Consider the following 72,089-nt stretch of genomic DNA (forward strand, 5'->3'; position numbering starts at 1 on the left):
AATTCCCAGTGAGACAATGGCACTATATGGCAGTAGCAAAAATAGTGGGTGTATATAGCCCCAATTCTATTGCTAGGGGACTTGCAGGGTATTTCTGGGGTGAAGGTGGGGGGGGCACACCGTTGGAACGGGTATCGGGGGTATATATAGGGTATACGGGAATACACTGACAGTGTATTCCATTCAGGATCTGCGGAAAGCTGGGTTGCGGTGATTGAGCCCGTCAGTGCCACGTTACACTGACAAGCTTCTCCCTGGAATTTAGCTCTTACAAGAGCTGTTGTGGTTGTCTTCTCCTTCCTATCCTAGCCTGTCCCTGCCTACCCAGAATCTAAGCCCTAGCTAGCTGGACGGAAACCTCCGTCCCCGGTGAATTGCAAGCTCAGAATGACGCGAACCTGGGCGTCGCTGTTCTTTTAAATTAGAGGTCACATGTTTTCGTCAGCCAATGGGTTTTGCCTACTTTTTTCAACGTCACCGGTGTCGTAGTTCTTGTCCCAGGAGCAAAAAAGGCGCCAGGGAAGGTGGGAGGGGAATCGAGTAATGGCGCACTTTACCACGCGGTGTTCGATTCGATTCGAACATGCCGAACAGCCTAATATACGATCGAACATGAGTTCGATAGAACACTGTTCGCTCATCTCTAATCTTTACACTATCTAGTTTATAACATTTATTTGCATAGTGTAGGCCCAAAATGAACCAAAATTGCAATGCATTTTTGATGCCTAATGTAACATCTTAAAGGGTTATCTAGGGAGGAATGAAGCTTACTAGTCCTTTCTCTAACTAGTTAAGTTTTACTGTGAATATACACACCAATCCCCCAAAGTTACCTGTGCGGAGGAAAGCTAGGAATGCCGTAACGCTCATATCTCTGGAGCCACAGATCCATTGACCAGAATGGAGTTGGTCACAAGGGCAAATGTGTCAGCAGGGGATGAAGAGATCCCCATCTGCCATCTGCACTGGGGTTTTGGGGCTCTGGGACATATATTAGTAATAAAGCTTAACCAGTATAGGGAATGTACTAGTAAGTTTCATTACTCCCCAGACAAGGCGCTAGAGGAGTCTATAGACTTAATAAATGTGAGTAGGTCATGACCGTTTTCTGGTGCATATATCTAGCTCAATCTATAGGTGCTCTTTGGTCACCACCTGTTCTACCAAAGGGTCTTTAACACATATGGCTAACCCACTGCCGAGCACCAGTATGTCTTTCTTCTTTACCACCATGATGGAGGGTTTCATGAAGATAACGTCACATCATTGCATTGGTGAAAACATTTGTTGCTTATAGAGTAAGAGACACAAAATCGCACAAACAATTTTTACATAATGACACAATGCAGAAATAATAGATAATGTGCGGACCTGATGCTGTATAATATGGAGATGCCAAGCAGGAAAATGCTGAGGCGTTTACCCATATGGCTGCACATGGTGTATCCAGGCCCCAGAGAGGAGCATATGGCCAGTACCACATTGTACTCTCTTGTAATGCTGCAATAAACATCCGCAGGAAAATAGCATTATGGCTGATTTTAAAGGGCTTGTACAGGATTTGGAAAAATATTGCTGCTTTATTACAGAAACAGTACCACATGTGTTCCCAGACTGTGTCAAGTTCAGGCAGTTCCGTTCCATTAAAGTGAGTGGATTGTAATACCTCACAGAGCCGGCTCACTTGCGTTGCTATTTTTGGAAGAAAACAGTCATATTTTTCTAATTCTTTACAGCCCATTTAACCTTTCAAAAATGCAGGTTTTTATTTCTGTACTTTTGTGCTAGAAGTCTATCATTTCAGCAATTATTTAGGGATCCATTTATGCTGAATACACCTGCAGTCTTAGTGCTGCCACCTAGAGGCGGCCGTGTGAATTGCACTGCACTTTTCCTGCCTATTGACCAAACCATTTTCTCCCTTATCACATTGGACAGAGGCAGGAACTGAGCTCTGTCCCTGAATCTGGTGGAGTTTCCTCTCCAGAAAAATAACAATGGAGAGGAAGAGGAGGCAGAGCCAGCTAGACAGAGGACGTCGAGAAGCTGAAGGACCCGGAGCAGAAGTGAAGCCAGGTTGGATGAGGATCTATAAGAGAAGTGTGGGATAACTGGAGATATCTAGAAGTCTGCAGCATGGAACAACAGACCAAAAAGGGAAAGAAGGTATCAAGGTGTAACATCCATGTGTATTTCTTTCATGAGGTTATTCTGGCCTTTGTATCATTGGATCTGTCCCCCCATTGCTGGTCCATCTCTGCTTTTTACCTTCCAGGCCCTGGTGTCACCCATCAAACGATTAGTGTCACTTAAATCTGCACGTCGCTCTGCAGTCCGGAACAGTAGCTACCGCCGACCCCTACACTCTGTGCCTGTGATGCCCCCTGACTTTCTACTCGATCCTGAAATTCTTTTGCATGATTATGTGGAGAAAGAAGTAAAGGTAAGAAGATATTGAGGGATGTGCGGATCCTGGTCCTATTGTATCTAGTTGATTTTGGGGTCCTGTAGCTAGGAGTAGCTTCTTAAACATGAAGTTGATATTACTTGTAGATGCTCAATGACGGCTTTATCAGTGCTTATGTGTTGCTGCAATCTGCTCCGTTTAATACCGGGTAACCAAATACGTGGGAACCAACAAAAGATTGTCTTTTCTTGACAGTTCTTGGGTCATCTTACATGGGTTGTGGCCTCTCTTAATCCATCAAGTCGAGATGAAATATTGCAGCTTCTGGATACTGCGAGGGTAAGATCCCCCACCCCATCATGAGGATTCATGAATTACACTAAAAAATGTTTGAGTGTCTCACCTTTCATGTCTGTCTCCTACAAAAGGCTTTCTCTCTGCATTTTGTATAATATATGGGCATTGCTTTACAAGAATTTACTATAGCAATGCTCCCTATATTCAAAAATGACTGCCGCCTCTTACGTAGAAATATATGACAACAATTCTACTTTCTATAAAACTTCTCTATGCACAAGAATACAACTTCTATAATACTGCCTCCTATATACAAGAATATAACAACTATGATAGTGCCTAAGAATCTATCTACATTCTCAATAGATTGATTATAATTTGATTGAGGTTTTTTTTGTCTGTTTGTGCAGCAACTCAAGGAGCTTCCTCTCCACTGCACCCCGGAGCAGGACAGTATCCTCAGCTTGTCAGCTCGGAGCCTCCTACTGACCTGGAGAGACAATGAGGAGCTCATTTTACGAATCCCCACACATGAGATTGCAGCAGCATCCTATGTAAGGGATGATGCCCTTCATCTATTAGTTCTGAAGACAGGTATAACAAACAGATTGTCTCTTGTGGGGAGAGAGTAGTGGGGAACTACTTGTTAGTTTTGGAGTTGTCTCATTCTTTTTGTCTTTATTTTAGGTCTCGGACTGGACCCTGTTCCAGCCTCTGGTAGCTTGGAAAGAAAACCTCCAGTTGGAAAGCCTGACAGAACTCAAGGAGCAGGTGGAGCTGGCTCAAAACCCATAGGGGGTGCTATGGAGAGACGCCATACTATTTGTAGTTTAGATTGGAAGATGGCACATAGAACTTCAGATGGGCGACCCAAGGGTGGAGGTAGTTTGGAGAGGGGTGGAGCAAAGCAGGAGACTGGAAGCTGGGAAAAGAGTCGTGGGGGCAAGGCATGCAGTAATTGGGAAAGGAGAATGACGTTCAGTGGCAGCTGGGAGAGACGTCAACCATGTGGGGGCAGCTGGGAGAGACGTCAACCATGTGGGGGCAGTTGGGAGAGACGTCATCCATGTGGGGGCAGTTGGGAGAGACGTCAACCTTGTGGTGGAAGTTGGGAGAGACGTCAGACCTGTGGAGGCAGCTGGGAGAGAAGACAACCTTGTGGGGGAAGCTGGGAGAGACATCAGCCCTGTGGGGGCAGCTGGGAGAGAAGACCAGGAGGACAGAATCCTTTAGACCCCAAGGAGCCAAGTCTGGATGCCTACTGCAACTTGATCATTCTGGCTGTAGAAAATAGAGTGAGTTGTTGATCTTGTGTGTGTGTGTGTGTGTGTGTATATATGATCTTTTATACAATCAGCCTCAGCCTTTGTGTCCCTCCTGCTCAACGTTGACATAACATGCATAAGCCTACAGTTGTAAACTGCCCACCTGGACTAAGAGGTAGCCCGGCCCTACGGCAGTTTCACATAGTAAGAGAGGCCGTAGAAGTGAACTGCTGGTAAAGGCCATCTGTGTTGTGGATCAGAGTTCTGTTGTGGATCAGAACTGCAGAGTAAAATCTCTGTTAACATCTCAATGTTAGTACTTTTACACTGGGGGGTGGGTGGTAGTTCAGGGACCCTTTTGAAAAAACAAAAACCTATTATATCCACAGTGTTTTTATTTTTGAGAAAAATACATGCTGTCATTTTTCCCAATTTATGGAGGAAGGCTGAATTTTAGAGACCGCTCCTGTAATGCTCTGTATCTAGGTAACCAAAAATCTGTACTAGGCCCCCCCAACTATAATGTACTGTTTTATAGTACTGTTCTCTTTATGCTAGGAAGAGACACCTTATGGATCCTCTAAGCCTCCTGGGTCCTGGGTGCACCCTCTGCACACCCTCAAGTTACTCCACCGCCCATCAGTACTTTGCACAATACTTTATATCACTGATAAAGCCGCTGTATTAGTGAAGTGCCAGCTCTGAATAGCTACTTAGTAGCGCCTATCTACAGTACAGTGCGGTACTACATGCTTTGTACTGCTATTTGTCAGTGCCAGGATAAGCTCATCTATGGACACCTGGGCGGCTTCATGTTATTTTCTGGTAGATCTGTGTACAGCAGGCATGTCAAACTCAGGGTACCCCAAGGGCCACATGAGTAACAAGAGGTTGTTGCGAGGGCCGCACACAGCTGCTAATGTCACACACGTATTTTAACAGCAGTCATGAAATGTCCAACAGTACAAAACTACCACACAATTGATTAATAAAACATAATAAATTTTATTAATACCTACTAAAACAGTAGAATCACATGACATATATGAGAGACAATTACATAATACAATTCTATTGCTATAAGCAAGTGGGGGTAGACAAAACTACATAGTACCAACTAGCCAGTAGTAGGTAGAAAACAGATGGCCAATAACAGTTACATGAAGTAGGAATGGTCCTGGATAAGAACAACAATATATAATAATGTATGGTGCAGGATGCACCTAACCATAAACAGCAGTGTGACAAAGCCAGGAACCCAGTATCTCTCCTAGATGGTATAACAATACAGTGTGGGGAAGCCTGCCTATGTGCAGGTGAAACGCGCGTCGGGCGTTTCCTTTCTTGTTGGTAGGTAAGATGGCAGCACTGTATTGTTATACCACCTAGGAGAGATACTGGGTTCCTGGCTTTGTCACACTGCTGTTTATGGTTAGGTGCATCCTGCACCATACATTATTATATATTGTTGTTCTTATCCAGGACCATTCCTACTTCATGTAACTGTTATTGGCCATCTGTTTTCTACCTACTACTGGCTAGTTGGTACTATGTAGTTTTGTCTACCCCCACTTGCTTATAGCAATAGAATTGTATTATGTAATTGTCTCTCATATATGTCATGTGATTCTACTGTTTTAGTAGATATTAATAAAATTTATTATGTTTTATTAATCAATTGTGTGGTAGTTTTGTACTGTTGGACATGATTGTATACCCACACATAAGTTTACATTTTTGCCTCTTTTATGTGTTATAGCAGTCATGAAAACAAGATATGAAGTAGTAATATGCAACAGCAACTAATATATTTAACAAAAATACAGCAATTAAAAACTAAACATTTATTTGCTATCATTTTTTTCAATCTTTTTTAGTGTTTTGTCCTGAGGCTTGACACCTCTTTGTGCTAACAATTGTTGGTATATCAGCCTGAAATGACAACGCAGTGCCTACTTTGATCAAAGATGATGATAAGTGGTGATCAGTCAGCCTTGTTCTCAGAGAAGATTTTGTTAGTTTCATAAAAGAAAATTATCTGTTTACATATACACCCTTCATCTGCCCCCAGTTTCATGTCCCCCCTCCATCTCTGCCCCCAGTTTCATGCCCCCTCCGTTTCTGCCCCCCAGATTCATGTCCCTCTTCCATCTCTGCCCCCAGATTCATGTCCCTCCATCTCTGCCCCCAGATTCATGCCCCCTCCGTTTCTGCCCCCCAGATTCATGTCCCTCCGTCTCTGCCCACAAGATTCATGTCCCTCCGTCTCTGCCCCCCAGATTCATGTCCACCCTCATCTCTGCACCCAGATTCATGTCCCCTCCATCTCTGCCCCCAGATTCATGTCCCCCCCATCTCTGCCCCCAGATTCATGTCCCCTCCATCTCTGCCCCCAGATTCATGTCCCCTCCATCTCTGCCCCCAGTGTCATGTCCCCTCCATCCCTGCCCCCAGTTTCATGTTCCCCTTCCATCTCTGCCCCCAGATTCATGTCCCTCCATCTCTGCCCCCAGATTCATGTCTCCACATCTCTGCCCCCAGTGTCATGCCGTCCCCTCCTTCATCTGCCCCCAGTTTTACGTTCCACCTCTGTGTACACACATTAAACTTACCTTCTCCAATGACTCAGAGTCCTCGCTCCCCCGCCGCACTCTCTCTCGCGCGCGCTAACAGTTGTAGACGCAATGTGACGTCATCACAACACGTCTACACAGCGAGTAGCAGCGTGAGTTTTGTACATCTGCGGCCCGCACAAAAGTCTCAAACTTTGTCTCTAAACTTTAGAGACAAAGTTTGAGACTTTTGTGCGGGCCGCAGATATGCCTGTAAAGGGCCGCATGCGGCCCGCGGGCCGCATGTTTGACATGCCTGGTGTACAGGACCCTGAAGAGTTTCCTTTCCTAGAAAGTGATGTACAGCAGCTGTATCTAACTTTAATACTGTCTTATCTGCATTGGTTTTCTGCTTAGATTTCTTCAAGTGACCCTCACCATTAAGTAAAATCTTATATGTCTCTGTCTTTTTTTTTTGTTCTGGGAAGGGGGGCGGGGGCAGTAAAATGTTGTATTTTACTGTCTCACAGAAACTGATCCTTCAGTTTCCATATGTTCTCATCCATAGACTGATCACCAAAACACAATGTAAACCGCCCCATTCCTCATAGTTTTTCTTGCTTTGGACTGACAGTTTGGGATTTGGGGTCAGGGTCTCAGTATATAATGTCTTCAAGTTAATTCTTTGGCGACATCTGCTGTACATGAAAGATGGATGTGCACAGGAGAAATATAGCAAAGTATTACAGTGTTTTGTATAAGGCTGTATTCATGCAAGTGAAAAAACTTGCTTCTTTGGATTTGTGAAAAATGACTGTAAAAATAGACCAAAACTAAAAAGAAAATATTTTCCCATTTTACATACAAATAACTAGAAATAAAAAAACAAACAAATACATAACAGTCAATAGTATAGTGACCAAAGAGTCATACCGGTATGTACCCCCTATAAATTGTTTCTTGAGAAATCCAGCTTGTTCTTAAAGTGCTTGTACTTAAAGTTGTCTGTGCTCTTAAAGAATTGGTCTTCCTAGAACCAATCAATATTGTAACTTGAGTGACCAGTGTACTATGTATGGGATTCTTACCTATTCTGCAGGGGAATTGTCCACCAAATGGTCAAAACTGGTACAGCAGGAAGCTCTTGACATTATCTCGCACCATGAATTTAATGTAATTGTCTTACAGGATGCTGCAGAAGAATCTTGTGCACTCATCTGCCAAGTTTTCCAGATCATCTATGGAGATCAGAGTATTGAATGTGTGGACCGAGCTGGTTATCATTACACGTCCCCTCCGGAGAGGCCATGGCTGTCACGTTGTAAGATGTGGGCTTGGGACAGGGACTTGGCCCCCTATAAGTGTGTGGGGCACGTTCTTAATTGGGCTGGGTTCAAACGGGGTTTTTTGGACAGATTTTGACGTGGGAAGCCGCCTCAGAATCCGGTCCAAAAAACGCCTGTGACGGCTAGCACGACTGTCACGGCATTCTGACAGTCGTGGCATTCCACTCCGGATTAGGCCCAAATGAATTATTATAGGGAGTGTTGCGACACAGACGTCTGTGGCTGATTCAGCCGCAGAATCCATGGCAAGAAAGTGCAGCTCGTTTCTTCCCGCTCGCAGAAAAAGGAAGTGAACAGCTCCCATTGAAGTCAATGGGAGGTGTTTTTTTGTGCCAGATTCTGAGGCGGATTCCGCATCAAAATCCGGTCCAAAAAACCCTGTGTGAACTCAGCCTTAGATGGTCCTAGTTGTGGCAGTAGTAACATCACATGGCTTTCAGGAAATCTAAATTTGCAGGTTGCCTGTGTGGCTGATGGTGACCCGAAAATTTACATTTCCTGATGACCTGTTACACGGATATATTCTCTTACTGGTCTGGACAGTGGATTGTGCAGAAGTGGATCCAAGACTATGGCACTTATTCAGGAACTTCTTAAAACTTGCTTCCTCTGGGATTCTTTATATTCAGAACCTCAGGTTTCCAGTCTGGTCCTGACTCTGGGTCATCTGATCAGATGCATTGGGTGGCTGACATGACATCTAGGTAGAGAAGCAGGCTGACCACAATTCTAAATCCTGGGCCTGTCTCCATATTGATTGGCGCCCCATCGTGACAGTAATCATCTTTCTTACAGAGTTTTAAGGCTGCCTAATCTAAGACTAGGACTAGGCGGCAGGTTCGTAGTGTAAAAATGGGAGCAGGTCATATTTGCATTCATCCGTACAGTTGATCCCCACTAAACACCCTAAACACCCCTGCCTGAAACTGCATGGGCTCTACTGATGGTGGGTTCTCTGTTAGTAAAAATGGCAATAAGGTCTAGGGAGCATAATAAACTTGGATATGGTTAGCTGACTCCTTGACAAGAAGCAGAGGAAAATGTGCGAGGAGTCTGTGCGTGATGTGAACCTTCCTGCTCCAGAAGGTAAGCAATATATAAGAATCAGTCACTATAAGCAGCGGCCCAGGACTAGTCCTATACTCTCCGTCTCTATTTTATATCTGTCTAGCTTCTGTGTCATATCTATCTATCTAGAAGAATTATGGCTACTGGTATATGAGAAAGCACCCTAAGTTAGTTCTCTTGAAAATGGCGCTCACAGTTTTGCTGCGTCCCACAGCTTAAAGAGGACCTTTCACCATATCTGGGCACAGGCAGTGTTATATACTGCCAGAAAGCTGACAGTGCGCTGAATTCAGCGCACTGTCGGCTTTCCCGATCCGTGCCCGGTGTAAAGCGCTATCGGTCCCTGCACCGTAGCGCTTTACAGTCAGAAGGGCGTTTCTGACCATTAGCCAGAGACGTCCTTCTGCCTCGCGGCGCCAATCGCGCTGTGCTGTGGAGCTGGGAGGAACGCCCCCTCCCTCTCCTGATAATGCTAGTCTACGGACGAGCTGTGTGAGCAGAGGGAGGGGGCGTTCCTCCCGGCTCCACAGCACAGCGCGATTGGCGCCGCGAGGCAGAAGGACGTCTCTGGCTAATGGTCAGAAACGCCCTTCTGACCATAGAAGAGCTACGGTACCGGGCCGTAAGCTCTTCACACCGGGCACAGATCGGGAAAGCCGACAGTGCGCTGAATTCAGCGCACTGTCAGCTTTCTGGCAGTATATAGAACTGCCTGTGCCCGGATATGGTGAAAGGTCCTCTTTAAGTGTCGCTCTGTAAGAAGCGGTCCCAGGTTGACCCTATGTACCGTAGTATGGGGGCACTCGTCCACATTAGGGAGAGTGTTCGCCTACATAGGCAGTACGGAGACTTACAAGTCATTCCTGCTCCGCTAGGGATTATGAGTAAAAAATATGCAAATCTAATCTCCTGGATGGAATTAGGAGAACAGAGTGCACTCTGTACACCACCCTATAGAGGGCGGCATCCTTAACATCATGAACGACTCAGTTAATGTACCGTATGTACCGTAGTCATCCTCATCCAGGATGACATGCTCATTTTCTCTTTTTCTTCTCCTCAGCTATATGATAATTCAGGGCTGTAAATCCATGCTGTGTTGCTTGTTACAGATGTGTATAGAGAGGTCCTGTCTCCAGCTCTGGAACCACCAAATTGTGATGGATAGAGTGGTGTAGGACCTTAACTGCTGCTGGTTCATCCGGGGCAGTTTGCCTGCACATTATGCTGCGTTTTCATGGTGACAGATTCCCTTTAAATTGTTCTTGTCTAATTTCAGGTGATAGCTCACATACTGATGGAACTTTTTCATATGACGCCGACTTCAGCTGCTGCAGCTCCTTGTAAGTAAACTGAAGTCATAGACTTTAAATGGGATGAAATATTTCTTTAAAGGGGACCTCCGAGTATAATAATGTTTTGTAGGTGACAAACTCCAAAAGTTTCGAGCTCAGAACACATTAAAATTTTGGAAAATCATATCAAGGATAGGTTGTTAATTGAAAGGAATTAGAATATCCCTTTACATCTATCTTAAAAATAGTATCAAGATAGTCCATCAATTTTAGGTTGGCAAGGGGCCAGACTATTAGAATCCCTGCAGATCAGCTGTTTCTCAGAGCACGCCGCTTCCACTTACCTTATTCTTGATGATGGCAGTTGTGAGTCCTATAGTTGTACCCCTATGAGATAACACTGTAGCATCCATAACTACTGCTATGGAGAATATGCTGTAGGGATAGGGTAGGGAGTCCTGTTCAAAGTTTGCATTGGGGCCCCCAAAACTTTAGTTACTCCACTGGTTTCATAATTTTTATTTTATATCCTCTCTTCATTTCCAGCAATGGCTCCCATGACACATTTGAGGTGCATTATAGTGGAGAATCGTCTCCCTCATTTGCTGTGTCTGAGCAGAGTCTGGCATCTGGAGTCAGTGACTGTGAGCAGAATGGCGTAGCCCTGGAGCAGTTGCAGGACTACATGATAACTGTGAGTTCCTGTGTGCTTTCAGTGTCACTATGCAGGAGCAAGGTGAAAGATTTCAGTACGCCCTTACACCTCCTGGTGGGAGGGGGCATTATGGGAGCTCTGTAGTTTGTAGCAGCACTAAAATTGGGACACACTGATGGGGGTTTCATGCTATATGGAGACCACTAAGTCGGCATTATACCATGTGGGTTTACAAAGGGGGCATTATTAGGGCATTAAAGGATATTATACTGTATGGGAGAACCAATGTAGCATTATACTGTGTGGAGGCACTACTCAGAGAGAAGTACTATAAGTGTATTGGGACACAAAGGCACTAGGTGGGGACATAAAGGGGTTTCCTGTCTCCCTCTTTCAGCAGTTGGCCTGCTGTCTTTTCTTCTCACTTTCTGTATTCTTCAAAAAGCTGGTGGGCGGGCTTTGACTGTTTGATGAACAGGACACTATGAAGTACCTCAGTAGATATAGAAATTTACATTGTAGATATAGACCATGAGAAATTATTTATTATGATTACTGGAAATCTAATAGAAATGCAGATTAAATAATATGCACAGTGAATGTATATTGCATAATACAGGGTACACTTACATGCTCCGAGATAACGGACTTCCAGTAAACACAATGTTATCTTAATGATTACATATGGAGATACCCCTTAGCCTTTATCACCAAACCACAATTAGCTGAGTTGATTGTACTGAGTACTCCAGAGCTGTAGATAACAGTCTGGAGATCTCAGCCCTCCCAGAGAGCAGTCTTTCCTACGTGATATCAGATACAGGCCAGGTGTCATGACAGTGATGTATAACCAATGGACAGAGTAATTTCACATAGCATTTAGCTAAAACTCTTGAATTTACATAAGCTAGGAGTATAGATGGGATCCTTGAGATTGGAATATCCCTTTGATATGTAAATACTAGACATATGTAGCTACTGTTCATTTGGACCTTCACCTGATGGCAGACCTGGAACTTTGCTAAAAGTACTTAATCGGTAAATTTCCTAATATGCCATAACTACTACTCCTATACGCTCTGTGGTTGGGTGGCTACGTGGCTTTTCATCTTACCTGTGCACTAAAAATAATAGCCCGCTAAGCAATTATTGCCCACTCCGATGTGTGCACTGAAACTGAAGAGGGAAACAACTAGGTGATGTTACTCTAGCACCACGAAGGACGATTCTCCTCCGTTACCACAGCCACCACAATCCAAAGCCAACAATAAGGTGCATTAAGTAATAATAAAAAATAGTTTGTCTGCTGTTAAACTGCTGATATCTCCGATTTTATAGCGTCAGCAAAACTAGTTCTGGTGCCATTTTTGAAGCTTGGCTTTAAAACAGCAAAGTCAGTCAGAAATAGGAGCTATAACCCTGTTGACCCCTGTGTTCCTCATATATCTTACTGGAGTTATGGAGTTACTAATAGAGGGCCTCCATGTACCTCACATATTAGTATGAGGTATATGATGGAGTCAGTTACCAGTGATGTAAGCTACATGAATTTCCTGAATTAATAACCCTCATGTGCCTCATATTAATAATAAGTGACTCCATCATGCACCTCTCAAGATAGTAACTTTAGATTGATGCCATATAGAGTAGCATTGGCAAAGCTGCAGGTAAGGGCTGTTCCATGATGTATTCTCTGCAGCAGGGCCCTAACTACCGGGGTAGCAGCGGTAGCGGCTGCCACAGGGCCTGGGACTTTAGGGGGCCCGGCGACAGCCGCTAGCACTGCGTTTTTTTTTTTTTTTAATAGGCCATTACCATCTAGAGTAACTCCATCAGGTAACGGGCCCAATTTACTTACCTCTCTTTGGGCCTACTTGTGTGACGTCTCTGACGTCACATGACCGCGGCCTACGGCCTTATGCATCTCGACGCAGGCCCCGGGTCACGTGACGTCCCATACGTCATTGAAGATGGCCAACATCAGCGGGGAGTGCAGAGAAGCCAGGGAGAGGTATGTAACAGTGTTTTTTTATGTTTGTATACCCCTGGGTCTCTGATTATTATACTCTGGGGTCTGAAAAGACCCCAGAGTATAATAATTGTTCATGGGTGTCCACAATGAGGCATAATACTGTGTGCTGCGGCCACTATGGGGCGTAATACTGTGCAAGGGCCACTAGGAGAAATAATACTGTGTGCAGGGGCCACTATGGGGCATAATACTGTGTGAAGGGGCCACTATGGGGCATGATACTGTGTACTGGGGTCACTATGGGGTATAATACTGTGTACAGGGGCCACTATGGGGCATGATACTGTGTGCAGGGGCCATTATGGGGCATAACAGTGCACACAGGAATGTAGGGGGAGTCGGTTGGGGTCTTCGGCTTCAGTCGGGGGGCCCCACCATTCCTAGTTTCGCCACTGCTCTGCAGGTTACTGATATACCTGGGTGCTGGCAAAAATCAAGCAACAGCTTTACAATTAATTAAAAATCCATGCTAAGTGTGTGTAGAAGTAGTTTTCCATGTCTCCTCGACATTATCTAAACGTTTATTAATATAAGATACAGGATGGGGTTAATTACTATTACTGTGCTTCAGATTAATAGTAAGTAACCCTATCCTGCACCCCATTTTATTAACCGCATGCACCTCACTTTAGCAAGGTGTTATTCACATGTGGTGGTTGAGGTGCAGTTTAACCCTTTCCCATTCTGCACCATACCATTACATTGAAGTGAGCAAATAGTTAACGCCCAATGCCTTAATAATACGGAGCTGTCATGCCATGTTCTCAATAGCGATCACGGCATGTGGGTGGTTAGGGTGGCGAGATTGCCCCTCTTCAACCCCCTGGATCCTCACGATGAGATTGTGGTTTTGCTGTGATTTTTAAAGGCAAAATGCTTATTTTGCATGTTTACCTGTAAAAAAATCACATGACAGCTACCATTTCACAAAAAGTTGCTAAATCCTGGAACAAATTATCAATTTTTCTGCTGGTTGTTTAACGCACCTCAACTGCTAAATGTGCATAATTCCTAATGTGATGCAACATCATGATGCACATTTTTTTGGGTGCAATTTGCACCTTTTCATATTTTGGCTGTATTGATACATGTTAGGTCAGGACCACGCAGGATGTACACGCATCAGAATTTCCTTCAGCAATGATTGATATGTTGTTGGTTTAAAAACTGCTGCTGTAGATTCTAGTTTCAGCATGTGGTTGATAGTTTGATAAAGTTCATCTGTTATACTGTTACTGTACATTGGTGAATTTGTGACTTCTAACCTGCTGCAAGGTTGTGTGCCCATGGTGTGTTTTGACCACCTAACTTTTATAGAGCATTGCCCAACTCTTTAACCATTTCACTTCAAGGTTTAGAACAGCCAATCCCAACGGGGGTGCCGTGACAATCCAGTGGGGAAATGGCTGTATGCCTTCTTTTAACTACTTCGGCATCTTTAGAATGCTGATATAGTTGAATAGACCGGAGCAGCAGGACTTTAGCTTCCTGCTCTATTACTCAGGCATCAGCTAATGAATTAGGTGGCCGACTGAGGTATGGGAAATGGGTGGTCTGGTTGGGTGGTGAGCATTGAAATTAGTTGCGATAACACGATGAGTCCGCTCACCTGATATCAGCACAATCTCTACCCTCTCCTCCTGTGTTAACTTGTGCGCCATGTCACCAACCTGTAACAAACACAAAAATGTCAATAACATGTCAAGGAATAAAGATATGTCAAAACCAAGCACACCTTTGAATTCCTCATCAAATTCTCTTTCGATTTGATGTCTCACAACACCCCCTTCCCATTTGAAAAAGTACAGTTGCATCCAAGATGGCCGGATTTCAAGATGGCCGCCAACTCGGTAATATAGCCTAAAAGTTTTTCCCCCACTGCCAAACCATATATCATGACATTTGGTTACTAAATTTCATGCGGTTCTCATTTTATAGGGGTGGTGCGGGACTTATGGCCCACCCTGTATATATATATATATATATATATATATATATATATATATATTCTCCCATAGTACCCTCTTATATTATGCCTAGTATAAAGCAGCATCTGTCCAGCTTGATCAGAGAGATGTGAGGTTCTGCAAACTGAAAGCGAGCCTTGGATGTGGAGTAGAAGACATCATGTAGCTCGAGATGAAAAATAGAAGGAGATTAAAGGGGTATTCCTACCTAGTGTATTTATGGCAGGAGGACGGAAATACCCCTTTGGTAGTTGATATGATAGTCCCCTTACGTTCTACCAGCAGCACAATATGGGATATTTCTGCCCCTGTGTGCTGATAGGACACACGTAATGTCCTTCATGAGGTCAATTTCCCTTGCTGCAGATTTCCTGGCTGACGCCTCACTCCAACAGGTTAAGTTGGCCACAAAGTTAATGGCTCTCACCATTGCTGCATGCAGACCCTTATGGCTAAAGCCCTAGCAGGCGGACAAAGCCTCTAAGTACAACAATGTTTCTGGGGCAGGTCCAAACAAACTAGGAGAGGCAGAAGCCCCAAACAGCCTCAGCAACCTAGTCCTTGGTTCCTAAAGCCTGACTTTTTTACACCTCTCTCACTTTCTGGCGACTGGGAGGGAACTTATACAAGATCCTTAGGTCCTGCATGTAATTCTGTTTGGTTATGCAATCGACTTCTGTCATCCTCCGTGGGACAAGTTTATTCAGACTCATCCACTCCCTGCAGGAAACCAAGTGGTTCTTGAAGGATCCGTTATGGAGTACCTTCAAAAATGGGTTTTGGAAGAGGTTCCTTCCCTCACAGAAGGATTGGGAGTTTATTCTCCAGTCTTCTTGGTGCCCAAACAATCAGGGGAATTGTTTCATACGCAAAAATCAGTTTCGTATAGAGCCCATAAAATTTGTCACCTCCTTTATGTAGCGGGGCAACTTCCTCGCTACTTTGGATTTGAAGCATACATACCTGCATGTTCTTGTGTTTCCTCCACACAGAAAGTTTTTGAACATTTCTGTAGTCATTGCTGGACTTGGAAGACATCTGCAATTCATGGCCTTACTCTTTTGTGCACTTGAGTGAAGTACCAGGTCAAGGGACCCGGAAACTGGAGAGAACTCTAGCCTGGCATTTCTCCACTTTGCCTCACAATTCAGGGGGAAGGCTGTGAAATCCAGGCAGACAACATGACGACTACTGTGTACCTGAACAAACAGGGAGGCACCAGTTCCCTGTCTCCTTTCAGAAAGGTAGGCCTCATTCTTCCCTGGGCAGAGAAAAATCTGACCCATCTGTCCGCTGTCTACATCTGAAGGTCCTTGAACAGACTTTCCGGAGATAGACCTCATGGCGATCAGACTCCAAAGTGGAGAAGTTCGGCACCCTGTCCATCCACTTGGAGGGTCACACTGGCAGATATATTCCCTCCACTTTCCATGATACCAAAGGTACAACCAAGCCACGGTAATAGACATCATACCATTCTGGAGAGAAAGAGCTTGGTTTTCGCAACTCATTCAAATGAGTCAAGCTTCCCCTAATCCAGAACTTGGTTTATTGACGAGTCCCTATGGAGATCTAAAGGACTTTCAGATGCCCTCCTGCACACCCTCTTTCTCGAGCAAAGTCCACCAAAAGAAGTTACGCCAAGATAAGAAAAATCTTCAGGGATTGATACTGCAAGAAAGGAGCAAACAGTGACAACCCTTCTATTGGCAAATTACTCAGCTTCTTACAGATGGATTAGACGAAGGTCTTAGCCCTGCCACTCTGAAGGTGCGGGTACAGCCCTCTCATCTTGCTTGGGCAGGTGTTTGTCACGGGATACTCTGATCAAGAGGTTCTTGAAAGTAGACACAAGAATGAGACCTACAGTCACAGCCCCCATTCCACATTGGGATCTTTAGCCCTTGGTAGAAGTCTATCTTAAATTCATTTAATTTAAGACAACTTTTTTTTATTGACTATCACTTCTGTAAAGAGAATTGGAGATCTACAGGCCTTCTCAGCAGAAAATCCTTATCCCTTATTCATTCCAGACAATTCAGCTGAGATTCCTCCCTTGTTTCAACCCTAAAGCGCTCTCCGAAACTAATATTAACCAAGTGGTTTCCCTTCCAGTATCTTTTACATTTCTTATATCAGAAGAGGAAGGCAAGCTTCACTCACTGGATTTGGCAAGATGCTTATGCATTTATTTACAGCAGACACTTTCTTTCAGAAGATCTAAAAATCTGCTAATTAATATTTTTGGTAGGAACAAGTGGCTCAGGGCTTCTATAGGTACCCTGTCCAGATGGATAAGTAAGGATATTTGCTTTTCCTTTTTCCCTAGGGGCTGCGCCCGTCTGTCTTTGTCACAGCTGTTATGACCCGGTCTCAGCAGTCTCGGCCTGTTAGGTTCAGGCGCAGAGTGTCCGGACGGCATTCAGCGCGTGAACCACCTCATGCACGGCAGGGGAATGTTCACACCAGACATGCTGTTTCTGCTCTGGCACTCGGGCGTGGATCACGTGGTGAGTGGCCTGGTGGATCAGTGCCTGGTGTGTCTTGGCCTCTGAAGGGGTTAAGTTCTCTGCAGTGCTGAATACTTGACAGGCCATGGGCGAGGCCTTCTCTTTACTATATAAGGCTGTTGCACATGCTATCTGATGCCGGTCTTAAACGTCTGTTCCTGTTCTCAGTAATGGTCTGTTGTCTGAAGCTGCTACCATCTGCATCCTGGCCCATCCGGTTTCTTGCTCCTGTTCACACAGGACTGGTTCGTTAAGTATTGAGCTTGTATCCAGACATAGTGTTCCGGGCGCAGCGAGCCCTAGGTATTTTTCTGTTTGGAAGTTTGGAATTTTGGTAGGGTTTTTTTGTGTGTGATCCTAAGTTCTGTTTTTTCCTATCCCTTGCTTAGTTCAGTTATTCTGTGTTTCACGTTTATTCTCTTCCTATGCTTTTGTGTTCTCATGTTCACCGTTAGTCCAAGTCTGGACATCCGTGGGGGGCTTGTTCTGTATCTGCCTCTCCTTCGTAAACGTGAAGCTAGACAGGGGCTCTATTTCCCTTGGTAGGTTAGCTACTTCTCCGGCTGTGCTCGTGCCCATTCAGGCAAGTTAGTCAGGCCCACAGCTACTTCTAGTTGTGCGAGGCAGGGTGTAGGAGGATCCACACTAGAAGTCCAAACTGCTCATACTTCCGATTTTGTTTTCTTTTGGTGTGTTTTTCCTGTACTGTACTGAGAAGTTATCAGTTAGGGGCCAGTCCGTGGTCAAGGATCCCCAGACCATAACAGCCCATTGAACTTGGGCCGTTTCTGCCTATTGGGCAGAGAACTGCGTGGTTCCTCTAGAACAGATCAGTGCGACTGCCTCTTGGAGCTCTCAGTTGACCTTTGTAAGACATTATAAATTCGATAGGTGTAGCTCTGAGTCCACACCATTGGGTATTCAATACTAAACTCAGAGGTGCGAGAGAACCCTCCCTAGTGGTTTACTTGCTACATCCCTATATTGTGCTGCTGGTAGGATGCAATGGAATCATTGATTACGTTGTTAATCTGTTTTTCCTTAGTCCTAACAGCATCACAAGCTTAATTCCCCTCCACCCCCCATCCTTAGCATTTATATATATATTTTTTCTTCTTTATAATACAGTGAGGGGAGGTCTCTTTTGCCCTCTTACAGGGTACAGGGTGGGATATAGTCATTTAAATATTTCAATTTAACATTCTGTCTGTCCTACCATATTCTGCTGTTAGGACTAGGGGAAAAAGGATTCACAAGTAGAGATGAGCGAACAGTAAAATATTCGAGATTCGATATTCATTTCAAGTAGAGCCTCAATATTCGACTACTCGATCGAATATTGAATCCCATTATAGTCTATGGGAAAAAATGCTTGTTTCAGGGGAAACCACTATTCGACTAAAGGAGAGTCACCAAGTCCACGAATAGCAGGAGGAGAGTGTTTAGGAGGAGTGCTGTGCAGTTAAAGCACACGGACCACATTATAGTCTATAGGGACCGTGCGCTTTAACTGCACAGCGCTTGCAGTTGCGCTGATAAAAAAAGTAAGCTCCCTCGTAAACGCAAGCTGCCAGCTCTCCCAACTAGCAAGGACGAGCCTGCGGCAAATCAACGCTGGTTCTGCAGCAGGCTCGTCCTTGCTAGTCAGGAGAGCTGGCAGCTTGCTGTTACGAGGCAGATGACTTTTTTTGTCATAGGAATGCATTGACCAGCGTTGATTGACCAGTGTACAACATTCGGCCAATCAACGCTGGCTCTGCCGGAGACGAGCCTGCTGCAGAACCAGTGTTGATTTGCCAAATGCTATACACTGTATAGCATTCGGCCAATCAATGCTGGTTCTGAATCGAATATTTACAGCAAATAGCTAGTAGCATTCGATCGAGTACGAATATTTTGAATACTGTAGTATTCGATCGAATACCTACTCCATCGAATACTACTCGCTCATCTCTATTCACAACACAATCAATGATTCTACTGATCAGTATGTTATAAAGACCATTCTATATAATAAAATAGTCGTTTTTCTCTAGTTGAGGAACAAACTAGCCCCGATGGAGATTTACCGGTTTGCCTGCCTCTTGCGTGAATATCGTCTTGGGATGGATGTAAAGGACTACTGTCGAGAGCTGCTCCAACTGTATGGAGAGAATAGGAAATTCCTTCTACTAGGTAACAATGGCTGGAAATTGTGATTACAATGTCAGAGCTCAGTTTTTCTTACTCTGAGCTCCATATCCGGTGTATAGGTAGTTATGTGATAAATTCTGATTACAGTCACCACTAGGGAAGTTACCTAACCTTTAAACAAACTTTGCATAAATCAGTAGTACAGTATATGAACATGGGGAATAACACTATACATGCCATTAAATGAATGTGCAATTTTTGGCAGTTTCCCCCTCTACAGGGTCTGTCTGTAGCTTGCACTTATTTCTACGCTGGTTGGTCAATAGGCTTCCAGCTATCATACTAACACCCTAAGGCTGGGTTCACATGGGAGTTTTTGGAATCCGCATCAAAATCCGGTCCAAAAATACCCCGTATGAACCCAGCCTAAAATGGCAATGCGCCACCATTAAAATAACACTTTAGGTAATTTAATACCCACAGTCAGTGCTGGCACTGATTGTGGGCATTACCCCACGGTATCATTTGTATAATGGCCCATTGCGGCTTCTCAGTTCCTATTTAAAGGGGGTTCTTCAGAATCTGTTATAAAAGACTACTGGACTTCCTGGTATGGAGGAGAGACCTTTTTTTTTCTTTTTTTTTTCCTATCAAGCCCCAACATTGTCAATTTACCCAGGTTCCTTTTCTGTATCCACCTCTTTGTTATTGTCTGTAGTCCTGCAGTTTCATTTTTACTGACCCACATCATCTAATTTATTCCTGCTCAAAGTGTCTTATAACATTTTCCACCTTCGCTTCTCTAGCCCCATTACCTGCCACTCCGGTCATGCAACACTGGAGCAAATCACAGAAGGGCCGTGATTTGGCTTCGCACTGTTCTTTATGCGCAACCAAATGATTGGATCTATCTTCACCAAATTTGGCACATAGATACTTCAGGTGTCCATGAAGGTTTATGACAAGGCCTCAACTCGCTTGGATGTACCATTGCTGAGATACAGCTTTTCCAAAACAATGACCCCCCATTAGCCAATACAAACCTGCAAGTATTTCACTCATATTCCAACTGCAATACACATGGTCACTCCACATGCACAATCCAACACTGATATCCAAACTGAGATACACGCCAGAGGATTAGATACACGCGTCTGCACACAGTTCCATAGGACGAAGGATTAGATACGCGTGTCAGCACACAGTTCCACACGCCTGAGGATTAGATACGCCCATCTGCACACAGTTCCACAAGCGAAAGGATTAGACACATGCGTCTGCACATAGTTCCACATGCCAAAGGATTAGATACGCGCATCAGCACACAGTATCACACACTGGAGGATTAGATACGCGCATCTGCACAAAGTACCACATGCTGGAGGATTAGATATGTGCATCTGCACACAATATCACACACTGTAGCATTAGATACGCGGGTCTGCACACAGTACCACACGTCCAAGGATTAGATACACACCTCAGCACACAGTTCCACACGCCAGAGGATTACATATGCACGTCTGCACACAATTACACATGCCGCAGGATTAGATACGCACGTCTGCATACAGTTCTAGATAGTTTATTAGAATTGCCTGTATTATGGTTTTATAAATAGTTTGCTGAAAAGTTAGCAAACATTTAATGCATACGATTTTTTGTTATTGAGTTAAATGTATACAAAGTATACCACAATCTCACAATGGTAGTGGTATAATAAAATTAATTTAATTCCTATGCAGGAGATTTGGAGCTCCATCCCCATAAAAATATATTTCGACATTCCCATGTTTATTCATGCTCTCCTTGGCAGGACTGAGGCCGTTCATCCCAGATCTGGACATTGGCTACTTTGAAGATTTCTTGGAGAGCATTGGAATTCGTGATGGAGGAATTCTTACCGACAGTTTTGGAAGGATCAAGCGCAGCATGAGTAATACGTCTGCCTCTGCCGTGCGCAACTATGACAGCTGCTCACCAGGGTCCAATCGATTCAACCGCATGATCACAGATATCACACACAACATAGAGGCTTTGGCAAGAGATGGCGATGATTCGGAAGACGATGATTTCCTGTGACAACTCACCATACCTGCCACCTGTCTTGAAAAATATTTTAAAGGGACATTTCTGCAATGTCTTTTGAGGTGTGAAGTGATAAATGTCCCATGAGTTGGGTCTAAAGGGGCAGGGCAGGATAAGTAAAACATTGCTGTCTCCTTTTAGAAACTGTAGCCGTTGTTACTAGTATTGCACCATGGGTCTATTGAGCTGGGTTTGCACTGCAACTACACTGCTTCTGTACCCGAAAACCAGAGGTTTTTAATTTTATGAGCTACTTATTGACACTATTGAAAACTACAAGCCTTGAAGTGAATGGGGATGAGCTGCAATTTCACACAACCTGTGAATTGGGGTTTTAGATGGAATGTCCATGTCCCATTATATGTTTGCACAACCCTCAAATATGCCTTGTTATGCTTTGTGACTTGGGAGCTTGCCTATATTTGCAGGTAACAAGGCAGGTTATTCAGGAGTGTGGGAAAGCTGGGTACCCTAATGGCCAGAACATTGGTTGCAATGACCATGACAAAAATATCTAATGCGCTTTTTTTTCAAACAAGGGAGAAAAAATACAAACTCCGGGCAAATGTTGTTCTTGCCAGATTCAGAGCAAGGACCCCAGTGCTGTAAGGTGACAGAGATGCCCACATGCCATCCATAAATATTCTTTTTAGCCTTTTCTGCTTTTAGGTAACAATACGCCAGGCACCCTGCTTTCACAGTCTCCTGAATGAGAGATCTTACTAGTACAGCCAAATGGCCAAACAACTAGTTATATGCCCTTCAGGGTTCCGGGAAAGGTGAGGGAGAAAGAAAGATTATGAATGATAATCTGTTTTCCCTTAGCCCAAACAGCAGCACAACTGGGGTATTTCTGCCCTTATGAGCTGTTAGGTAATTAAAAATTCCAGCTGTCCTAACAGCTTTGACCCCTATAAGAGGCCGGAAGACCTGCTCCTCCCTTGTGTTAGTATCAAGTATAGCATACAGAGAGCAGTTTACATATAATAATACACACCGTAAAATTTGTACAAACAGTACATCATAGGGAGGGAGCCTTGTGCTGCTGTTTGGGCTAAGGGAAAACAGATTATCATTCGTAATCTTTCTTTCCCCCTACGCCCAACAGCAGCACAACTGGGGATTTAGCAAGTATCGCTTCCCCTAGGGTGGGCCATCCTGGAAGGCTGATGCCAAGACGGAGTGCCCAAATGCTGTAGCATCTGCCATACGCCAGTGTAGTCTGTAATGTTTGGCAAAAGTCAGCTGTGAGCTCCTAGAGGCTGCTGCACATATTTGCTCTAAGGAGAGGAACCGTGTCTCTGCCCATGATGTCGCCACTGCTCGGGTGGCATGGGCTCGTATAAACTCTGGAACAGGAAGATCTTGGGCCCGTAGAGAACAGCTAATGGCTTCTCTGATCCATCTTGACAGGGTTGTCTTTGATGCTTTAGAGCCTCTATTGTGGCCAAACACATTGACTAGAAGATTCTCTGATCTTCGGAACGGTGCTGTACGGTCTACGTAGTGCTCTTACCAGATCCAGTGTGTGTAACCTCTCCTCCTGCTCCGAAGCGGGAGAGGGAAAGAAGGCCGGCAAGGCAATTACCTGGTTGGTATTCTGAAGTGTGGGTACCTTTGGCAAGACTCCTGGGACGAACCTCAGCTGCACCCTGTCTGGAAAGAAGGTTGTGAAGGGCTCGGAGGCTGCTAGGGCTTGTAGTTTGCCAACCCTCTTGGCGGAGGTTATTGCCAGCAGGAAGGTCACTTTACATGACAGGTACTTCCAGTCCACTTCAGATAAGAGTTCGAAGGGGGGCGCACAGAGCCCTTGTAGAACCGCGGCCAGGTCCCACCTTGGGACAGGGGGCCGTACCTGGGGGCGGAGCCTGGCAGCCCCCCTAAGGACCTGCTTGACAAGAGGATCTTGTGATAACCGTGTCTCCAGGAGAGCAGATAGAGCTGACACTTGGACTTTGAGGGTGGCAAGTGCTAGTCCTCTCTCCAGGCCGTTCTGTAAGAACTCTAGGACTGCATCTCTGTCTGGATCGTACTGGTTGACTGTACACCAATCTCGGAATATCCGGGCGATCCTCTGGTAGCTCTGATTGGTTGCTTCTGCTCTTGAATGGGCTAAGGTACTTAGCACTCCCTGGGACAGCCTTCTGTCTGCGTGTATGGCGAGGTTAACCTCCAGGCAGTGAGGTTGAATTTGTCTAGGCCCAGGCAAGGCCGACTGTTCAGTGACACCAGGTTCCTGACTGGTGGAAGCCTCCAGTAGTTCCCCCGACTCATAAGGATAAGGTCGGTAAACCATGCCCTCTTTGGCCAGAACGGCACGATCACTATTGCCGAGGTCTGGTCCTGCCTGAGTTTCGCCAATACCTTCGGGATCATCGGAATGGGAGGGAAAACGTATGCCAGTTTGAACCTCCACGGTATTGACAGGGCATCTACCGCCAAAGGGTTGTCTTCCCGATACAGGGAGCAAAACCTTTCTACTTTGGTGTTGTATTGGGTGGCCATCAGATCCACCTCAGGGAGACCCCACATCATGGTAAGGTGGTGGAAGATATCCTGGTGTAAGGACCATTCGCCTGCGGTTGCGCGGCCTCTGCTGAGCTGATCCGCTAGGATGTTCAGACGACTCTGGATGTGTACCACAGTCAGCTGGGAGAGGTTCTCTTCTGCCCAGAAAATCTGGTTGGTGTAAGAGCGAGGGAGACCTGGTTCCTCCTTGCTTGTTGATGTAGTGGACTGTCCCGAGCCTCGGTCCACCTAACCATATATCTGTGGATTAAAGGGAGTCCACCCCTCCGGAGAAGATAGTAAGCAATAAATGTCTGAGATCAAGTCCTTTGTGAAGACACCAGCTCAGCATATCCTCTCAAAGATGGTAGGGACGGTCAATTTCTACATTTATACTATTCCTCCCCTACGCTCACGTTCTCTACATGTTACACAGCCCTGTACTCTGTACCATGCAGCGAGAGGCAGGGACAGCTCTCAATACAGAAGACATGGAGAGAATAAAGAGATGTAGGATTTCACATGAAGGAGCCAAAATGTGTTAATATAGATTTTTTTTTTATTTTTATTAATGATACAAATCCTGCCAGAAAATCAAGTTTGGTGATGCTTTAAATATAGCGATAGCTGTCTGCTGCCTACTGTATTGCTCCAATAGCTCCTTAAATATAATTATATACTCTTTATTTTTTCTTCCTTTATCCTTCTTCAACAAGTCACAGGATCGCAGTGATTTTTTTTTTCTTCATGCAAGGATTGTGACACAAACAGAAGGTCTCTCTCTGCGGCCTGCACATTCTATTGAGATCTACCATATGGCTACAGAACCTTGTCCACCTATTCTACAAAAATGCCCCCCTGCTACTTAATGTACTTCAATTTTACATTTAAAAAAATTAATAAAGTGTCGCCTTTAACTCCTCAGCCAAAAGATCAGAAACTTTTTATGACCTTTTTCCCACATATTTTAGCACACACTTTCCATGTTGTATCCTTCGTGGAAAGAGACAGACTTTTCTTTAACCACTTCAGTACCGGGCCAATTTGTGGTCCAGGACCAGACACATTTTAGGTTTGTTTTTTTTTGTACGTGCCGTTTTGAGGGCTGTAACATTTTTCTCATATGTCTCATTCAACTAATTTCTGCGTCTTTTTTCGTTGACACACAGGGCTTTATTTTTTTTAATGTGTTTTAATTTATTTTTTTTTTAATATCCGGAAATATATAAACAAAATAGGAGGGAAATTGTGTCTGGTTTTCACTTTTCTTTTTATTTAATAACACAAAGTACTACGGAAAAACTTTATAAAATAGTTTTACCCTCTCAGTTACGGTAATTTTTAGTTTATATGGTGTCATCAGGGGTGGGCTATAACCTTCAATAACAGCGTTTTATTGACATATTTTATTTATTTATTTTTAAAAATTTTTTACATTTTTTAAAAACTTTTCTATTAATTTTTTTTCCCCAGTTGGAGGAATACAGCCTCCTACACGCTGTTGTTAATGACTTATAGAGCTGATCTGGGTCCTGTAGGACCCAGCAGCTCTTAGGGTCCATTCACACAGAGTAACGTGCCGCGTGACCTGGCACGTATACGGCGTGTGAGATTTTGAGCGCCGCAAAAGCTCCCATTGATTTCAATTCACGGCCGCAAAATAATAGCTCAGAATAGATGTCACCTGGAGGGGTCCTGTATACAGACTGGCCCTGTTACCACTGGAAGCAGAGAACCGGGTACAGGTACTTTATGTATTGGCCTCATAAGTAAACCTATTACATCATGCAATAATAAGTCAAAACAGCTCTTTGAATGACTATGGGGAGATTATTTTTACAGGTATATTTTTGCTCCTTTTTAGCGGAGGGGGGAGAGAAAAGAAAAAAAAATGAGATGTTTCTTTTGCTGCTGCTCATGTATTGGAGTGCAGAAAAGCATAGTAAAATGGTACTACAGATAAACCACAATCACTTTCCCTCACTAAGCAATAAGCTTTGTGTAAAATCTAAATAGAGGCAAACACAAGATAAACCTTGTGCACACAACAGAATTTACAGTTAAAAAATAAAAAGAAAAGATCTTGTGAATGCTTGGCGAGACCTCCTTCTCCAGGATAGATTTGTCCCATTAATGACTTCAGTTGTAATTGGTGCCACCTCCTGGTCAGACCAGTCATACTGCATATGTCACCTGTCACTGTCTACTCATGGCACATAAACCGTTTATTACTGCGTCTGAAAAGATACTTGATTTATCATAGCAGCCCCCAATGCAAGGTGATATAATGATCTTTAGACTGTCTAGGTGGTGTTTATTTTACCAAGTTGTCGGCCATCTTTGAACCAGAATTTTACACCAAAATTTGGAAACAGCCAAGCTCCAATGTTTCACTAATTGGAAAAAAAAAAAAAAAAAAAAGGTCCAAATCTAGATGTACCTGTTGAACAAAGAATTCAGGAGACATTACCATTGTAAGTCGTCTTGTAACTCCCCAATTCTTCAAAAATATGTTCACACAAAAACAAGATTTAAACAAACAATAGGTCATTTCCTGGGGACACATTAAGCTAGTGCTAGTCATGTGATAGGAGTTACCGCCTAACAATAGCAGTGTCCCCCTAAACCAGTGTGCATTAAGTCACATTGCAACCCTTTTTCAACTCTATTCACTTGCATTAATGAAAAAGTCACAGCAATCCTTGGTCACAGTAGCAGTCTGGCAAACATCACCAACTCCCCTAAGTGTAGAACGGTTTAGGTATATGCAATAAACGCATAGTGTTATTTTTTTTACTCACCATTCACATTTATTCATTGGGGGGGGGGGGGTGTTCGTGTTCATACTACTGTTAATGTCCACTGCTGTTCTCCATCATAAGATGACAGCAACAGACAAACTGTTACAAAGGTATATGGTGGAAGATCGCATTCGTCATGTTTATATTCGTGTCAATGTGAATGGACCCAAGATCAGTCTGTTCTCTGCAGCAGTTTAATGTCTGTTGCTGTAATCCTATAACGGAAAACAGCAATGGACATTAATAAAAGTCGTGTGAACAACTCTTTACCAATATACTAGTCCATAACTCACAACTATATTCTTAAGTGAAAATCTGACCTAAACCAATTCAGGAAAAGAGGCGACAAACTACATAGTCCTCATCAATAGAATTGGCTGACAAGGTTGTGATACTAGGGCATCTGGACTTATGGGCTGTAAGCTATTTCAGATCATATTATAATTTTCATTGCATTTCCATAGCTGCAGTCAGCGAAATATACTGCACATTTCATGGCAGTGCCCATGGCTGGTTTGGTCCAGGTCCAGGGTGGACAGTCTTACCTCTCTTCCATATTCAGCCTTGAAGACTTCCTTAACTGTAAGAGCCTATTTCACACCTTCCCTTGCTTAGATTTTTGGCACAAAGCAGACGATCACACAAGCCTGAGGATCTCCGCTTTCACACTGCCGTATTTAGACTGGAAAACATTGTCCGTGTGTCCATAGCTACTATGAACTAAATTTGCAGCACTGATTTAGGATGCTGCAAGCTTCCGAGCTACCCTGACTCTACTGACCTGTACTTCTAGCAAAGTGGAAATGAAGGCTAGCAGACCCACAATGCTGCAACTTCTGTTAACAGGAGCCACAGGCAGGCCAGGAAATACCTGCCAGAATACGGCTCTGTGGTGGGACCTCCATACACGACTATTAGGAATGACATAGTGCAACACAGCTATCCCCACCGGCATCTGAAATCAGACTACTGCCGAATGAGTGAAGATTAAATATACATTTTCTACCTAAAAAGCAGTGAACATTTGCCTAGAGGTGTCCAGCCAATCTGTTGACTGAACACTTTATATGGACTAATAATTGGAAAACCAAATGTTCTTTGAATTGCTTGTTCCTGATCATTGCCACATCTAAATAGAAACCAGATCACCCAGTAAATGTTCATTTATCAGGTAATTGTTTATATGACCATACAAATATTTGATGGTTTTAGCAAACTCCCTTGCATAAACAGGATATGTTGCCAACAAAAACTGTATTGGCAGTCATTAAAAACTATTCCCTCTTCTGTGTAATGGCACCCAAATGTCTCCATGGGAGACTGGGTCTTGTACTTAGTAGTATTTGGGAGATGCTGGGATTGCACCCCTACAGAGTAGAGGCTGCCCTCACTAATATTCCAGGCCAGCTGGTGAGTGCATATGGAAGATTCAGCAGAATAACAGCCTTAAGCAGCGAACATTATACCAACATTTCATTTTATATAACTGCAAGATAGTCATGGTGGGTGGCCACACGTAGTCCACTGCAACACTCCAGATCTGTGCTCATATTGGTAGACATGTGAGGAAACACACAAGATGAACAAAAATAAACTTATTACAGAATTCTGCTCCCACCCAAAAAAGTGGTTACACAGCGGACAGAATCTAACCTTGATAAATAAAACCATGTTTATTTACACCAAATAGTTCCAACATTAGATCTGTCACATGTGAAGGAAAAAGCATTGTCTGTGTCACTGGGACATCTCTTGCTGGACACAGGGACAAGGGAAGGGTGCAAAGGAGGGGGGGAGGGAAAAAATTAAATTGTCAACAGATTTCTGTCGGGAAAACATGGGAGAAAAGGTAGAATAGAGGGTGTCCCAAGTGACAGTTCCCCACAGTAGATGTAAAGTATGAGGTAAATTTTGAAGGGAGGGAGTGTCATTCAGACATCTTAGAAGGTGGTTGGGGCTAATGAAAAAGTGGCTGTCACTACGGTCCCTGCTAGGAAAGTAGGCATGGTGTGAGCTTAATGGGACAATCACCTACTTAATATCTTGGGGCCAGGGGGAGGGAGTGTTAGGACACTGTCTGTGGAACAGCTCCACCTCACGTGTTTAGAGGACACAAACATTAAGGGCTAGGGAAGATAGACTTTACGGGTGCCCACAAATAACTGTCTCTCCAGGGATCATTCCCATTTCTGTGGAACAGCTTTTCTTTGGAAAGAAGGCAGGCCGAGCCGGAAGATGTGGGGAAGTCGTCTTTCCAAGCATGCATTAGCAGGGTACAAGTAATGAAAATCAGAGTACAAGTTATTGTGAGCGCCACCCAATGGCTTTACAATCCACCTGAAACCGGCTCAGCTCCTGCCTCTTATTTTGCAGCTGTGTATGGGAAAGGGAACGGTATCTGGAAAGACTCCAAGTTCATAAGTTATTTATTTTTTCCATAATTATTTAACCCAGTCTTACAGGGACAATGAAGTAACATGGAATAAAGTAAAACTAGGATTTGTGGCTTAGCTTTTGCCATACTTAGAAGTTTTAATTGAAGGACCATGCTGAGCCAGTGGGGTGCTCAATTATTCACCCAGAAAACTGGCATTTGCACGCAGCAACGCCCAAAAAGGAGGACAGGTGCAGATTTGAAAGGTCCCTCACCCCTCCCTCGGCAGGTGGGGACACAAAAGGGAACATGAAGGGGGATTGAACAAAATATATATATATATTAAAAAAAAAAAAAAAAAAAAAAAAAAAAAAAAAACTATCCAGGAAAACAGCTGAGGAAATAACAGGGAGGGCCAAGTCCAAGAGCCACATCCCAGAGACATAAGGGCAACCTGTGGACCAGGAGCCATAACAAAAGTAAAAAAAACAAAAAACAAAAAAAAAAAAAAACGAAAAGAAAAAAAAAAGAAAAAAGAAAATTATTCAGCCTATAATATTTTTTTTTTATATATATAATGACGGAACTACTATAAATCCACAAGCAACTGCTCAGACACGGCGTGTCCAGGGGGCTTTCTTGCTCTTTTGGGCAGCCCCCAACCTCCACATTTGGTGGGTGTTGAAGTCAGGATAAGGGGCCAAGGATCAGGGTCTCCTTCCCAGATCTGCTGCCCTCTCCTGACCAGGCGCCAGGAGAATAATTCTCTACTGTGGGGCTCCGGCAGTGGCTGCTACGGGTGTCCCGAGGGTGTTGGTTGCAGAGATGACAGGTGATCCGGCTAGAGATCCCAAAGCTGAGGGAGTTGGCACCGTGGAAATCCCTAAAAGAAAATCAATAAAGATGTAATTGATCGATATTAATATAAACCCTAAATTTATAAATCTTGTTAATTGTATTCTCATTTAAAAATTCCCCTCATGTATGCCGAGACCACAGCCTTTACACATTCAGACAATGAGAATATGGCCAAATAATTTTGACCACTGAGGGTTTGATCCAATTATATCCAGTTTAGACAATCCTTGGCCACACAACAGCAGAACTCTTTTTCCATCCTAGTAGTCAGTGCAGCTTGTATAGGTCAGGGTTCGTTCACATCTGCACCCGGGAGTCCGTTTTGAAGGTTTCCGTTTCCTGCACAAAACAGAGCAGGAGACGGAAAGCTGCAGGACTCTTTCATACCCATCCATTTTAATATGGTTTAATAAAGGCTAAATAGTCTTAACTGATTGAGCAATTTTCATTAATGTGTACGCCACAAACAGTTATCAGGTTATTCAATGAAATATTAGTCTGAAGAAAGGGCAATTAGCATGTGTAGACAGAAAAAGAACGCATCCTCAGTGTTTGCAGGTCTGAAGTCTGTGCTGATTTCATAATCGGGTTACAAACTAAATTTTTTTTTTTTTATGTGGCTTGTGAGCCCCATATAGTGATCACAATGTACTTTTTTTTTTCCTATCAGTATGTCTTTGTAGAATGGGAAGAAATCCACACAAACACGGGGAGAACATACAAACTCCTTGCAGATGTTGTTCCTGGGGATTCGAACCCAGGACTTCAGCGCTGCAAGGCTGTAGTGCTAACCACTGAGCCACCGTGCTGCCCCTACAATATAATTTGATGCTTGCAATAGACCAAATAACTCCACTGAGATTGGTATCTCAGTGCATTCAAACACTAGCGTAAACTAGACTCATTAAAGTCTACAACATATAGTGGAGGACAAGAGGAGCAAAAAGATCAAAACTGCCATTACCTACTAATGCTTCGTTCACACTTGTGCCCCTATCCAGTGTTTGCCATTCCGCTGGGTTTCCATCCTCAGACCCGATGAAACTGAAATGGGGACGGAAACCCGGCGGTCAGCTTTAAAACCCATTAACTTGAATCAGTTTGTAAAGGTGACCGCCGGTGTCTGCCTGCGGCCTGTCCGAGGGGAACCCCTTTTTTTTTTATTTTTTAAAGCCGGACATGCAGGACCTTGAGTCTGGCTAAAAAAGAACAAAACAAAACAGTTACCCTGTGGACAGGCTGAAGGCGGACACCGGCAGTCACCTTTATAAACCCATTCAAGTGAAAGGGTTTTAAAGCTGACCACTGGGTATCTGCCCCTTGTCCAGTTTCGCTGGGGCTGAGGAACCTGGCGGAATGCACACACCAGACACAATGTGAACGCCGCCTAATTGTGCATATATATATTCTATCAATTGTGTACATAAAGGCTTTTTCCCCTGAGCATAACTATACCTAGATTGGTTACAAAGTATAACGTGTTTATAAATAAATATATTTCTAAATATTTTCTCTCGTGAACTCAGTGGGGACCAGATGCTATTGGACCGGAAGGTTCTATGATCAGGCACTAGTCAAATCCAGGCATGATTCCCTTAATGTGGACAGGTTACAAGGCAAGAACACTACATGCACAAGACGATAACCCGGCTACAATAATGAAGCGAAATCTATAATTTGTATTTGCAAAGATTAATAACTTTAAGGGGCGTCATCGCTGGGCGGTAAGGAACGCCCCCTATCACTGTATAGCACAATAGACGCTGTGATGAGGGTCATTTATGACACTGAAGAGCTATGGTAACTGAACCAATAGCTCTTCAGCGGAGGCACAGAATGGGAAAGCCAATAGTGTGCTGAATTCCGCGTACTGTCGGCTTTCTAGCGATGTATTACACCACATGTGCCCCGGGGACATGAAAGGTCCTGTTTAAAATGGTCTACAAATGTAAATATGGTAAGGATGTTCGTAGTATGAAGCACCTTACCACCTCCCTTCATCATAAAGTAGAAGCTGCCGATGCTGTGTGGTCATCTTGGGACGCATACTGTGTTTTACAGGGTCTCTACTTTCTCCTCCTTCCCCCCATTTATCTCCATTCCTCTTTCTTTTGTTGTCCCTTCCCCATGTACTTGTTATGTCACTTTTTGACCTCTCTCTTTACATGTACATAGTTTTTTTTTTTTTTTTACATTGTTCGGTGTACTGGCACTACATTATGGTATTTTGTCCCATTTTCAACTTGCTGTATACTTCATGAAAATTTTTTAAAAAAATTAAGTTTAAAACAAGTAAATATGATTCTATTCATGGGAAAAAGCCTTTAACTGACCGTTGACTTCTGAGAGTGCATGTAATACCACTATTTCCAGGTTAGCTCCAATGACTGCTATAGCACAAGCAGCTAAAGTCTCTTCAGTAAAGCTCATTACTGAAGCCAAGATTTAATGAATTAGTATCTAAAAACAGAATACCTGTTGTGAGTCGAGTTCTGAATTTAATTATTTTACACCCACTTGTTTAGGATTTTAGATTGCAAGTGCTTTTAGTGAAAACTGATTAAAACAAAGTTTAGGGTAAAAGACAAGAATAGAATGTAAAATATTTTCAAAAGAAAAAAAAAAAGAAAAAGAAAGAAAAACTGCAAAATAAATGACCAAAAACCTTACGTTGTATTGGAGAAGTTTTTTGCTAGTAATATTTCACACCGCCTGTAAGGCTACAAAATATTGAGAATTTGTATACAGGTCTTGATAATGCCTGTTCCACCAGATTACACAAGCTCCTCTGGCACTACACTGAAATCTATGCCATTTCACAGCTGGTCTAGGTTTCAGGCATTATATAACAGCAGAAAAGAAGTGAGAATGAATCTATTCTGGCGGAGGCTGAGGGTCCCAGCCACAGCATGCCCTCACCATAGCCCCCTTTCCAGAAAGTGTTGAGGGAGACAAAAATAGCGACTCTAATGCCATAAAAGTGGCAAAGGTATCCCAGAGTTTACAATTTGAGGTTTGTCCAATTTAGATAGGCATCGTATCTAAAAGCAGATCACAAGGCATAGCATAAGACTTGTCAAAGACGAGTCAGTATAAGTATGCCAAAGACTTTACAAACTGGTCTTGTAGGTTTGTGGCCATTTAAAAGCAGTGTAACACACAATATGTATGGTGCCATGGCATTTGATTTACATCAGTTACACCCAGGAAATAAGTCATGATGTATTACTGCAGCCCATATTTACACACACATATCCTGCACAAAACGCCACCACCAGAGGGAGTCCTAAAGCATTTTCCAATGACTGACCTGACTTATCACGGTTACTGGACTTGGGCTGGGACTGACCTGACATCATACTGGCGCTACTGACTGGGGTGCTGCCACTGGGCATGTTTGAGGAGCCCATCCGAGACTGGTCCTTCACAATAGGGTCTGCAGAACAAAGATATATGAAAAGACAGGCAATAAAGAGAAAACATAGAAGGTAGCAAGATATTGAGCACTCACAGAAGTAAGGGTGGTCCATGGCTTCACGAGCAGTCAGTCGTGTCTGGTGGTCATATCGCAGCAGCTTATCCAGGAAATCCAAAGCCTCTGGACTAACTAAGTGTTGATTCTCACTGTGCACAAAGCGCTCCCATCGCTTGCGGGAATGTCTAGTTGAGTACACAAAAAATCCTAAGAATTAGGACGGCTGAACAAAGCTAGTAGTAATGTCTAACATGATGAAGAGTAGCAGGAGATAAGATAATCCTTTAAGATGAGTGTCTAGTTGAGGTCTAGCACATAAATGCCTCACCTGCCCAGAATATCATTGAAGCGTGGATCCAGTTCAATATTGTATTTGTCAATGTAATCATACAGATCTTCCGTTCCCAGTACTTTGGCTATCCTCACCAACTTAAGAGGAAGAATTATAACTTTTAGACATTACGCTTAACAACCAGGTACCACAAAACATGAGCATTCAAATATCTACTGAAACATTGTATTGAAGTAAATGTTCACCAGGAGTTCCTGCAGCAAGGATAACCCTCCAATTGACTAGACAAAAAAGAGCTGTAAGCAACCTTAGGGGTTAAGTGGTTCTAGTGGTTCACATACAACTCAGTTTGTACATTTTGATACTTGTAACAAAAAGAAAAAAGGTTCTGCTGAATCACGCTATAGCTTCTGCGGCTCATTCAGCTGAATAAAAGCTGAGAGCCATTTAAGGTGGACATTCACCTCAAATTCATCTTCAGTTTCCACTGTTTGAACTACCCTAAAAGGGTGCAAGTTGGAATGTATGAAATCTGAGGCACAAAAACGTGCAAAGGACTTCATGAATATTGTTATATGCATATGTAATAAGAACAAAAATTAAATTAAAGAAGTTTTCCAGGCTTACAGACTGATGACTCTCACTAGGATAGGTCTTGGCAAGGGTTCTAACACTCAGGTCCCACTCTGATCAGCTGTTTGAAGACACGGCAGCATTCAGATGAGCACTGCGTCCTTTCCACAGAAAAACAGAGCTATCAAAGTATAACGGCTTAGCCTGTTCACTTGAAAGGGACTGAACTCTACACAGGCCATTTGACCAATGAACCTATGAGGCTTCAAACAGCTCATTCGAGGGGAGTCCAAGTGTTGGACTCCTGCTGATGTTCTATCCTCAGGTTATCAATTAAGTCCCTGACAACTCCTTTGACCTACCTCACAAGCCACAAATAGTTTGAAAGTATTTTATACCTGTAAGCAAAATAGTATGGTGAAGATTTATTAAGTCCCTACCGCGGCGGTGTTCTGGGGTAAAGTCACAAAACCGAAATTTGCAACTTTTTAAGCATTTGTGATCTAATTTGTCACAATCTGTTTTTATGCAGTCCTCACCACATTGTTTTTTGCCAGAGGATGTGCACAATTTTAAAAGAAGTGGGTGTCTTTTCGTAAGTCAGGCACATTCTCTGGTAGTGCAGGGATCACAAAATGGGTATACAACCCCATATACTGTACAAAATCAACTTGATACAAATTAAAATCCTTCCATTAAATCTAAATGTTGCACAAACTCACCTGATCATAGTTATCATGGCCATGGAAAAAGGGCTCCTTTCTAAAGATCATGCTGGCCAGCATACAGCCCAAGCTCCACATATCTAGACTGTAGTCATACATCTGCAAGACAAAACAGTAACAAAAATTTCCTGTGATGTTGTATGTTCAATTCCTAGAAATCAAAGAATCTGTAGCTTACATGGAAGCCAGCAAAGTACTGACAAGCACATTTCCTCAGTCCAGCACTAAAAAAAACTGTAAGCAGCAGTTATACCTGATAATCAACAAGCAGCTCAGGCCCCTTGAAGTATCTGGAGGCGACTCTCACATTATATTCTTGCCCTGGATGATAGAATTCTGCAAGGCCCCAATCTATTAGTCGGAGCTGGGAAGAGACAAAATGTCATCAACACTGCTAAGAACACAAGCCTCAGTAGTGGCAATAGTCTTTAACCTGGAATATTAGTAACATGTTGCGATAACTGGGATGTTTGGGACAATCAGTTGACCTTTATCAATAGACAACTGGCCATCATAGGGAACCCCGAGAATGCCAAACCAGATTGATGGAAGCATCCCACTTATCTTCTGTGTTACTAATAAACCAGTTGTGAACACTAATAAAAGATTAATTGAGCAAAATTTAAGGTTGCTGTGAACTTCATTATCTATCTCTTTCTATATATTTTATGTATATATGTCTTCATATATATTAGACTCATGTTGCTAAATTGCTCGCCACACTTACCTTTCTGTGCTCATGGTCAATCATAACATTATGCGGCTTGACGTCTCTATGCATTATACCCATACTGTGGCAATAGTCCAGGGCCTGTAGAAACAATATTATGTCTAAGAACAGGTTTCTGACTAAGCACACAATCTACACTATATAAAGGAGCAACAGGAGGAGGAGGAAAAGGAGCATCACTATACCTTTAATATTTCATACATGTAGAACCTAATGTCGTAATCTGTTAAAGTCTGATATAACTGCTGTGGAGAGCAAGAAAAATTTAATTATTAGTAAATGAAGATGACACGCCAAAAACATTGGGGGGTAGAAAAAGCCATTTCTTGGTGCTCACCTTAAAATCTGTGTTATTGACATGTTCAAATACCAAAGCCGGCGTTCTGGACTGTAAGAGAGAATATCAGATTAAAGAAGCAAGCCCAGCAATACTAGGCTATTTAACACTGGATCTAATGCCCAAGCCACAACTAGATAAAGGCAGCTCACCACGGGATCTTTCACTATGTCAGCCAGTGTGATTATGTTTGGCCCGCCTCGCAAGTTCTCCAGAATCTTGATTTCACGCTTAATTTTCTTCTTCTTCACAGGCTATAAATAAAAGGTGAAGACAGTAGGTGTAAGAATAACGCAACAAACTTTTCATTACTAGAAAAGTTACAGCTCATCAGTATATACAAGCCACTTGGCATTTAAGTGGCCTACATTTGTTCTACACTGCCTGCAGATGAGAAGATTGCCCTATTTTTAATGCATCACATATGGACAACCAGCTTTTCTTCCGATTAAGAACAAAACTTCCAGCATGCCCTGACAGGCTATGGCTAACAAGTAGTGTTGAGCAAACTCGAAGTTGAAATCAATGGGGACCCGAACATAGTGACCCAAAAATGGCTGTAAAATGGGGATAGTAAGAGGTAGAGGGTGGCAAAAGGAGTAATAACAGGGCAAGTGCCCTGCAAAAAAATAATGTAGGGAAAGTACTTAAAATAACCTAAAATAAAATAAATTGTGGGATCCACTAAAGAACGTATGTGCAAGTTGGCTAAGAATAGGTGGATCCTCTTGTCAATGATAACATCCCCTGCCGTGCTGAACACATTCTGATAGGACATCTGCTGCAGGGCAGGCTGGAACCTCCAAGGCAAGTTCTGGCCACATGCAATTTACCAACCCAGAAATTGAACCAAGGGACCCATTGCTCAGTACCAGATGTGGTGACAGATTACTTGTCCACCAGTCAAAGTCTGTGCTAGGAGACAGTATGGGTACATACGCAGTTAATTTTTACTGCACTAGTTGATGGCCTGGCTATACAAATGCATTTTACTATAACTGACCTGAAAAGGGCATTTATTCCTAGGTTAACTGTCCCTCACAGTATCAGGCTCCTCTCCCTACCTAGTTGCACTGCCCTGAAGAGAAAAATTATTAAATTTTGCCAAGGCCCTGACTGTTCCCATCTCTAGCCTGTCCCTACCTAGCCTAACTTGCTAGAATAGCAACGGGACCTGTGACCCTGCTTCTTACACAGAGGGATCACATGACCTGCCTGGCCAATTACAACCACACCAATACTGGGTATGTCTGTCAGCTTAAAGCTGGTTGATTGACTGCCCAAACTTTAGTGCTGATGTTCGGGGTGGAGTACCCGAACCCACGAAGATCGGCATGGACCCGAACTTTGCAGTTTGGGTTTGCTCATCATCACTAACAAGGCATGCTGGCAGTTTTGCAACAAAAGGACAGTCACAGGCTTAAGAGCAATCTGTCAGGTAAAAATGGGATTGGATATGTGAAAAAGGATGAACCATGTTAAAATTCAACATGCGCTGTCCTTTCCACCACTGAATGGCCTCAGTGGTCACATGGGGAACAGAACTTCAGGTGATGAAGGCACAGTGCACACCCTATCAGTGTTGCTGGCCAACACCAGTGCAGCAGGGAAAGGCATGTACGATTTTTTTTTTAAAAAAAAATTTAAATGAGAGTTAATCAATTCCTGGACAACCCCTTTAAATGCCTAAATGCATTTATACTATGACAAAATTATTAATTTAGAGGTACAGTATAGCTCCTAGGATCTGGGGGTTTCTAGTGAATTCCAGTAATTAGTCAATATTTTGACATTTAAGGGCCACGTAGAAGACAACCCACCTTCAGAATTTTCACAACGACTTTTTCATTATTGGTGATGTTAATGGCTTCAAAGACTTCACTGTACTTGCCCCGACCAAGTTTCCTCACCAGCTGGTAGTCATCCTGGTTCCTGGCATATGGAAACATTTTAAGCAAATTCACATTAGAAGTTCATCTACATAACTCACAATTATCAAAGATCCTGACAACGCCTCGGATAGGACCTTTAATCCAAGCAGAATAGTTCTCTTCCTGCATTTGTTCCAGGAAGAGTCATAGCATTAATAGAAGGACTCTGAACTCTGCTAAATATCTAGATTTTGCCATCCGTGCGTCTGACCCTCGTCTATTGGGAGGATCCAGAAGATAAGACATTATAGCATAGCAAGTAGATATAAAAATCCATAGTCAGAAAAATTCCAGTCAAAGCAGAAAAAGTGCAGAAAAAGTACAGAAAAAGTACTAGTCACCTAAGCTACATTAACCTTTTAATATAGTTAAAGATGGTATCATGCAATCTTTTTTGTCTTTTTAATGGCGTGATATCTCAGGAAGAAAGGACAATTAAAGAGACCTCAGCCAGAAGTTACAGGTTATTCATATTCAATAAGAAATTATGCTTAACCTTACATACATGGCTCGCTTCCACTTTACCCGCCACCTTGAAAAACAGTAAAAAAGACGGGAGAAGGTAGCCTAATGTCCTTTAACCAAAAAAATACTATAAACAGACAAAAAACTGCCTGAAGGAAACCAGAATACTCCATTACTGTAGGATGGGTTTCCTAAAAATGCTTATACCCATACAAGACATCATTTACTTGCCTTACGGATGCTGGATTATAGGAGTTAACTATAACGTATAGTTTATGGAAGAAAGAGGTTAACTAATTTATGATTAAAACTTTCAACGGTTCTGTAAAAACAGAAGCTCCACTGCACTGTAAGCTCCACTCTGGCTGCATTAGGGTGGCGTCCTATCCTGCTAGATCTTACTGTGTCTTGTCAGTTAATAGATTAATTATTCACTGTGGACATTAAAGAGGAACTATCACCTCCTGGGGCACATGCCATGTCTATAACGCTGTACTGTGAGAGGGGGCATTGCTTACCGCCCAGCGATGGCGCTGACCAGTGAGGAACTCCACCCCCCCAGTACTCTTCTATTGACGATTACTATCAGGAGGGGAGGGAGGCGTTCTTCACTGCTCTCACAGTTCAGCGCCATAGACGCTGCTGTAAGGAAGGGCGTTCCTGACTCACTGTCAGAAATGCTCTTTTGACAGTGAAGAGCTATGGTACCGGCACTAATAGCACAGAACATGAAAGCAGCTGAATTCAGCCCAATGTCGGCTTTCTAGTCTAGTAGTGTATAAAACCACATGTGCCCCAGGAGGCGAAAGGTCTTCTTTAAAGGGGTTGTGTGGTATTTTAGTGCTATTAATGGGTTAATAATGGCACCAAAATACCTTTAGTGTTTTGAGCGATTTCTTTACAGCATTTGTTTACATGCTTCCCTACCTTCCTGCTGTCTTAGCCTACAACTCCCATGAAACCTCTCTCTCACACCCCATCCCTGTTTCTCTAGCTAGCCCTTGGATTACTGGCCTTATATACCTACCCAACTCACTCAGCCCAAATTCCCCCCACAATCATACTTACCTGTCTTCTATGTCCTGGAGATCAGCATCTTCTTCTGTGGACTACTTGCGCATGTGTGGTATGCGCTCTTCGCTTTTGCTGGTGACTGTACAATAAATTGCACAGGCACCAGTAGAAGCAGAGGAAGTGCTGCTTGGTGCCAGAAGAGTGAAGATGGGCAAGTATGTAAGGGACGGGAGAGTTTTGGTGATGCTTCGTTTGCAGAAACTGAATGTCACCGGATCATCAGAAAATGTGCCTGGAGCGGTCATGTGAGCGTCCCAGGTATATAGGTAAATATAGATTTTTGTTAAATAAAGTCAATTAGTAGTTAGGCAGGAGGGGGTTTAGTTTAGGAATTGATTTTCTATTTATCCCAGACAAACCCTTTAAAGAGGACCTTTCATCAGATCGGGCACATGCAGTTTTATATACTGTTGGAAAGCTGACAGCGCGCTGAATTCGGCGCACTATCGGCTTTCCCGATCTGTGCCCTGTGTAAAGCGCTATCGGTCCCGGGATCGTAGCGCTTTAGTGTCAGAAGGGCGTTTCTGACACTTAGCCAGGGACGCCCTTCTGCCCAGCAGCGCCTATCGCGCTGTACAGTGTGAGCGGGGAGGAACGCCCCCTCCCTCTGCTCACACAGCTCATCCATAGAAGAGTATTATCAGGAGCGGGAGGGGGGGGGAGCTCCTCCCCGCTCCACAGTACAGCGCGATAGGCGCTGCTGGGCAGAAGGTCGTCCCTGGCTAAGCGTCAGAAACGCCCTTCTGACTGTAAAGCTCTACGGTACTGGGACCAATAGCGCTTTACACCGGGCACAGATCGGGAAGGCAGATAGTGCGCTGAACTGCATGTGCCCCAGACCATGAAAGGTCCTCTTTAAGCCCAATCATGTGGAATTAATAAAATTTATAGGTCACCATTTCAACAGTTGGGACTTTCACATCTTCCAATATTAGCTAAACAAAGCCTAAAACCTTATTTTATATGAGGCCCCACAGCAATAATGAAGTACTCACCCCCATTCTACAACATGAGACTCGTAATCCCAATATTCCCGGGGTCTGTGTGTGTTCACATCCGTGTAGACACGGGCCCGGCTTGGCACAGGTCCCGACATGGCGATCTGATTGGCGGCCAGAGGTGGACAGTTATTTTACAGGACCAACACGAGTAGATGACGAAGGAGGAGTCTGACTGCAAAGAAAGGAGAGAATAGTTAGTGGAAAAACATCAATACCCTCCCTTCAAAGAAAGTTATATTCTGCCGACAGTAAAGCGCAAAGTTGAGAAACCCTCATGATCAGTTATATGAAGTCTAGATGGTCTTGCCAATGTTGAGCCCCACTGGCTACACTTACAGCTCAGGTACAAATGAGCTGATCCAGTTACTGAATGTCAATAAGCCCTTCTGCAAGTTTACATATCAAGTAAACTGGACCTTTCCAACGTGATCCCTTACTACAATTAGAAGTCAAAGAAGACATCTTGTAGTTAAAAGACTAAGGGCAAACATCATTGGACAGAGAAGGATGGTCGTTTCAACCAACTTCCAGCTACCAAATGCTAGGTGGTTAGAGCCCTGGTTTTGTGAAGTCTCGCAAACACGCTGAACAGGCTCTTATAGGCCCAGATAACCAACCAGTCATTTGGACTTTCAACAAGCACAAGCAGCTCCCAGATTCCTTGTCCACCATTCAGACAACTTCATTAAATAACACGTCCCTGCCTGAATCAGGTACATTGCAGAAGAAAACCTGGTGTGTCACAGTACTCAATATATGTCCTTACATTGATAGCGGTCGGCACCTTTGTTAGTAGTGGTGCCGTAACTGAGAAACCTGGACTGCCACAGCATGGAACTGTATAATCTTTAGCAACATGCCTAGTCTCTTTGGAATCAGACAATCACTTTCAAGACTGGAGGTCTCAAGGCCAAGCAGTTTAATTATGGCATTGCTGGGGATCGGCATACTGCCCCAACCGCTGATGTGATGATCTGTGGAGCCATTGCATATGACAATAAGTGACAGTGATACAAGCAGGGCATCCAAAAAGCATTTATCAGCAAGATAATGCTTGACTGTAACACAGCAAGGGTTACCCACAAATCTTTCCAATTTGCAACCCTTCCTTGGCATGACTGGTTACCATATTAATCATCAATTGAGCATTTATGAGACCAGCAACCTACAAGTGTGCAAGACTAAAAAGCCCAGCAGTACCATCTGTGGGCAAATGTGCCAGAGGATATCGTATGAAACCTGTACGCCTCCATGGACAAATACATAACAGATTAGGTGAAATCTGATTTCTTTAACCTGCTTTTCACTGCGTACAGGTTTGTGTGTGTAAAGCAGGAAGATTTACCTCCGCCATTATAAAATGTAGAAACTTGTTTCTGGTGTCTTATGGAAGGACATTTCCATATTTCATATAACCTGTATTATTTCTAGAGATCACTAATTGAAAACAGTCGGGATTTGGAGTGGCAGCAGGTTTATATAAATGTCTAGACTGTTTTTAACCAATGATAACTGTAAATAGGACAGGAAGAATCTCCCCTTTCATATGACACCAGAAGCAAGTTATATTGCCCAAGTGGATGAAGTAACCCTCACCCACCCTAATTTTCCCTGCATTAGACCGAAAACTGCGCACAGTGAGAAGCAGGGTACAACTTTCAATAGAGAGAAACAGACAAAATTTTTTTACAGTAAAGCCAAATTTAAGGAGTCAAATGCAGATTACAAAATGTAACAATGACACAAATACCATCAGAAAATAAAAACTTGTTAAGAAGTTTAGTCACGCTTTTAAGGCTTACATAACCAACATGCCAAACCACTCAGTTATGTCCTAAAAGTACAATAGCCTGTATTGCAGGAATTTACTGCTCGCTCCCTCCCTCCAGTTCAGTGGTACCCGCCGCTGATCACTACTACGCTGCCCTCCAATTAAACAGTAACTAGACACAGCCACAGGGCCTGCAGCGCTAAACAAATCGATACCTTGCCCAGACTATACTGACACAAATATGCAGACGCAAGTCCCGAACATAAGAGGCGTAATATGATAAGCAATAAGATTACCTACCTGATAAGGCTCCAGAGAATTAACAATACAAAACCGTTTAGATGCAGAGATTTTTGCAGCAAAGTGATCAGGTAACCAATGTCCACCCCATCTGCAGCTATAGGGAACTGAAGGACTTGGACATGAAGCAGTAAGCTGGGAGCTCAGCCAAGGTTTAGAGAACTATATGCAATTAAATACCATGAAAGTGGAACTACACAGGCTTTGGCCCACCTAAAATTTGGAAACGCCATTTTATTTCACAACACAAATGAAGGCTTAATGGGAAACTACAGCAAGAAGTGTAGTTGTGTGGCCCTCTGCCGCACAAAGGTTTTGTATCTAGTGTTCCCTGTTACACTATTGTTTGGACACTGTAGTAACTCATGACTACCATTTGTGACACTTTCCACACCTTGTTTTTCCATTCCTAAACTTCACCCAGGGTAGGACACATTTTGAAGGTAACAATTTTAAAGCTACAAATAAAATACAATATTTATTAATATTAGTCATCTTTTGTCTCCTAGGAGTGTGTGCCCAAGTTGTAAAAGATTGAAGATGTCTTCACTAAACTCTACGGGAGACAGAAGGATTGCAGTGAAAAAGAAGTGACTCAAACTCAATTCTCAATGGTGCCGCCTAACCATGTGACAAATGTATCCTGTGTAATTATATTGTACAGGCGTGTGCCGTAAAATCTGTAATCATGTCCTATGGAGACATCACAGCATCATGGAACGCCGACTGCTGGTCTGTTGATACACTTATGAAATGACCTGGAAATACCTTGTTGATAAAGGATTATGCCACATAGCCCTTGACCAGAGGATAGGAGTTAAGTATCTCATGGCTAGGGGTCAGACTAATGGGACCCAAACAATTAGGACAATGGGTTCCACAAACATACTCTGAATGCAGCACATAAATGAAGTACTGCTGTGCATGCATTCAGTATAGATCATCAGTATGTGGGGGGTTGGCCTGTAGGTGTTGGAAGTTGGTGCCGTGAGCTGGGAGCTTCCACTTGCAGCTTCCAGGACCCAGAAGTTGTTGGGACAGCTAATCTGTCAGGTTTCAGTGTCAAACCCCCAAAGATCAGTATGAAAACCCTTTTAGGCAGAGGCCCAACAGGTCGTAAACACTGTGATTTGCCTGCGGCGTTATACAGTACAGGTAAAGTGGATGGGACTCATGCGAATCCCATGCCCACTTTGCATTTAAAACCGCAACAATTTCTACCATGGACACACCAGCAGACGCACAGATTACCAAGTCTGACACGCACATGAAAAGTCAAGGCAAGTGCTTTAAATGTAAGGTCTCATACACACGACCGAATGTACAGACGAAATGGGTGCTGACTTTAACGGAAGGTACTCTGGTCTCATCCAACTACATTCCATGATTTATTAATTTATATGAGGGTTCAGTCCCATTAGGATCTGGTATAGCAGGATAGGACCTGCTCCATAATGATCGAATCAGAGAAAAGTATCAGAGTCCAGTGCGTATGGCCCACTCGGTCTTGAGCATGGGCCTAAGGCACTCACAGATTCACACAAGCTGGAACACTAAAAGGGGTATATACCTACCTTGTAATCCGACAACATAATGCTAGAATATACTAGTAATTTATATTCAGTGCTGTGCCGATTTAGTGCTGCAAACCCTACTAAGCTTTCCCGGCAGATTTGGCCCCAATAACTTGAATGGAGGTGCTACAGTTTCCTGCTTTGTTGGTAATTGGGACAGAAAGTGGTAATACAATGCTAAAATAGCACCGGCGCTCAATCATTTTCAGGATCAGTGGCGGTCTAAGAGTTCAGATCCCATAAATGACAAAGTTCTGCAAGTTGGGAACAGCCAAGACTGTATGGGAAACACTGTATATCTGTTGTAAGACACCACAAGGAGACAAGCATTGTATAATTGCTTCTGGAACGTTCTGTATATCTATATGCATCTATAGATTTATACACAGATCAGGAAACTTGAGGAACTAAAGCACTATATAAGGAACTCTCAGAACTTGTAATTATAGAATTATGTTTTTGTTACGTTAGGGGGCGTTCACACTACCGTCGGTGTCCGACATGTAGTGTCCGCTCAAAATCTGTCACGGACACTAGGAGCGGACACTAGATGTGTCCGTGACACCTGTCATTCACTTTAATGGGCATCGGGTGCGTTCTTTTGCACTCCGTGCCCGTCCTTCTCTGTCCGCAAGAGAAGATGTCCGACTTCTCAAGCGGACAGAAAAACCCTGCATGCAGGGTTCCTCTGCCCGCTTGAGAAGTCTGACATCTTCTCTTGCGGACAGGGAAGGACGGGCACGGAGTGCAAAAGAACGCACCCGATGCCCATTAAAGTGAATGACAGGTGTCACGGACACATCTAGTGTCCGCTCCTAGTGTCCGTGACAGATTTTGAGCGGACACTACATGTCGGACACCGACGGTAGTGTGAACGCTCCCTTAAACAGAAGAAAGGTAGCAGATATTCTTTAGGCCTAATACACATGTTGGTGCACACAGTGTTGTGCTAGGCGTGTTTTTCATTAATTTCTATGGTCCCATACACATGACCATGTCCAAAACTCAGGATGGCCCCATACCATGCGCACTGTCCCCAAGGTATGGGGCCATCCGTACTGTCCAATCACGGCCCGGCAACACACGCATGGTCACAGGCATGTCGCCTTAGTCTGGAATTAAAGTAGAGCAGTGACAGGATCTCTATTCTCCATGACAAACATTAACATCTTCAAATCTTGGCACATACGACACTAAAAATAGCGCATGTTCTACTTTCAGTGTTTTTAATTCATCAAACACAAAACTCCTTCCTTCTAAAGCTATTTCACTCTCAGTGGTGAACAGATTAGCCACACATGAATCCACTTACTATGAGGGTCAAAGGCCCTGCATCAAGCTGGTCAGCCATTGAACAGATTGCTGCCTCACAGATCCATAGCCACAAGCATTCATATAGGGTTAGAACTTTAGGGGAAATCGCCCATGTCCTTGTACACACCTATAAGGACAAGTCTACTCACTTTCTCTGAAATTCTGCAACTCAAGCACAACATAAAAATCCACAATTGATTTAGGTATGCAGCAATGCCAGATTATATCCATTGCACGGCGATGTGAAATCAACAATGAAATCTGCATATTTTTAATGTGGATTCAAATGCAGTTACTTAAGGAAAAATGACTGTGTGAACTCTCCCCAAGGGGCAGTCATGCCCATTTTTCTTTTCCTAGCAGCTCAATAGCTTTCATGCCAATTGTCCTGGTAAACAGAAGCCACTATAAAGCGCTATTGTTTGCCCAGTGACGAGGCTCAGTACCATTTCCATTCAAGGGAAAGATATTTATTGACTGGGTATGGTGGTACCAAAGCAAAAGTAGGTCCTCAGCGAAGGTTTGTTAGTATGGACAGAACAATATTTAGTTATAACCCATAACACATCCAAAGTGATCCAGTCAGGAAGGAGCAAAACACAATGACAAATTCCTTCTGCGGTGGCTTGTCTACTTCAGAAACATTGGATTGAACATATCGTGTAACATACCCTAATCCTCCATACCCCATCACCAAGTCCCACACATTATAGGACGTGCACAAAGCAATATGGGGGACGTAACCTCTAGGCACCCATCAGGGGCCACATGAAACAGGGATGGAAACAAACACAAAGTACATATGAAAGATTTGTACCTTTTCTGTGTTTGGGATCCAAAAATATGTAAGTGTGATCATCTATACACCATACTATCATTGCTGAGGGTCACGCCTCAATGTACAGTCTGATTTTATTTTACACACTATGGATAACAGCTTTCTTTATGTTGTTGTTCCATCTTGAAAGTATATAGTGTTGTCATTTTCCTAAGGCAGAAGACGGAAACCTGTCAGACCGGGCCCGTCCGTGAGCGCTTTATGCTCTCTGCGGCTGTGTTTTTTTTTTTTTTTTTTTTTTTAAACCGGACACAAAGTCCTGCATACAACACTCACCAACGCAGGTTTCTGTCTCCTGCCCAGTTTCGGGCAGGAAATGGAAATCTGCAGAACGGAAACCGGGGCACAGATGTGAACAAGCCCTTAGTAATCTGCCGACTCCAGATAAATGGCCTCAGATAAGCATGCCCAAGCTCATGACATACTACTTATAGTTTATAAGTGCCCATTCATACACCAACCTATGCCAATAATGGGTGGGGGCTGAGGAATCACTTCTACGCCAGGTAAGACGAAGCTATTGGTTGGATTTACTCAGTGCTTATTTTATTACTGAAGAACTGCGTATATTTATTAATTGCCATAATGCGTAGCACAAGTTACATAGCATTCACGTGACATCCATTGTATTATGCAATTAAAAAAAACTGAATGTAGTTCAGCAAAGTAAATAAAAAACAACTGTTTAAACCCAGCTCTATACTGCCCAATATTGAAGGCAATTATCAGCAACAACCACTCATCAATCTTCACCGTTTCCTTGGCTTTATTTTACTTGCAGCTCTGTGTACCCCTCCCTTCTCCCCTGAGATTAATTCCCAGGTAATACATCATTCCCACATCTGAGGTCATATGATGCTGCTGTGATGGTTCATTTGCACGCTCACTCTTCCCACCCCCTCGTGAGCAGGAAACAGAGCGAGAGCAGGCAGATGAATCATGGGAAATGTAGTTTGTCCAAAGATTCACTGCATGTAAAAACCAGTGATACAAGGAGCAGCAAGTAAATAAAACCTAGTAAAATAGCCAATCAAAGGCTGCACAAGGGACCAGTGAGTATTTAGCACTGCTGGGGATGTATTTGAAGATAATTTTTGGAAGCTGGATAATCCCTTTAAGACCACATGTGCAAAATGCACTTTCACGCAAAAACATGGCATGTAAACAGACTATGCTGCTGATCACATCTTTTACGCAGGATAAGGCTAGGTCCACACCAGCGCTCAGTATACGTTCAGGCTTTTCATCCCCAAACCAGCTTTAAAAAAAAATATGCAAAGACAAAAGACTTTTTTCTCTGCATTTTTAAGGTGGAAACACAGCAGACCCCATTATAGTCTATGGGATCCGCGGAAAACTGCGTTTTAATACAGGTTAGCTTTTCGTCTTTTAGGTCCACAAGCAGACACGAAGAATGGAAAGCCAAACACTAGTGTGAACTTAGCGTAAATGATGCAGATTATTTGTACCACATTATCCTATGTATAGACCATTCCAATTGCAGTACAGACCCATTCAGCTTGCCTCAGTCTGTGTAATTAGACTGCTGCAAACGATTACCCATCAAAGTGTTTCTCATTCATTGGCAGTTCCACTGGCCAAGATTTGACTGTAGTATAGCCATAAAGCAATAACTAATTTCCATATATTATATTAGAATGTAACTATATGAGGTGGACAATGTGCACCTCATGTGGTAAATGGCTGACACCCAAAAATAAAGGGAATCAGTGGAAACCCAAGATAAAATGCTAATATCTGGTATAAGGCTTACATAGCGAGCCGCAACCTAAAAGTGACGCGGAAAAAACTGCGGCGGAAACACATTGCTATTTTTCACCCAGCACTTTTCACAGAAAGTCAACAGAGCTTTACTCTGCAGACTTTCTGCTTCTATTACACCAATATTGAAGCATTTCTGTACAGGTTTTATTGAATTCTTGTAAATCGCCACATGTCAACGGTTATTGAAATCACAGCATGTCCGCTGCAGATATTTTTCTGCAATGTGTGGTTGGGACTAGTTAGGTACTGTAAAAAGCCAAGGTTTTTGTTGTGGCGTTTACGCTATGTGGAGCCCTGGCCTAAAGGTTCACACTGCACCACCTAATAAGTTTTACTCACAGGAAGTGCTCAAAGTGGATCACTCCCTCTATGCAAAACTACAGCTGTATTAGGCAACATGCACACGACAAGGTGCATACAGCCGGGCCATGACATCCATTCACCAACTGTACCTCCACAGCCCCATTCACTGCTTTCAGTGATCCCTGGCCACAAAATGGACAGAAATAGGACCTGTCCTGAGTTTTGATCTTGTTCATGGGGCCTGTGATCCACCCCAAAATGGCGGCACACATGTGCCACTGGGAAAATAGCAGCTGGAGACACTTAATGACCATGAACAGCGCAAGCACCAACTGAGGGCATTGCACAGCGAAGACCTGGTGGCTTTGTCAGTAGCTCTGCTCCTGAACGGTCATCATATTCAAATATCCAACATTTGCCATACTGTTATGGTGAATATTGGGAAATGGTTAAATAGGAGCTGTCCTTTCAACAAACTTTGCATAAATCAATATTTGGCTCTGCATGCTGCCTGTTATGTCACCTGCTGCAGGTCCATAGAGTACAGGGGAGTCAGACATGTGACCAAGAGTTGGAGCATTAAAGGAACAAGACTTCCAGGCCCCCCACTCTGTAAAGCCAATCATTGGGACTCCAGAGGAACTTCATATAGATTTAAAAAACTAATTTGGTGTATCATTTAGCAGCATTCTGTACTTTGTAACAGGTATTCTTTAAAGAGGACCTTTCACCACTTTTGGGCACATGAAGTGTTATATACTGCCAGAAAGCCGACAGTGCGCTGAGTTCAGCGCACTGTCGGCTTTCCCGATCTGTGCCCGCTGTAAAGAGCTTACGGTGCCGGTACCGTAGTGCTCTATGGTCAGAAGGGCGTTTCTGACCATTAGCCAGAGACGTCCTTCTGCCTCGCGGCGCCAATCGCGCTGTGCTGTGGAGCCGGGAGGAACGCCCCCTCCCTCTCCTGATAATACTCGTCTATGGACGAGCTGTGCGAGCAGAGGGAGGGGGGCGTTCCTCCCCGCTCCACAGCACAGCGCGATAGGCGCCGCGAGGCAGAAGGACGTCTCTGGCTAACGGTCAGAAACGCCCTTCTGACCATAGAGCACTACGGTACCGGGCCGTAAGCTCTTTACAGCGGGCACAGATCGGGAAAGCCGACAGTGCGCTGAAATCAGCGCACTGTCGGCTTTCTGGCAGTATATAACACTGCATGTGCCCAAAAGTGGTGAAAGGTCCTCTTTAAGTGGATCTGGCCTCTTAATTCTGGCACACCTCAGTCATGCCAGAGCGCAGTACCATTCATTTTAATAGGGTGGAGATGTGGAATTGCCATGTCACCAACAGACATGTCACTTCCTGAGAAGAAAGCAGTTAAGTTTTTGAAGTCCTGCATAACCCCTTTAAGTTGATTTCTGACTTCCAGTATGAGGCACAGCCCCTTTAACTCTTCACATTTTATCAGAAAAACAAAAAACTTGATAGTCTTCAGTAGTTGATACCTTTTTAATGGCTAACTAATAATGATGACAGATTACAACGTTTCGGAACTCTAGGCTACTTTCTCAAGTTTTAAATTTACTTGAGAAAGGACCCGAGAGGTTCCGAAACGTTGTAATCTGTCATCATTATTAGTTAGCCATTAAAAAGGTATCAACTACTGAAGACTATCAAGTTTTTTTGTTTTTTATATTTCCTACCCACTGGCTAACACGGTATGAGTACAAACTTTTCCTTATACATTTTATCAGTTCAGAGAGATTCACATGATCTAGATGAAGTGAAGGAATCTAATAGGAATAAGCAAATACTAAAGGTAATACTGGCTAAATTCTAGATAATTGGGGAATACGTACATAATGAATTAGTGATTTATTTATTTTTTATATCACAGATGTAGTTGCCAGTATTTCATTTCTGAACCTGGGTGTTCCCTGATCTCTGTACCACTCACTCATTACATAGAAAATGCACCAAAATGCAGAACTGGCACATCCCTGGACTGTTTGCCCTCGTTGTGCCACTTCTATGCAAGTTTTTTTAGTGTACAGATGTTAGTACTCTCCCCAATGTGTCTTTAGACTCACTCTGAAATCTATGCTATATGCATCTTGAAAGAGAGAGTACATGACATATGTAGCAGTTCTAAGCAAGCTGGCCACGTGGCTAATCATGCCAAATAATAACCATGTTGAAGAGTTTCAGCCAGCTGAAAACGTCAATCTGCTTTTGGCCATCCAGTGTCCGTCAACATAATATAGCGATCCCGAAATTATCTAGTATCCACCTATCAACTTTATGAGAACTGAAAACTACACATACAGCCTGCAGAGAGAACACCAAATGATGGTACCAAATACAATTCATAAAATGGCCAGAAATTGTGTTATTCATCATGCACGCACACAATAGCTTATCCTGAAGTTATCGGAAATGACAGGCAAGTTATAAAGCTGAGGTCACAGGGAAAAAAATCTGAATTTTACACTCTAAAGGTATGACACTTAATTTAATCTCATCACACTGTGGAAACTCATATTTCTCATGTCAGGGGGAGGGGGTAAAAAATGCAGCCAAAAACCATGTTTTGCTGCATTTTTTCGCAAAAGGTTTTTGTTTTTTTTTTTAGTTGTGTGTGTCCTTAGCCTAAGGTTGATTTCAAACACACAACAAAACCTCTACTACTCTAGATCCATATTTGGATTTCATAAAAAAAAATCCCAGAAATCTCTGTATGTGACCCTAACCTTCCAATTCAGTGCTGTAGCAATTTTCTATATTTGTGTTTCAAGAAGCATTGCATTAGCCGCGCACGTCACTATCACTAAATGTGAACAAGCCCCAAGTAAGGTCTAATTATATTGGACGACAGAGGAGAAAAAAAAAAAAAAAATCGTACTGTATATTTTCCTGGGAGATTTTATAGACTCCCTAAAGAATTTATTATTTTTTGCACAGGTGACTACTCTGACTCTCCATGCTCCTCTGGAGATCATTGTAGTCTGCCATTATTAGGCCGTCACTATGCCCTCTGGATTAATTAGGGAAGGAAGGTATCTCTCTCTAAAGAGGTCATACCTACGATACCGTTTAGGACCCTCTTCTACAGGCAGTTAACCAGAGTAGCTTCCTTGAAACTTATATGACTACCCAATGCACATACTACACAAACATAGGTTTACCAAGTAAAAAGGATTGCCATTTGTACTTCCTATATTATGAGGATATTGACTTGGAACAATCCCTTTCAAGGTTAAACATTTATGGCTTATCACGGTTCTGGTGCCTAAACCAATTTTGGGTGGTCTCTTAAAGAAAAATTAACGAGTATTTTTATTATTGAGTAATTAGATATAGTTTGTTACATGCATACCATATATTCAGATAACGGCTACACCAAATCATTGGTCTCAGCTACGACGATCGCATTCATAGCAAGTGACTTCAGAGGTCAGTGATGGCTACCGCAGTTATGTGGATGTACAGCATATAAGGGGAAGTTTGTTCACACACAGGAATTTGGATATCATTTTGAGGCACGTTCCAGATTTATAGGTTGGACTTCACGTATTTGTGTCTTTATCCAACCTTACCTACTATGCCAGAAACGGATTCCATTTCGGAAGATTTTTTGTTAGCTGATTTATATCAAATAGGGGGAAAAAAATGCAGCCAGCACTTTAGTTTTTCGTCTGCAAAATGCACACAGATCACGTCGCCAAAACAATGGATAACTCGCACTTCTGTTGATAAGTCAAACAGCAGGTTAAAAAATACTTTACCTTGACCAACAAATCAGTCTGAACAGTTTTCTGCTGGAAAATCCTTTTACGTGCTGCAAGTTTCTGTACGTGAATTGATAACATGAATGTTAAAATACAGAAGTGATTGGGTGAAGCTTACTGACCAAACATTTAGTTACCATCAAGTCTATGCCCTCACCATAACATACATTCACTAGGTCTGAGTGACTGCTACATAGTAAAGTCACATGACCTGGACATCCAAAGGCTTCTGCAAGACACAACAGCACTATGGACTAACTATTACGGAAACCCCAATATTAGGCAGCACTGGGTACCATGCTGGAAACCGGACTAGTCAGTGGCGTCCTTTATGTGACAGACCTGGCTCTGCCCTCAACAGAACAACAAAAATGCAGATGTGAGCGAGAAATAATATTTACTTGTACTGATAATGGGTCATGATGCAACTGCACAACACAGAGGTAAAGGTTGCATGGGGGTGCAACCCCCAACACTCTGTAAAACAATGGCGCCGATATCTCGCGTGATACATTTACTACAAGCAATGCCGGCCAAGTAGCAATGTGCTCCCGAACTGGTGTGGCCACATCACCCCCACAACTATATCACATTGGATTTTTATACCCTGCAATAAGCTACAGCTATAAAGCCTAAGCATTGGGCCGGTCAGAGAAGATCCTGCAGATGCTTTATATTTACATTCTCCGCATCATTTCCCAGGGGACATCTACAATTGCACAATAAACAGTTCTTCATAGTAACGCACATAAGAAGTCACATGACCACAAACCAACTATGGCCACAGAATTAGTACGCAAATTGCTATTAACACGCTTTTATTATAGTCGTCAGTGGTGATAAATGTCACAAATAAGGAAAGTTATACGGTCACAGCGGAGTGCGCCAATCATTTCCTACCCCTATAACACTGCTGAAATATTTGATGCATTAGATTGGGACTTCTTCCCCGAGTAATAGCAGTATTACATACACACCAGGCAGAGAGAAGAACATGCATCACTTCTGCACAACATCCACACATTTCCTTCATTCCCTCCTCGACCATCAGCCAAGGCCTTCCATAGCCCACCTCCCCGTCACCACACCCGGACTCACCCGCAAAACCACCCCCATCAATAATTTACCCTCCTCAAATGAAAGGATGAGGCCTCAGCAGAGCCCCGGCACCTTCCATTAGTTAATCCCAGGCCACCTCACGTTACCCTGGATCTCCCCGGAAAGAATACCCCGCCCCCCCCCTCCTCTTCACACCCGGAGATGGCGGGCGTCCAGGAAACGTCAGGCCCCGCCCGTCGGCGGGCTACAATGTAGTTATTAACACTGTACCCAATCCCACCCTGTAGACCAGGCCCTGCTCTTGCCTCGCACCTGCTGTTCCCGCTCCCCGCGGCCGCCGCTCCCGCCGGGATCACACAGACAATATGGCGGAGACACACGGCCGCCAGCCGCAGGGACCACAGCGAGGCTGACCGGAAGCGGAAATACACTCTCATGGCGGCCGAGAGGGCGGGTAATTCCGGCGGCCATCTTTTGAGTGGAAATTCAGCTGCGGTGCTCTGCGGAGAAACAGGCGGTAGAAAGGAGTAAGGGGAGGAATAGAGGCCTAGTGGGAGAGGGTGAACGGGTATAAGCCGAGGAAAAGGATTTATAGCGTCGCGGTCACCAAACCTAGCTCACCTGACTAAGCAAAAAAAATTTTTTGCCAGTCCCAAGATGGCGATGGCCAAGTTTGTAGGCGGATTTACGCATGAGTATGGCGTGTGAGCAGAAGTCAGGGCATTGTGGGGATTGTAGTTCGGCTGGAAATTGATATTTTTAGCTGTCGAATTTGATGGGATGATAAACTAAAACCACATAATATGCACGTAGCCATATGAAGGTGGCGCCAGATGTTGTCTTTATTAGAAAGAGGGGCTCATTTACGGTTTGGACTGGACCTGAGGGAATCATGGATGGGGGGAGGGTCAAAGCTGGGTTCACTCAACAGGATTCTTATAATAAAAACTGAAGTGACCTATGGACCAAGGATCCAGTCCTGGTCACACATGACATGTGATCCTCCTTGTACTGCTAACATGTGAGATTTCTGCTGATAACTGGAAGGATTAATATATGGGAGGAGATCTACTAACAATGGCAGTGGTGAGAGCAGAATAGACAGAAGTGGTAGTACCGCCAACATGGGTACCCCTAGCCCATAACTTATTCCAGTCACATTTTAAGGGACCAGAAAGTCACATCCCCTCTTTACAGCCAGAACCACCATGTTTCAGTAAAAGAGGCAAATATGCAGACTTGCATATCTATAAAAATATGATCTCTGTATTGCTTCATGGGTTTGTGGCCACAGAGGTATTGATTTGGTTCCTATTAATGGCCCTTACATGGCGTTGTTATTGGTTTTAGAGGTATTTTCGCCCTTACAGACGCTCTTTAAAATAGAAACTTCTCACCTACATATTACAAAATGGCAGCTAGCACACTCACCCGTCTAGATATAATGAAAACTCCCCACTAGCCCTTGTCTTCAGGTGTGAAGAGTGAATGCAAGACATGGACATCCATGAAATTACCCATCAATCGTGTTACATGTTGTTTAAGAGTAAGGTTGCATCTACACAGTCAGGTTTTGATCAAGCTCAGCTCTTCTGAAGCTAAAACTAGAAGTAGATTTCAAAATCAATCCGACCTTTCTATTTTCTCTCCTTTTTTGATCCTGGCTTTAGCTGCATAACTGTCAAAAGAACTCATCAAACCCTGAAACAACTGCCTCTGTACGGACACAACACTGCAACTTTTAGTATAAGTTCACATAGAGTTTTGTCCACTTGCCATTCAATGGGCTTTGTAAAGTGGAATTCACCTGAAGATAGGTCATGAAACTTCTTTTTTCCTCTAGCTGAAAAATCATGAGGATTTCACCTCAAAATCCACCTATAAAACAGTTTGTGTGAACATGCCCAAAAGGACCCTAAACCAGCAGTGTGTTCCTATGCTTATGGGGTTTAGAGCCCTGAATATGGTGACCTCAGTCCAGCACAACCACTGATGTTCTGATGTTTTTACAGTTTTATTCTGTGAGTTCCTGGCATGTTTGCAGTGTAGATTTGAAGCCTATGGAAGTACACCTCACTCCATCTGGTCATTTATTCCTGTGGAGCTGCTCTTCCTCTTGTATGAGACAGAAGCTGTAACCATTGTCAGTGGAGGAGAATCAGCTCAATACCCTTTTTGAAGAGGACCTTTCACCACATGGGGCACATGCAGTTTTATATACCGCTAGAAAGCCGACACTGCGCTGAATTCAGCGCAATATTGGCTTTCATGTTCTGTGCCCCCGGTGAAGAGCTATCAGTGCCGGTATCGTAGGTCTTCATTGTCAGAAGGGCGTTTCTGACAGTCAGTCAGGAACGCCCTTACTCACAGTATCGTCTATAGTGCTGTACTGTGAGAGCGGTGAGGAACACCCCCCTCCCCTCCTGATAATACTTGTCCATAGATGAATTCAGTGCACAGTTGGCTTTCTAGCTGTATATAAAACTGCCCCAAGTGGTGAGAGGTCCTTTTTAAGAGTTAAACCTACAGCCAAATATTTAGCTACTATTAAAACTCAGTCCTATTCTATCACTTACATTCATTAGGCCTTTGCCACATATTAAAGTCACATGGCCAGGGGCGTAACTACCGGGGTAACAGCGGTTGCCACAGGGCCTGGGACATTAGGGGGCCCGGCGACAGCCTCTACCGTTGCAGGGTTTTTTTGTTTTTTTTTTATAGGCCGTTACCGGCTGGAGTTCCTCTGGACAGTAATGGGCCCTACTTACTTACCAATCCTGGCGGGGGCCGGGATCGGTAAGTGACGCCGCAGGCCCCACAACATTATTATACTCTGGGGTCTTTTCGGACCCCTGAGTATAAAGATCGGAGGCCCAGGAGACGTAACAGAACATAAAAAACTGTTACCTCTCCGGGCAGGCTTCGGGCCTACTTGCTTGACGTCATATGGCAGGGGCCACTATAGGACATAATAGTGTGTGCAGGGGTCACTATAGGTCATAATAGTGTGTGCAGGAGTCACTATGGGGCATAAAAAGAGACCTTCCATCTGGAGTTCTGCAAATACCTCTTCCATGTCCATCACAGCACCTCCAATATAGCATGCCAAGCAGAACTAGGCAGGCTCCCCTATGGCTCACCATGCAGAAAAGGGCAATATCATTCCAGGTGCACATTCAGGGCAGCAGCCCCGGCTCCTACCACCACAAGCTTGGCTAAGCCACAGAACCCTGAGCAAACCCGATGCCCCCCCTACCGAGCGACAGCCACCTGCCAAGCCAGAACTCCCAAGGAGGCCCTGAACAAGGCCAAAATAAAGGGCGCCATAGAAATTGGCAAAGAGTGGTACATCGAAGAATGGAGAAACAAAATAAATAACTCCAAAAACTACCGGTCACTGGAGAGACTACACCATGGCCACCTACCTGGAGAAAATGCACCATCCCAAGCACAGACCCTGAGCAAGTACAGACTAAGTGCCTGCAGCCTAGAGATGGAGACGGGACGGCACAGGCAGATGTACAAGCCACGGGAGAATAGACTCTGCCAACATTGTGCCAAGGGGGCCCTAGAAGACGAGGCCCACTTCCTACTACACTGCATCAAATACTCAGCTGTGAGGGCTGCCTACTTCCAAAGAATCTCTGACCACATCCTAGACTTTGTATCTGCATACGAGAAGAGGAAACTCTACATCCTACTGGGAGAGGAGGAGTCCACTGTGGAGATCGCTGCCCAATATGTGTCCAGCTGTCACCAAGTGAAGGGAAGATGAGATCCCAAGGATTATTATCCCTCAAATCACCCACTCACCCAAAGACTATTATACCTCAAATCACCCATCCATCCACCCTATGTACACCCCATCCCCACCACACTCCCCCCAACCTCAACACAGGTTACATGAGTACACAGTTGCCACTCGTTATAGTCACAGCACAATAAAGAGACAGCTGCCTGGTAATCAGCTGTGCATCTGTCTTCTCAATATTGGTCTGAAAGTGGCCAACCCCTTTAAGGACAAACTAGTAACTAGGTTTGTTCCCGCTAGCGGAAAAAAGAAGCGAGCTGCCCTTTCTTCAGGCGGATTCCGCCGCTGATTCATTTGGGCCTACTCCGGAGTGGAAAGCTGTGACAGTCGCCTCAGGCGCATTTTGGTCCTATTCTGACACGGCTTCCTGCATCAAAATCAGGACCAAAATACGGCATCCCGTGCTGCTTGTGAACGGGGCCTAATAACAAACATGGGCTCTTTACGCAAAGTACCCCAGCAATTCTTTAAAACAGAGAAACAGGGAACATTTCTCTGTTTACATTGTCCTCAATGCAACAATCCTACTAATATAAAGTATGTGTGTTTGGATGTTTGTTCCTCAATCACGCAAAAACCGCTCAACCGATTTGGCTCAAATTTTCAACAAACATAGTTCCTAGGCAGGATTGAACGATAGGCTACTTTTAGTCACAATCGTAGACATACGTTTTTGCCAGGACCCCCACAAAACCACAAGTCAAACCACCAGCTCTGCAATCCCACACACTTTTTAGCATAGCAAGCCCCAAACTCCCTATTGCCCTCTCGGGCCTAGCTCCTAACCCCAGGCAGGAGAGGAGGTCGGGGGTGGGTGCAAAGGGGGGGGGGGGAGGGTGGTTGGAAAGGGGACGCAATGACACCTAGACGGGCAAACGGATTTGGCTGAAATTGCGCACATACATACCTTGGGTCCCGGATTGAATGATAGGCTACATGGAATTCCTGTACACCACCGCAATTCACTCCCGTGGCCGGTGCTTTTCACTTTTGAATTCGCTGTAGGACCTGGGATGACGTCATCCCAGCCCTATCAGCAGCTCACCTGGATGGGTGCCGCTTCTCTATGTGGGCGGAGCTATCGGCCAGCCGGCGTCCACAAGAACATGGCGGCTCTCAGAGGTCCAGAGCGTCCTGAACCAGCGCCTGTACTCTGGGGCAGCAAGAAGTGCGTCACCTGCGCCGCTGTCTGGAACGCCGGTTCGGCCTGCTGTCCCGTGGCAGCTGCGGCCTCTGGACTCTGCATGTCCGTCAGGGATGTTGCCGATATTTGCTCAGGGCTATCTACAGTGTCATTCGGCTGCAGGAGAAGGGTTGTGATGACAGGCGAGTTAGGGGACTTTGAGAAGGGAGAGGGGTGGGGTGTTGGGAGTGAGGAGGTTGCCGATCCAGTGGGGGACGCGGGAACGGGGGGGCCTGGGCAGGTAAACCCGGGGGCCCCTGGAAGGGGGACAGGGCCACCACAGCGCCCACAGATGGAATGGGGGCACATAGCTTGCCCCGGGAGGGGGGCCCTCATAGGCACCCCTGTAACATTGGTGCACGGGGAGCCCAGGGTCTGGTTAGGCAGTGGGCACAGGTTGGTGGGGGGAAAGGTGACACAGGGTCTGGGGGGAAAAGGGGTCACTGGGTAGGTAAGACAGGGAAGGGGACATGGGGTGGTGGGAAAAAGGGGGTAGGTAACACGGGGGAAGGGGGCATGGGGTTGGGGGGGAGGGAAGGAGATACGGGGCTAGGGGGGAAAAGGGGCACGGGGTAGGAGAAAGCGAGCACATGAGGGAGTGGGTAGGAAAAAAAAGGGGTTGGCGGGCGCCAGGGGGGAGATGAGGAAATGGGAGCCGCTGTGGACACAAAGCAAAGTAAGAAGCCTGCGCGGTGCTACAGGTGGGTCGCGCAGGGGGTCAGGGTTCCAGGGATGAAGTAGTGGGTTCTGCTAGTATTCAATAAGGTGGGGACATTTACATTGCCATGCCGGATGAGTTATAAAGTTTTAGAGCTATTTTACAATTCCATTGTAATGCCCTTGTGGGTTCCTTTATGTAGGAGAAACCACTCAAACCATGAGACAGAGTATCAAAACACAAGTCTACCATTTGGAGGAATATACTTCTTTCATTTCCGCTTCATTTTCATCAAGCCAGTCACAGAGTTTCCTAACTAAAATTTCAATTATTACAACACATTGTATTGCAAGGAGCTGTGGAGACCATATTCAACGTCTTAAAGTGTTTTTTTCCATCTCCCTCTCTCACCAGTTTGCCTGCGGTCTCTTATTATCACTATCTGTATTTTTCTTGTGGACAGTTACAACCCCACAAAATACGGTCATGTCAATGGGGCTTTAAGTAATACAAAACAACTTTGTACTGCATTTGGTACTTTTGAACAATTAATGTTCACTATTTATATTGCGCAGTATCTGTTTTATGGTAACTTTGCAACATTTTTACGGCCTGTAATCATATCACATGTCTTCTATAAAACAGATACTGTGTGGCATAATTAGTGAAGGGCCCCCATGCAGTATAATGTGCTCCACAGTGACGCCCAGACAGTACAATGTGCTCCACAGTGGCCTCCAGATGGTATGTTGTGCTTCACAGTGGCCTCCAGACGGTACAATATGCACAGTGGTCGCCAAACAGTAAATTATGCTCCACAGTGGCCCCTATGCAGTATAATATGCTCCACAGTGAACCCCTCGCATTGTAATATGCTCCTCAGTGGGCCCCCCACACAGTATTATATGCTCCACAGTGGGCCCAACCCCACAGTATTATATGCCACACAGTGGGCCCTCCCCACAGTATTATATGCTCCACAGTGCCCCCCCCCCCCCCCCACAGTATTATATGTTCCACAGTGGATGCAGATGGAATGGATGCAGAACACCTTCACTCCAGAGAAGCCAATCATTGCTGCTGTAGGCCATGCACTTGGCCACGGGGTCCCTTTCATAGTTCATGTGACTCATTGGACCAGTGTTGACTGTCTGCACTGATCCGGTCAGGAGAAGTCATTCAGGCAGCTCCATAGCAGCCACAGGATAGCCTCCTTGAGTTCTCAACAAAGAAAGATCAGAGATTTAAATAGATACATTTCCATAAGCAATAGAGATGAGAGAGTAGTATTCGATCAAATACCTCCCCGCCACAGGTATCCGTGTAAGCGGCCGAACACCAAGGGTCTAAGCCAGTGGTGTAACTAGGAATGGCGGGGCCCCGTGGCGAACTTTTGACATGCCCCCCCCCCCCCAAGATCTCGACCAAGTCCCTCCTACGCATTCCTGCGCACTCTATTATGTGCCATAGTGGCCCCTGCACACAGTATTATCCCCCATAGTGGCCCCTGCACACAGTAGTATGTCCCATAGTGGCCCCTGCACACAGTATTATCCCCCATAGTGGCCCATGCACACAGTAGTATGTCCCATAGTGGCCCCTGCACACAGTATTATCCCCCATAGTGGCCCCTGCACACAGTATTATGTCCCATAGTGACCCCTGCACACAGTATTATGTCCCATAGTGGCCCCTGCACACAGTATTATCCCCCATAGTAGCCCCTGCACACAGTATTATTCCCCATAGTGGCCCCTGCACACAGTATTATGTCACATAGTGGCCCCTGCACACAGTATTATCCCCATAGTGGCCCCTGCGCACAGTATTATCCCCCATAGTGGCCCCTGCACACAGTATTATCCCCCATAGTGGCCCCTGCACACAGTATTATGTCCCTTAGAGTCCCCTGCACACAGTATTAATAGCAGTTAACCCCATCATGTCCCTCACATTAACCCTTGTGTACCTCACCATAAGAGTTACTGATATGTGAGAGACATGGAGGTAATAATAAAGTATCTTCATTATTATTACCCCCATATGTCTCACATATTAGTAACTCTTATGGTGAGGCACACAGGGGTTAATGTGAGGGACATGATGGGGTTAACTGCTATTAATATGAGGCACATGGAGTTACTAAAACAAAAGTAATCACCCCAAATGCCTGATATTAATAAGCCTAGTAACCCCAGTATGTCCTGTGTACCTGTTTTCTTTCTTTAGTTTCATTTTCTTGGAGCTTCTTCTCCTCCTCCTGTTATGTGCAGGACGGCAGGGTCCATTTTCTGTAGAGGGATAAGTCCCGCCTCCTGGCCTCTCCTCAGCCCTCTCATTGGTGGGCAGAGAGAAGCCAGAGAAAGGGAGGGGGAGGAGAGGAAGCGTCCTGGGATAGCTGAGAGGAGCCAGACCTGCAGCTCCAGCATAGGCTCCTGTGTGTCAGCCGTTGCTGCAGCTTCAGACGTATACTTTACCTATATTATTAGGGAAAGTATTCCACCAACAGGGGGCCCCGATCATTATACTCGGGGGTCCAAAAAGACCCCCGAGTATAATGATAGCAGCGGTAGCGGCTGTCACCGGGCCCCTAATGTCCCGGGCCCTGTGGCAGCTTCCTCTGCTGTTATGGTGGTAGTTACGCCACTGGTCTAAGCGCATCGAATATTCGATGCGTTTAACCCCTTAGTGTTCGTCCGCTTACACGGATACCTATGGTGGGGAAGTATTCGATCGAATACTACTCACTTATCTCTAATAAGCATCAATGTTGTTTTGAATTCACTGATTTAACCAAATACTATGGTCAATATAATAGTGTGTCTACCTCAGTTAACTTTCTCACAGATAGGAACCTATAAGTCCCTCAAGAGGAACCCAATAATGCTACTAAAATATAACTTTTATTGAAAAATTATTACAAAGATTGGTGTTTGACTGGACCTGGCTAAACCACCATACATAAAGACCCTTCTAAAGCAGTCAGATCAATGTAAATGAACCTATGGGAGGGGAAACACAGTAATCTGGCCCTAACACCAGTCCCTATCTCCCTATTCATTCACAATGGTGTGTGATGCCACTGATTCAAATATTCAGATTGAGCTTGCTGGATAAGACTTAAATATCATTAGGCGGCTGCCAAAGCCCCTACCACCGCAGTTACTGGCCTAACGCCATGCCACGGAGGTGTCAGGGGCAAACACGCCAGATTACAATGTTTCCCCTCCCTTAGGTTCATTTACATTGATCTGACTGCTTTAAAATGGTCTCTATGTACGGTGGTTTAGCCAGGTCCAGGCAAACACCAATCTTTTCAATAATTTTTCAATAAAAGTTAGATTTTAGTAACATTATTGGGTTCCTCTTGAGGAACTTATAGGATCAATGTTGTTTTGCTCTAAAAAAGACATCTAAGGGTGCATTCACACTACGTATACTGAAGCTTATTCTGAACGTAAAACATGTTCAGAATAAGCGGCGTATAAAGCAGCTCCATTCATTTCTATGGGAGCCGGCATACGAGCACTCCCCATAGAAATGAATGGGCTGCTTCTTTCCGTACGAGAACTCCCATTGAAGTGAATGGGAAGTGCCGGCGTATACGGCTCGGCATGAGCAGAGCTTACCGTACACGCCGGCACTTCCCATTCACTTCAATAGGAGTGCTCATAGTGAAAGAAGCAGCCCATTCATTTCTATGGGGAGTGCTCGTATGCCGGCTCCCATAGAAATGAATGGAGCTGCTTTATACGCCGCTGATTTTGAGCGTGTTTTACGTTCAGAATAAGCTTCAGTATACGTAGTGTGAATGCACCCTAATACTGTTTTGAAGCTGTCAGCTGTGACCAGCTTCTGGGTTAGGCTATTCCACAAATTCACAGTCCTTCCAGTGAAGAAGGCTTGGCGGCCTTTTTTCCAGATGGAGGGAGTGCCTCATTGTCTTTTGAGGGGATTTTACATGGAACACCTTTTCTCTAGATTTCTTGTATGGGCCATTAATATATTTCTACAGTTTTATCACATCTCCACTCAAACGTTTCTTCTCCAGACTAAATAGATTTAACTCCTTCAGTCTCATAACTGAGTTCCTCCATGCTCCTTATCAGTTTTCGTGCCTCTCCGTTGAACCTTTTCCAATTCTAGGACATCTGTTCTATGAACTTTTGACCAGAAATTAACCGCATAATACAGATGGGGCCTCACCAATGGCTTATAAAGTGGTAATATTACATCCCTGTCCTGTGAATCCATACCCCCTTTTAACCCTTTCTCGATGTGAGTGCTAAGTATTCGCTCTAAGTATCACTGTATGAAGTCCAAATTAATAAAGTTGTCTTTTCCGTTTAATAAGCCAGGCTCAGAGAAACTCACTCCACAAACAGCGTGTGTGTGTAAAGTGTGTTCTGTCTTTAACCCCTTCCCAACATGCGCCGTAATAGTATGGCACATGTCGGGTCTGTAACTATGGCGACCGCCCGGGAGCCGGGCGGCTGCCATAGTCGCCGGGTGTCTACTGCTTTAAGCAGTAGACAACCGGCTCTAATGCCTCTGACCGATGTCCCCGGTCGGAGGCATTAACCCCTCTGGCGCCTCTGTCAAAGGCGCCGGAGGCGCCATTTTCCGGGCGGCGCATGCTTCAGGGCCGATGTCACGTTGGCATGACAGCCGGGAGCCTTTACAAGGCTCCCAGGCTTGTCTGCAAATTCTTTCTTTTGCAGGCTGGTCTATGCAGCCTGCAAAAGAAATTATGATTTATTGCAATGCATTAGCATTGTAATGCATTGCATTAGTGATCAGACCCCATGGGGTTCAACACCCCTAGGGGTCTAATAAATGCAAAAAAAAAATTAAAAAATTAAAAAAAATATAAAAAGTATTAAAAATTCAAATCACCCCCTCCTTCCCTAGAACACATATAAAAGTAGTTAAAAACTGTGAAACACATACATGTTAGGTATCCCCATGTCCGAAATCGCCCGCTCTACAAATCTATACAAATATTTTTCCTGTTCGGTAAACGCCGTAGTGGGAAAAATAGTCAAAAGTGCCAAACCGCCGGTTTTTCACTGTTTTGATTCTGATAAAAATTTGAATAAAAAGTGATCAAAGCAATAACATTTCCCGAAAATGGTAGAATTAAAAAGTACACCTGGCCCCGCAAAAAAAGACGCCCTATGCATCCCCGTACACTGACGTATAAAAAAGTTACGGCCGTCGGAATATGGCGACTTTTAGAAAAAAATTTTTTAACACAGTTTTGGATTTTTTTTAAGGGGTCAAAATGTAAATAAAACCATATAAATTTGGTATCCCTGGAACCATACCGAAACAGAATACAGGGGACATGTCATTTTGGCTGCACAGTGAATGCCGTAAAACCAAAGCCCGTAAGAAAGTCACAGAAATGCATTTTTTCTTCAAATCCACCCCATTCTGAATTTTTTTCCTGCTTCCCAGTACATTATATAGAATAATTAATGGTGGCATCATGAAGAAAAATTTGTCCCGCAGAAATTAAGACCTCATATGGCTCTGGGAGCGGAGAAATAAAAAAGTTATGGGGTTTAGAAGGAGGGGAGTCAAAAACGAAAATCAAAAAAATGCCATCGGCGGGAAGGGGTTAATGGTAACAATGAGGTAGTATATAACACAATGCATAAACATAACAGGTTGGACTTACATAAATAGCATAACGTGATTGGTGGAGAAGTTGTAACTCTAGTCCTGATGCATGTCTATTGGATAAGAAACAGGAGAGAGGTCACACCCCCTGAGGGCTGAGGGGGGTTGTGAGCTTCTCTAAACAAAATGGAGTCCACAGCACATGGCTGGATGCATGGTCTCAACAAAATGGTGGTTATCCACCGTAATAGTAAGAGGAGCTGAGCGGCCATCATAGCTGCCTGGAGTCTGCTATTTGCTGAGTGTTTATGTTTATTATGTACACACGTGGACAAAATTGTTGGTACCCCTCGTTTAATGAAAGAAAAACCCACAATGGTCACAGAAATAAATTGAATCTGACAAAAGTCTGTGCACACTTCCACATGATGGAGGATTAGATACACGTGTCTGCAGACAGTACCACATGCCAGAGGATTAGATATGAGACTTAGCACACAATACCACACGGGGGAGGATTAAATACACTCCTCTTCACACAATACCACACACTGGAGGATTAAATACACACCTCTACACACAGTACCACGCGGGGGAGGATTACATATGCGCCTCTCCACACAATACCACACGCTGGAGAATTAGATACACGCCACTGCACACAATACCACCTGGGTAAGGATTAGATACGCGCCTATGCACACAGTACCTCATGCCGTAGGATTAGATACATGCCTAAGCACACAGTACCACATGCCGGAGGATTAAATACACGGCTCTGCACAGAGTACCACACATTACAGTTTTACTCCAGGTTTCCATAGCAACCCAGCCATTTTTCTTCACTGCTGTATGTCAGCTTTAAAGAAGCAGGGCACTGTGGATGACACTGTTACCCAAGGTCACATTCACACAGCTTTACTCCAGGTATCCATAACAACCGATCTCAGGTTTTTCACTGATATCCAAAATGAGATACACATGATCACATGACACTTATGGACACACAAACGACATACGAGATACACCAGTGCAAAACTAGACAATTCATATCGGGCCACTACACAAACAAAAAATTAACCTGTGCGAAGCCGGGTCCTCCTGCTAATATATATATATATATATATATATATATATATATATATATATATATACTAGCTGGTACCTGCGACTTCGTCTGCGGTGATTGTGGAAGTGGGTAAATACAGGCGCGGGTAAGGTTTTAGTAGTGTGTAAAAGGTATGGGATATAAAATGTAATTGTGTATCTTGTTTTTGCTGTAATTATGAGAATACGTGAGACTTTTGTGTTGAATGTAATTTGTATTTCAGCTGCTATACGGTGTTCTGAGAAACTGTACATAGTGTCTTTGGGACAGAAGTATTTCAAGTGAATATACTTGGATATACGACATTGTATGATTTGTTATTTTCCGCCAGTACATGTAAGTTTTGGGCACAGGATACTCTTGAGCAAGCAACATAAAGTCTGGCCCTGTGCATGACAGTTTAGTAACTCCATGTGCCTCTTATTAATAGCAATTAACCCCATCATGTCCCTCACATTAACCCTTGTGTAAGAGTTACTGATATGTGAGAGACTTGGAGGTAATAATTAAGTATCTTCATTATTGAGGTCTTTTATTAGTACCTCCATATGTCTCACATATTAGTAACCCTTATATGAGGCACACAGGGGTTAATATGAGGGACATGATGGGGTTTATTCCTATTAATGTGAGGCACATGGAGTTACTAACACTAAACTAATAATCCCAAATGCCTGACATTAATGAGAATAGGAACTAAAGGAAGCTGTGTGCTTTTTACTTTCACTTTGCTAGCAGCTTCCTCTCCTCCTCGGAGAACCTTTGCAGGGTGCAGACAGCAGGAGCTATCACTATAGCAGGCAGAGACCTGAGCAATTAAGCTCCACCCCCTGGGTTTCCTGCACCCCTATAATTGGAGGGAAGTGAGAGAAGGGGAGTGTCCTTATGCCTCAGCTCTAGCAGAGCACTGAAGGGACGCTCTGACTTCATTTAACTCTTGCAGGTCCTGTGCTGCTGGTGTGCCAGTGAAATATGGTAGGAGTGCCACTCTTGGCACGTGTGCCAGGGGTTGCCGACCTCTGCTGTAGAGGCTAATATGAATTTTGTGGCTTGCTATGGTCCAAAGTGTGTGAGATTGCAGAGATAGTGATGTGAGTTTGGGTTTTGTGGGGGTCCTGGGAAATACGTATGTGCGATATTGTGACGAAAAGTAGCCTATTGCGCAATCCAGTGTAGTAACTATGTTTGTGGAAACTTTCAGCCAAATCGGTGGAGCGGGTTTTGCGTGATTGAGGAACAAACATCCAAACACACAAACCCACAAACATCCAAACTCACAAACTTTCACCTTTATAATATTATAATAGAATATATATATATATATATATATATATATATATATATATATATATATACATATACGGTGTTGGCCAAAAGTATTGGCACCTTTCAATTCTGTCAGATAATACTCATTTTCTTCCAGAAAATGATTGCAAGCACAAACTCTTTGGTATTAATATCTTCATTTATTTTGCTTGCATTATTGCCTAAACAATAATGTGTACAGCGCTATGGTATACAATGACTGACCCTATAGGCTATGTTGGTGCCACCCTCCATCATGACCGTGAGTGCCAACTGATGCTGACTTCCAGAACACTGGGCTGCCACAGTGTAACATTCATATGCTCATGCTCTGCCTGTGACGTCATCGCTTGTGACGTTCACTGGAGGCGTGATCTGGAATCATAGCAACAGGACGCCGTAGCTTCCTATACAATGCTTACTATTTTTGTGGAGAATATATGATCAACTGCCCATCGGTGGAAAGAAGATAACTATGTATTAGGGTTGAGCCGATCTTGACTTTTCAGGATCGATTTTAAAATCCAATTTCCGATCATTTTTCATTCGAACCCGATCTCGATCCCAATTCCGATCCCAATGCAAGTCAATGGAATTTTTTTATTAATCGGAGATCGGATTTTAAAAGTAATCCTATTCACTATACAGCATGGAATCTAACAATTGAACGCTTTAATTGTTAGAATCCACGCTGTGTAGTGAATCACTAAGTAGCCAGAGGATTTTTTTTTTTTTAATCCTCTGGCTACTTAGTCCCCCCTGGTGTCCACTTATCTGCAGAGATGGCTGGTCAGGTGTTCTTCTTCGCCTCGCTGCCGCTCCACGCTGCTCTTCTTGCCTCGCTGCCCCCTGCCTCCCAGATTAGGAGAGTGTGGGCAGGTTAGGAGAGTGTGGGCGGGTACTGGGAGGGGAGACGTCACGTTTCCCCGCCCTGTACCCGCCCACACTCTCCTAAGACACAAGCCCCACCTTCCTAGCTCTTTAAATACTAACCTGGGAGGCGGCTGCAGCGAGGCGAGAAGAGCAGCGTGGAGCGGCAGCGAGGCGAAGAAGAAGGAGAACACCGGAGCAGCCATCTCTGGAGGTAAGTAGCTACTAGAGATGTTAGTTTAGTCTCCCATTAGAATGAATGGAGGCAGCCGGCACGCAGGGGTTAAGGCTGTGTGTCGGCTGCTTCCATTCATTCCTATGGAACCGCAGCGGAGTCTTCACACTGAGTATACACTCTGCTCAGAATAAATTTCATTTAATTTTAATTTTATTTCATTCTTGTGTTTTGTTTTATTTGGTTTCTTGGACCTTGTGAAAGTCCTAATATTCAAAAAATTCTGATTGTAATTGTTGTTTCCATGTTTGTATCAATAGGATACTCGTGTGTATTTGCTTTACACTTGATAAAGGGGTATTCCCCCGAAACGCTGTCCTAAGCATTGTGTGTTTGAAACCTTAATAAAGTGTGTGTTCTGTTTCAAGATCTACTGAGTAGCGCAGTGTTCCTGCCATCCTCTGGTCTTTCTCTACATTGTTCAACTCAGCGCACTGTCGGCTTTCCCGATCTGTGCCCCGAGTGAAGAGCTATCGGTACCGATACCATAGCTCTTAACAATCAGAAGGGCGTTCCTGACAATCTGTCAGGAACGTCCTTCTTCCCAGCCGCGCCTATCGAGCTGTGCTGTGTGAGCGGGGAGGAACGCCCCCTCCCTCTTTTCACAGTACTCGTCCATAGACGTCGAATAGTACTCGCTCATCTCTAACTGTGACCTCTGCCCTGACACAGGTGTGATGACATGATAGGTGATTCCTCAGGCAAGCCCAACAGGAGTGGAGGGGTAGGGAGTAAGCGCGCACACCAAAGTATGATCTTGAACAGTTTATTAAACACAACGCATTTCGGGCACTTGTCCTTTCTGAAGTGTAATACAAACTCTGTAGCAGTGAATACCAGTATATTGCTTCACTTCTGCGTGGGTGATGACGTCATTCATCAATGCCTGCACTGCGCTGGGAGAAGAAGGTTGTCCGACTGCTTTTCGTGGGGATCCAGCTTTGTACAGGAGCATATTATACTGTGTGGGGACCACTGTGGAGTAAATGTTGTTCCACAGTGTCTCCTACACAGTATAATATACTGCACAGTGGCCCCCACACAGTACGATAAACTCCAGAGTGTCCAACACACATTGTATGTGGGCCCCACACAGTATATTATATCTTGTGTGGACCACTATGGAGTATATTATACTGTGTATGGGCCACCGTGGAGAATATTCTACTGCAGTCTTTCTCAAAGTGGGCAATAATGCCCCCTTGTGGGCGCTGGAGGACTACATGGGGGCGGTAAAGGGATTTTGTGTTGTGGCAATGCTGATAACTAAAAACAGAAATTGTTTGCATGCTACCGAATGCAGTGACTTATAGCTATTTTGAGTAAATTCGAGCCTTAAGAAACTTGTTAAAAATCATCAGATTCACTCTTCACATTAGTTTTAAAATTTTAATTGAAATGTTTGTTTTAATTTGAATAAATGTTTTTCTAAATATTATTGATAAAGTTGCGTTTTATTGATCTCATTAGAACAGTCTCATTTAAAATGTAAGTTTGAACTCAGAAACAGGATAAGACTCGTATGGCACGCTATAATTAAATTAAAGTAATAATTGCGATTGTGATTTTTAAGATGTGGTAAAGTTAAAAATTTTAGGGGGTGCTAGAATATAATTGATTCTCAAAGTGGTGGTAGACTAAATAAGTTTGAGAACCCCTGTTCTACTGTGTGGGAGCCACTATAGAGTATTTTATATTGTGCACTGACCACTGTTCAGTATATTATATTGTGCAGGGGCCACTGTGGAGCATATTATACTGTGTGATTTCGACAGTGGTGTATATTATACTGTGTGTGGGCCAATATGGAGCATATTATACTGTGTGTTGGTCTCTGAGGAGCAGATTATACTGTGTGGGGACAACTGTGGAGTAGATTGTACTCTGTGTTGGCCACTGTGGAGCAGATTATACTGTGTGGGGACAACTGTGGAGCAGATTGTATTGTGTGGGGACTTTATCCGTTTATAGTAGACATGTGATAACATTGCATGATCACTATAAAACAGATCCTAAGTGATGTTAATAATGAATATTTATACCAAATGCAATTTTTTATCTTTCAGTACAAAATTGTTTGTATTACTGATAGCTCTGTAAAGCCCCATTCACACGTCCGTAATTTTGGAGGTCCATATCTGTCCGCAATTGTGGATCCACACAGTATTAAGGTTAAATTGTTGTGATGGCACTTTGAGATAAATTAATGGGTTTTAGGTTGCAGTTTGGGCACTCTAAAAGGTTTGCTATCACTGTTCTAGGCTGTATAAAACCGAAGATACAGCCATTTGAAGTGACCACCCTCTTTGGCAAATGCTACAAATCTACATCCTGGCAGTACAAATGTGTATGGATTTTCCTTAGTAACAGCTCAGTAAGAAGGATAGGATGGAGTATTTTAGAGCCTGTTGTCTTACAAAAGGAAGTTATAGCTGCACTCTCCCATAACTTTCCACACCTTTGTAGATGAGTTTGCTTCCTATTAGGCCTCTCGCTGTCCTTTTTGGGCTGCATATCAGCCATACTTCCTAAATTGTCAAGATAACAGTACTAACCACTGAGACACTGTGCTGTCAATAATATATAATATAATTATAATATTCGTTTGTAGCAAGTGCTTTACAATAGAGAATGTCTTTATAAATTTGAAAAGATGTACAAGACTGTTCAATAATGTTTCTATATTGATGGGTGCTCGTGGGGGTTGGGATGTGGAGCAGTGTGAGTGGTTTGTGTGTGTGACCAAGCAGGCCAAGAATGGAAACCATTGCTATGTGTGTGGGGGCAACCATTATCCTTCTGAAATTGCCATTTGGAAGACCAAATGTTATTACAAGATTTTCTGCACATAATACTGTGTCCCTTGTTTCGCTACTAGAGGTGACCAGTTGTCATATACCATTCTTTCAAGGTCATCACCACAATAGCTTGAGCAGTATGTCACTCCACAGCAAAGGTAGGATTGAAGAGATCTCCACAAGACCTGCATAAACAAACCTAACTGTTGTTGATATGACTCCACTGCAAATGATGGTGATGGTGGCTGGCTGTCAGTGGCTGGACTCATAGTGGGTTTAGATACAAATCCTTCTTCTGCTAAGCACCTGGAAATGGTCCAGGCAGAGAGAGGGATGTGTAATGAAGATACCACCTTTGCCTGAATGATGGACAGGGAAACTGTAGGAGCTTACTGTGGTTGTTCGTTGATCAAACAATCCTCACTTCTGGTGGTGTGTCTGGGCCATCTGCAAACTGTGGCCATCTGCAAACTGTGTGTACAGTCCCCATATAACTATCAAGTAAAGTAAGTAAAAGATTTAAAGGGGCTCTATTAGAGATGGCAGTTTCGAATAGAATGCACCCATAAGAATGAATGGAGCCGGCTGGCGCGCAGGGGGTTAAGCGGACGGATGCCGGCGCTGGCTGCGTCCATTCATTTCTATGCGAGCGTGCTATTCGAAACTGCTGTTTCGAATAGTATTCGCTCATCTCTAGGCTCTATCATTAGATTTTGGCCATTGGAGATAATTATATGCCTGAATAGTCTTTAAAAATGCTATTCAGGTGCTGTTAATCGTTTTTTCAAAGACCCCCACGTTTTTTGTGATTTACCGGTAAAATGGATATGGTAATGAGTCCCTCCGTGCACCCTGGGCGTTCTGTGCACCCCTCCAGCGTCATACCTTCCTCACGCCCAACTCTTTTGCTTGTGCTCTAAGTCTTCCTCCTCCTCCCTGCGAGTAACCGCCTTCAGTGTCTGTATTCTCGGTGGTAGGGAATTGAAATCTTGGGCATGCTACTCCAAT

The 72,089-nt window shown here is 43.9% G+C and overlaps 2 protein-coding genes across 5 annotated transcripts; one reads left to right on the forward strand and one right to left on the reverse strand.

Annotated features, from left to right (window-relative positions):
* The first annotated feature begins 2,000 nt into the window (after positions 1–2,000).
* CCM2L (CCM2 like scaffold protein) lies at positions 2,001–21,861 on the forward strand. Its single transcript, XM_075276917.1, has 10 exons — positions 2,001–2,169; positions 2,279–2,446; positions 2,666–2,749; positions 3,118–3,301; positions 3,395–4,002; positions 7,713–7,845; positions 10,218–10,281; positions 10,780–10,927; positions 19,434–19,572; positions 21,347–21,861. The coding sequence occupies exons 1-10, from the start codon at positions 2,140–2,142 to the stop codon at positions 21,610–21,612; spliced, it is 1,824 nt and encodes a 607-aa protein (XP_075133018.1). The 5' UTR covers positions 2,001–2,139; the 3' UTR covers positions 21,613–21,861.
* A 6,715-nt stretch (positions 21,862–28,576) lies between these two features.
* On the reverse strand, positions 28,577–53,892 carry CSNK2A1 (casein kinase 2 alpha 1). 4 transcript variants are annotated; one of them, XM_075276891.1, is made up of 14 exons: positions 53,801–53,892; positions 52,427–52,489; positions 40,757–40,934; positions 38,112–38,223; positions 36,444–36,545; positions 36,292–36,342; positions 36,140–36,199; positions 35,952–36,035; positions 35,478–35,588; positions 35,222–35,323; positions 33,963–34,063; positions 33,671–33,819; positions 33,470–33,595; positions 28,577–30,184 (listed from the first exon to the last, which is right to left on the reverse strand). In XM_075276891.1, the coding sequence occupies exons 3-14, from the start codon at positions 40,855–40,857 to the stop codon at positions 30,069–30,071; spliced, it is 1,215 nt and encodes a 404-aa protein (XP_075132992.1). In that variant the 5' UTR covers positions 40,858–40,934; positions 52,427–52,489; positions 53,801–53,892; the 3' UTR covers positions 28,577–30,068. The 4 variants fall into 4 exon arrangements, with proteins under 4 accessions (XP_075132992.1, XP_075132994.1, XP_075132991.1 ...); XM_075276893.1 differs by lacking the exon at positions 52,427–52,489 and having other exon boundaries at positions 33,509–33,595; XM_075276890.1 differs by lacking the exon at positions 52,427–52,489.
* Positions 53,893–72,089: the final 18,197 nt, after the last annotated feature.

This window comes from Leptodactylus fuscus, chromosome 6, assembly GCF_031893055.1.
Source record: "Leptodactylus fuscus isolate aLepFus1 chromosome 6, aLepFus1.hap2, whole genome shotgun sequence".
In the NCBI taxonomy this organism is placed as follows: domain Eukaryota; kingdom Metazoa; phylum Chordata; class Amphibia; order Anura; family Leptodactylidae; genus Leptodactylus; species Leptodactylus fuscus.

Coding starts and splice junctions, on each gene's coding strand:
- CCM2L (XM_075276917.1), top strand. CDS start 2,140: ATGGAACAACAGACCAAAAAGGGAAAGAAG. Junction 7,846..10,217: donor GAGGCCATGGCTGTCACGTT/GTAAGATGTGGG, acceptor GTCTAATTTCAG/GTGATAGCTCACATACTGAT. Junction 10,928..19,433: donor TGCAGGACTACATGATAACT/GTGAGTTCCTGT, acceptor GTTTTTCTCTAG/TTGAGGAACAAACTAGCCCC.
- CSNK2A1 (XM_075276890.1), bottom strand. CDS start 40,857: ATGTCGGGACCTGTGCCAAGCCGGGCCCGTGTCTACACGGATGTGAAC. Junction 35,324..35,477: donor AGCTGCTTGTTGATTATCAG/GTATAACTGCTG, acceptor TTTGTCTTGCAG/ATGTATGACTACAGTCTAGA. Junction 33,596..33,670: donor CATGGACCACCCTTACTTCT/GTGAGTGCTCAA, acceptor TTTGTTCTGCAG/ACCCTATTGTGAAGGACCAG.